Genomic DNA, 72,089 nt, shown 5'->3' on the forward strand with positions numbered 1-72,089 from the left:
TCTAGTCCAACCCCCCTGCTAAAGCAGTATCGCCTAGAGCAGGTTGCACAGAATTGTGTTCAGGTGGGTTTTGAATATCTCCACAGAAGGAGACTCCACAACCTCTCTGGGCAACCTATTCCAGCCTGTCCAGATCTTGCTGGACCAAGTCCTTCTCCTCAGGGCTGCTCTCATGAAGCATAAACTAATAAATCATACTAAAGGACACTTCACTGATGTAGTGTTGTGTTCATGTAGCTACACAGATTTTAAAGACATTTTTAAAGACCCTTTATGGGCCATGGTCTTTACTGGATACACCAACAGTTTTGTGCTCTCTGTTTTTTTGTGTTAAAGCATCTCTACCCTACCCCAGATGGATGTAGTGAGGATTTGTGCAATGGAGCTTGGAGGCTTCTCTTACTACATCCTAGGAGCTGTGTGCCTATCAAAGACAAACACACCAACTCATCTCCACTATACTAAGATACATGCCACCTATCTTCACCTGGTTAAAATCAGAATTGTTATTACGATCATACCTAAATTCAGCAGCACAAGCTTATGTTGCAGACACCTGAACTAGCAGTCTAGAACCCCATTGCTGTTGAAGGGAGCTAGTCAATATAGCTGGTAGAGCTCAGGCCCTCTAGTCATGAGACTGGGTGTACCCAAGGATAAATTGCCAACTACTCTCTTCACTGAGTCTTCTCCATTGCTAAAGCGAAGACCAGGATGGCATGCTTGAATGATGCCATCAATCCACAAGCAGACAGACCCCGTCCAGCCCCAGAAGCTAGCCCAGGGTTGCTGCCAATCCTCCCTCTGCTGACTACACACTTACCTTTTCTGATGTGTCGTCAAAAAGGATGAATCTTGCCCAGAGTTTGCCAGTGTGACAAATGGGCAAAGACAGTCCTGCTTCCATATCAGGTCTTTATCAAAGTAATTGAGGGGAACTATTTCTGGAAACACCTGCCTAGCATTAATTTTCACATATATGTCTGCATTTCTGAGGTGCTAATAACTTGCTGGCATTGTAACTTAGTGAAGCTTGGCACACATCATCCCTCTTCTGAAGATGTCTCACTCTGTTTATTCAGGGCTCTTTACCTGTAATGATATGCTGTGCTGCTTAATAAATAGAGGCATGTTTATGCTTAGCAGATTGAAGAAGAAGCTTTCCCTCTCACAAAGTCAAGCATAATTTGCCCAATTTTACCCTCTTGATAGGGAAGCCCATCAATTTCAGTTAGTTGTAGGAATAAAAACCTCTGTCTCGTGCTAGAGATAACAGTACTGCAAACAACTATAGTGTTTCAAGATTCTTCATTTTCTGTTGTTTTTGCAGTCCTTTGCAATCCTTAAGATATCTGCAAGGGTTGCTATGATTTTTTTTTTTTTTTTAAATCAGGCACTATAAAAACATCTTCTGTTAAGTAGAGAGAGAATGCACACAGGAACAGTTGGCCATTTCTTACTATATGCATGAGCTAGGTGAACATACAAATAATCAGACTCCCTCTGAGTCCCTCTGAGGCACCAGGTTTTGTTTGACTGTAATTGCTCCCCTGATTGCCATGCATACAGCCTCGGCAGCAATCTCAGGTTTGCAAAACTATCATCTTCTCCTGCAGCTCACAGAAGTGAAATAAGGATGTGAAACGACCTTTGTTGCTCCAGTTTCCAGAACTTTCTCTGTCCCTCTAGCCAACAATAATCCAATCGTATCTTGATCTTAGGTGAGAGATACTTTATTATTCTTAGTTACAGCAAGAGGACTTAATTCGTTAATTCTTATTATCTATTACACCTTGCCTTTCAGTTTTGCCACCACTTTATTCAGAAAATGAACGTAGCTTTACTACAGTTCTAAAAAGATAAAGATGGAATGTAAATTATTAAATATTGATTTGTGATGCAGCAAATATGTATACTTTAAAGATCTTATCACAAGCTATGTTTCTAGTTCATCAAAATTTAGCTAAGCTCAATTCCACATATTTATTTTTTCTTCAAAATTAATTGAATACATTGCTAAGTATCTATCCTGGGCAACTCATATCTTTGCTATCCATTATGATGACAACAGAAAAGTAATTGCAAACCCAAAATAGTGCTTTATATCTCCCATCCCACCCTGTTTTTACTCTGAGTCAGCAGAAGGAATTTCTAACTAAATCAAAGGCTTCCCGCTTCCTTGTGGTGAGACACATCACAGTACATTAGAGCCATCTTTCAAACTCTTCTACTAACTGGGAAAAGAAAATTAAAGTAAACCAAATTCTGAATTCCAGTCTTGGCAAGTCAACAAAAGATGATATCTTGGTATTTTAAAATTATATTTTGTCATGGCTTTCAAACACACTTTACTGGATGACTTATTTGTAATAAAAGAACAGGTTTTATGTATGGAAAAAATGTTTCCATATCACATTAAAGTATCTGGGTAACAATTACTAGTTTCATCTTTGTAAAACATCATCACTGAAGAACTGAAACAATACTTCCTCAACTCCTGCTATTTTTTATTGCTCCTCTTTTTTTTTTCCCCCCACAATTCCTGCACCATCACAGCTGAGTGAACATTTAACAGAGCAACAGGGAGGGAAGAAAAGAGCTGTAGACCTTGTCTCCAAATTATGTGATGAAGAGATGTTCTGCTGATACACAGCCCTCCTCTTTATCTTTCCCCTGAAATAGGGAGTTGCAATCTAGTATCTTACTTGCTTTCCCCCCATCCCCCTCCAAGGCAGGGGCTATCAAAATGTCATTGACAGAAGTCACCTGTATGAACCAACATGAAAAAGCAATGAAAATGTCATACATTTTTGCATTGAAATGTGTCCACAATTTTTGCCCAGCTCTGATATGAAGCCAGCACTTGAATGAACCCTGCTTTGCATCCTTAACTGTAAGAGCTGCAACCTGCACAAGTCTGATAACAGCTCACAGCTAATGCTGAAATATTTTTCCAGCTTGCAAGCAATTCCTTTAAAGAAGGAAATTGAAGAGCAGCCATTAGCACCAATAACATTAACTTTCATCCATTGCATGGCCTGGTGCACACTAAGGCTGCTAGAGGAGGGATCCCACATTTCTGGGTGGAAAATAAAACTGAACGTGTGAAATCAACAGCATTCCACTGGGATACAAGTCAAACCCTTTACAACAGCAGTAGTCAGCCATGTTGATTGTTTTTTCTCTTAAACCAAAGTTCACTTTATTTTATTCATTCCCTTTGCTCTTAAAGAAAAAGGTTTTAAGCTCACAAGAGTCCTGGTCTTCTCTTCTAGAACACTCTTTCTTGTCCAAATATCAAGCTGTCAGCCTGAGCCTCTATGGACTTTCCTCCCACTCTATCTCTCCAGAGACTTGCTAAGACTTTCTTTGCAGCTGAAATTAAACTAGCTATCCTGTAATTTTATATGTAGCTTGTCACCAGCAGTCTAAGTAATGAAGACACCTGCTGGTTGCTCACCACCCAGGCATCAGAGAGATCTCTCCTGGCATCAATTTTAATTAGCTCGTTGCAATGCCTTTTGCCTTCTCATCCTCCTTTCATCAGGAAACCTTCACCCATACCCCTTTCAGAATCACACTCTGCAGATCTTGAATTGTGCTGAGCTGCAGCTGACTCAAATTGGACCTCTTGTGTTCAGAAACTCCACTACTAAAGGCAGAGCAATAGAGCAATTGCCCTCTCTTATGCCCTACTTATTTCCATGGAGTATAAGTGGTTCACATACTTTGTGAATCATCTGAATTCTGTAGAATCTACATTAAAAATATCTGACCTCATTAAAAAGGAAATATTTCAGCCTCTGACACCGAACAGTCAAAATGCATTAGTGGATGAGCAAAAGTGTGAACTGCAGCTATCCATCATAACAATTTTCACCATACACCATGTATTTATAACAGCCATTTTCCTAACAGTAGACAAAATGTGGTGCATTTGATCACATGTAGGCTAGTTTATTTCTTTCCAGAAGGAAGAACCTTATTGGGAAAAGAAACTTTAAGACTATACAAAAAAAGCTATCATCACCATGATCTGACACAGATACAGCGAAAGGAAGAGATGAACCACAGCAAGAGTGTACCTGCAAGAGGGTACAGTGATGTGCAGCACCAGTGTCCATAATTAAATGCCTGTGAAGCCTTCACGCTTTGTTAACAACAGGGATTTGAAGTGTGTAGGGCTGTGCTTTAGAAAGGATTGGGAAGACCCATCTGCAGCTAGTTGCTTTGCTGTTCAAGGCTCGTATTCTGCGGTGCAAGACAGAGTGGGAATGCCGGTACTGCCAATTAAAAAAGGGGGCAAGGAGAGATTTCAAGCACTGAGCCTTGACTATCCGTACTGAACGTAATGGTTTTGGACCATTACAGCTAGCTCTGCTATGATAAATCTTTTTTTCAAAGGAGGCTATTTCTAGCTTGCAACAACCTGTGCTGTTTGGCTATTGCTCACCTCCAGGCCTGGGCTCAAACTCTCTTCAGAGACCTGCTCTGAAGGTGCTCCCCAAAATGGTCCCTGGCCTTGCCTGGGACAAACAAGGAGTACGTCCTTAAGGAGCGGCTCCAGGAAGGGTCTCTGAAGGTAAGGGGCTTTATTTCTTGGCTCTTATTGAACAACACAGACTGTCAAATAAAAAATAAAAAAAAGTTATCAAGATGAATGGGGCAGTTAAAATCCATTTGAGAGACTGATGACTGAGGAATGCAAAAAACACAAACAGGGAAAACTTGAACACTTCACTGTGTATCTGCAAGCAATGGGTGCCAGGGAAAGGAAAGAAAAGCACTTAGAAGCTGCTTTATGTAGCCGCTTTGGGCATTTAATAGTCTCCCATTACCTCAGTTAGCCATGGAGAAATATGAACATGCATTACATTTTTGAGGAGTGCAGCACTCCCTATAAAAATAAAATTTCTGAGTACAGTATTTTCTGCAGAGTGGAAAAAAAAGGAGGGGGCATAGAGGGCTTTGTGAGTGATCTGAAGCTGAAGAGCCAGTTGTGATGTTTCTGTTAGTTAACAGACAGGAGAGCAGATCTTCCTCTCGTTCTGGTGCAAAATATTCAGGCAACAGCTGCATGATACAGGGATCTGTTGGCCATGTTGGTAATAAGATTTATTTCCTGGCTGCAGAACCAATTGCATTGTCTCAGTGGATGGGACAAAAACTGCAATACGTTCAGCTGGAGACAGGGTGGTGGGAAGCTCTTTAACTGGCTTTGTGGCTGTAGCTCCACCCGGAGAACGGGAGAGAGACGGAGAGACAGGCTGTATCAGTCCCTCAGAGACCTGGTGAAAAAGCATTTCAAATTTGCCATGTGAAGGAACTCACTCATTCCCATCTTCCATTTCTGAAGCTGTAATAGAGATGGGAATTGGAGCCTGTTTTCCCCAAGCCTCATGCCAGTGACCTGCTTAGAAGGGGAACAGATTTCTCACAGGGGGGAAGAACGGAGAAACCTGCTTCAAATGCAGCCAGTGAAGTAGAAGAGCTACATTCCCCCAAACCTACAATCTTGTAGAATTTGATAAATATTATCTTCCAAAATATTTTTTGCCCCCAAAGGGTCTAAAAAGCAGAAATGAGCGCTTAAAATAAAAAGGAGAAAAACAGAATAAAATAACAAATAACACCTTTTTGTCTTCTAAAACTAAAACAAAACAACCCCTCTGTTTAGCAAAAACCCTGGAAGAGAAAACATTTTTCAAATTATATCAATGAGGGATTTCTTCTTTGCAGCTGTTTAAGTGAAGGAAGGACTTCAGCTATTCTATCCCAGAAAACTGAGAGGTGGTTTGTAACCTCCCAGACCAAACACAATTGACTGAGTGGGTAGAAGCGCATGAAACAAAGCTGTTGAATGGGAATGACAGCAATTTGTTTGCAGGAAATCAGACATGGCAGCAGCCAATTTGGAGCTGAGGTCACCTTTTTCCAGATATCTCCTCCACTCTCACACTGGAGGTGGGTGTCCCTTCGTGGGGTGTGAGCCTACCTATAGCCACTCCATTGCCCATTTCTGTCAAAACCATCGGGGTTAACAAAAAAACCCCCCACAATCCAAAAGCAAACCAACCAAACAAAAATGATATTATTTTTAGATATGTTTGTTAAACCACTTGCTTTTGCCAGGACTGGCTGAGGAGAGGTGAGGTGTTCATACACACCTGTGAAGAGATTGTAACTTCTATTGTGGGACAAGAAGGAACAGCAGAAGGTGGCAACACTTTAACTGCAGCCTCTGCATGCCCCAACTCCAGCCTCCAGTAGCATGTGGTCCTTCCTCAAGGTGGTTCTGACCCTCAGGGGAAGTTCCTTCTTTTTTGACCCAGATATTAATATACCATGTAACAGACAACTAGCTACCTCCTTTGGTCTGTGCTAGAAGCAATTTATCCCACTAGGTTCAGTCTGGTCCATTCAGCAGACTTACACATTAACCCAGTGTGCTGGGTTTGGCTGGGATAAAGTTAATTTTCTTCATAGTAGCTGGTACAGGACTATGTTTTGGATTTGTGCTAACAATACAGGGATGTTTTTGTTACTGCTGAGTAGTGCTTACACAGTGTCAAGGACTTTTCTGCTTCTCACACCACCCCACCAGCGAGTAGCCTGGAGATGCACAAGGAGTTGGGAGGGGACACAGCCAGGACAGCTGACCCCAACTGATGAAAGGGATATTCCATACCATGTGATGTCATGCTCAGCATATAAAGCTGGTGAAAGAAGGAATAGTTCCCACTTTAAAAATAAAGGTAAAATAAATTCACTTTCAAACCATATTTTCATCTCTGTCACTAAGGAGAGCATTGCTTTTTAGATATTAAGTAATGTCATTAACTACACTTATGAAACCTCTAAAAGAAAGGAGGGGATGTTCAGGGTGATGGCGTTTGTCTTCCCAAGTCACCATTACGTGTGATGGAGCCCTGCTTTCCCAGAGGTGGCTGAACACCTGCCTGCCCATGGGAAGTGATGAATGAATTCTTTGTTTTGTCTTGCTTGCACATGCAGCCTTCGTTTTACCTACTAAACTGTCTTCATCTCAACTCACGAGTTTTCTCACTTTTACTCTTCTGATTCTCTCCCCCATCCCGCCACGGGGGAAGTGAGTGAGTGGCTATGTGGGGCTCAGTTGCTGGCTGGGCTTAAAATACAACACCCACCTCCCTCTCCTAAGGATAATTTAACTTTATATATGGTCATTAAAAATGACCACAATAAATAATGCCATCCTTCTCGCCACCTTTGAACAACTGGACCTTTCTCTGAGCCTGCCCTTACCATCCAGTTATCTCCAACCCCTCTAAGGCCTTTTAATTTGGGAAAAGAACTTCTAGGGGAGTATTAACAGTTTCACTGTTATTCTCATCCATTAAACCCTCTCATAGCTATGCTGCTTTTCGAGGACTAGCTCATTATCTACCTTGATCAAGTACCTAGGAGGCCAAGCCATGAATTAGGCGCTGTACAGAAAAAGAAGCAAAATCCACCTCCTGCATCAGCTAACCCATCGCAAGACAAGAAATACTGGATAGATGCAGTCGGACAACAGGGAACGCAGAAATAACAAGATGTTATTGCTTAGCATGACAGTGAGTAGCAGACCTCTAGTGATCAAAGTACCAGATTCATTAGCAGAAGGGAGTATATTCCTGTGCTTTAACCTGTCAGCCATACAAGTCACTCATCATATTCCAGACCCTGATCTTAACTTATGAGACATATTAATTCCAAGCTGCAATGTGCTGTTCCATATTAGTGCCTGCTCCCAGAATTTCTTACCATACTAATTAAGCCCTGAAATTCTTAAATTCTGTAGGCCATGTGCTGCGTTTATATTACAGGATATAGGATTTTAACTGAGCAGCCAGTTCATTATTGCTCATGCTCAGACTATGGGATAATGAGTTATTACTGCTTGCCTCAGGTGATTTCTGAGGTAGGAAGCAGCAAGAGGAGAGCTGTTGTGCATAGCTGATGGCATTGCCTCACCACGGCAGCATTGGGAGAGGTTGTCATAAGGAGAAGCCCAAGCCTCTAGGACAGAAAGCAAAAGGAAAATTCAAGGGGAGAATGCCAGGGGCCTGAAAGGTCTTATTTTCTCTTAGTAGTAGAAATAATTAAGCTCATACTTTTGTTGGCAGAGCATTAGACAGTAGATCAGGCAACATTTCTCCCAAGCAGTGGTATCTGATTCGTGAAGCAGAAGAAACATCATCATCTCATGGACAAAAATCAGACATATATATCTTTTCAGTCTTGGATGTACTTGCTGAGCTTTTACATTGTCTTCCTCTACAGCCTAGAAATAAGCAAATCCCACCTGCCAGCAACTGATTCTACCCTTTCTAGGTTTTCTTCATGTTTCAAAAATTCAGTCTGAGGTCATAGGGAAGATACCCCTAAGACATCTCTTCTTCTTAAGGATGTTTGCAATTCAATCATTTTCTATGGTAATTGCTAGGAAATGCTAATTCCGAACCCCTAATGAACTGTTTTGTGACCTATGTGAATATGAGTCACCAGATAAAAACATATCTAGGTATTTATCATTATAGTATCAGAACTCCTAGTGGCTACTGCTAACACTTTATCCTCCCTCTGAGAAGGTTTTGAAGAGTTATACCTTATTTTAAAGGGAGAGGGGGATAGGGGTTGGGATGGGACACTGAGTTATAGGATTTAGGTACAGAATAAGCAACATTAGGAAATGAACTCTTCTTTGTTTCCTGGAGCAGGGCCTTACTCTCTAAAGCATTATTTTTCTCAACCTCAAACTCTTTATTCAGACTTAAAACCCCATTCATCTGCAGCTTTCCCCACATTCCATTCCATATCTTTTAGTGACATCATTATATATTGCTGGTAACAGAGATAGAGATGCGTCACTTGTGTGTGTTCTGACTGACAATACTTGAAAGAGGGCTGGAGGAGTGGGAGAACATTTTCTTTGCTCCAGACTATAGTGGGATTTTCAGTGCCCTGTTGTCAGCCCCTTCACACTGTCTTTCACAATACACGCAGGACACACAGTGCAACATCATCCATGAAGCCATACACGAGACCATCCCTGCCTACTTTGAAATGCTGATTCTTTCAGGGCATCCTTTCCTAAAGTCAGTCATCCCAAGGCTGGTCCCTTCCCCGGTCATGCTCTATATCCACACTGCTGGGGTTTAACTTTGGCCACGCAGAGGTGTTAGGCTACAAGGGTGTTTTGTGGCTTTTCAGTTCAAAGAGCCCAAAGTAATGTGAGAGTCATGGGGTCAAGAGTGTTGTATTGTCCCAGAGCAAGGCTGACAGGATATGGGAGGTCTCAGGGTTTGATGAAACACAAGTGCAGAAGGAGGAAAACCTTGTGTGGTCTCAGGCACACTTCTCAAGAGCAGTAATCCTTGGAGTGAACTATCGCACACCTAGCTTTCCACTCAGTCATAGCTAGTTGATTCTCTGCAGAGGAAAGTCTATAAGCCAGCTAACATACTGTTGTGATGAGGGCACTAAGGCTTGAGGAAAAACATATAGCTAACACATTTGGCACTACTGATGCCCTGAGATACCCTTAGATCCTTAGATGCTTTACTCCAGTAAAGCAATAAAAAAAATAAACTCCAGCACAGAGTTGAGACATTGTACCCTGGGGGGTTAATGTAGAATAAAGCCGTGGTTTTACTCATGTCTGATATTGATGTTATAAGCTTGAATCGTGCTTTATAATACTGGCTTCTAAACTAGTTCCCACTTTAAAAATAAAGGTAAAATAAATTCACTTTCAAACCATATTTTCATCTCTGTCACTAAGGAGAGCATTGCTTTTTAGATATTAAGTAATGTCATTAACTACACTTATGAAACCTCTAAAAGAAAAACCTGTGAAGAGGTTCTTTATTTATCCGGAAATAATTTCTGTTCAGCAGGTCACAGGGTTGATAGCCCTGCCTGACCTATCTTCTGTCTGATTAAATAAGGCAGCATCTTCCACTGAAGGTAATATAACACAGCTAGCCCACCTTTTTATCTAAATCATAATCTGTTGTGAGGTGTGAAGCCCTCCAAGATTGCCTCCAGACAGAGTGACAGTTTGGGAATAAAGCCATTATAAGATTTCAACAATTCCAATACTTTTTTAGTTGAGAGACACTTCTCAGATCTAGAAGTAGTATCACTAAGAGATTCTGAATTTCTCTTGGATCCTAGAAACATCATTCCTGGAACAATAAAAGGTGTTCAGTGTGCGTGAGGTAAAGCTGACCTAAGAAAATTATTCTAAGAGCTGAACTTCCATTTCACCTAGCTACTTTAAATTAGTTATCACTTCTAATACAATTACACTTACTATTCCAAATCAAACCAAGGCTGTAGATTGTAGTCTAAAATAAATAGCTAATTGTATAAAATAGCACAGTCTGTAAACAGTGGGCAAAGTAGGTGGACAATGGAAAATAAGACAGAAAGTGAGCAAATGGGCATAAAAATGTGGATATCCCAGGTGTAGCACTGCTCAAAGCCAATCAGCAGCAGTAATCACGGCTGATAGAAACAAAATTACTCTGGAATCACTGAAATAGAGAGGGATGATTGACTGGTGTAATGTGCTTTGTTTCTGCTCTACCTACTACTACTACTACTACTACTAAGGAAACAATTATTAAAAATTAACCATTTATATAAGTGATAGACAATCAGCAGCACTAAAACCAAGTTCCCATCTTCTCAGTCCTCTCAAAATTTTGTCAAAACAGATGTTATCTACAGCATTGCCTAAAAGGCCAGCAATTTCTGCCTCTTTCAAACAAATATGTGTTATCCAATTTACTGAAATCAATCTGCATGTGCAGATTAATTTGGGGCTGTAGATCTGTGAGTGTGTCTCAATTCCTTCAATAAGAAAATAAAATGAAATCATGTCAGGAAGATAGATCAGCTGTAAGAAAAGAAGAGCTAGCTGATAGCTATATAAAGGGCCCTTCAGGGCCATCACGTTTACCAAATTTAAAAGGCTGGCACAAAAATGTAAGAAGAAAACTCCTTTTATGAAAACACAATCTAGAAATGTCTGTGGAGTTCAAAAAACAGAAGATAGCGCTTGTCAAGCCTGATTTCTTACTTCTTTGGAAAACATCCTGAGGCTTCCTAGGCTGGAACTTGATGTTTGAAATGGCAACTTTCAAAATACTACATGTTTATAATTTAGCAACAAATGAGGAATTTGGCATCAACTAACCACTGAGTTTAGCACAGTTCCCTGACTTTCAGTCTGCCATTTGATTCACTTTTTATAAAATCAGCACAGTAAACAGTTTTCCTGCTTTTCTAGGGGAAGTTTATTTCCCTTACCAAAGGCTCCTTGTTCTCAGCCACCACACACAAAGATACACAAACCGATGACTCTCCTTGCTCCCCTGTTTTGGGAATACCCCCGCTTCCCTCCCTCCCCTGCCTGCCAGCAGTGCTGTGTGTTTCTTTCATTCTTTCCATACTGGAGGCTCTGTGGAGAATGATCTATCCCGTTAGAGTGTCTTTAAGCAGGCTGAATGTAATTACCTGAACTGGAATACATCCAGGACTCTGGATTTAACAGCCATTAAAAATCTTGTTAAACATTTGTCATACCTTCTTAAATCGCCACACGCAGTGACAGCTTGGCATCTGAAAGATGGTAGTTGAGAACAGCACTGCTCTTACACTGGTGTATTCACTCCTCAAACAGTGAAGAAGTAAATGCCCCAGTCATGGAGACAATGTGATGGATGGTACATCAAGAGACTTTGCAATTCTCATATACTTTGCACCCAAACATCTGAAGAATGGCTAAATTAAGCCTTGGCAAACCTTTAAGTTTGGTAACTAGCTGTTAGTTTCAGCACAGGAAGACCAGGAATGTGACTTGTCAAAAGTCACAGAGCAAATTTACAGCAAAGCAGGGAATGGGAATGTCCTGGAGAGCTCACCCCTCCTGCACAGGGATCTCTCCTCACCAGGGTCCCCATGCCCGAGGCACTTTAAACACAGAAATTAGCTGGTAAGGAGCCCCATGGTCCAGACTTACACTGAGGTGTGAATGCAAGATTTGTGCCTGCAAGACACAACTCCTGAACAGATTAATTATGGTAAATATACTCACAGCAGGGAAAATTTTAAAGAAATCATTATCAAAATGTCCTACTTCTCACATCTCATCTCCTGCCACGTTTGGGGGTTCTTTTTGAAAAACCTCTGACACCAGCAGTCCCAGGGGACTTTCCATGAGTGTGAAATACAGAATCAGGCTGCTCATGGGATAAACGGCCCAACTATGGCAGGGCATTGGGGGTGCATTGCTATAGCATAAGCTCTGACTGCTTGATATATTATGGCAGCGGAGAGACTCCCAGCTAACCTCTCAGTAGTGTTGCATAAGCATGTTTGAAGAGGAGGAACTGTTGGGAAAAAAAGCTGTTTGTTGTGGAAATGTTGATATATAACTGGTTTTGTTTGTAAATTAACTTGCAGATGACCCCACCATCTCTTTCTGCACAGCTGGTGCAACACATGCTGTGAAGGGAATCAACCTGCTATTCTTAGAGTGTAAGCTTTTCAATTAAGGTACTTACAAATGGTTTCATGACTGTAGCTCATTACCAGCAGACAGCTTCTGCTTTATAGACTCATTTTTAATATGCATTTATATTAAAATGAGATGTTGTAACATGATCCAGTTTTCATTACAAGTTCAGGTCTTAAAAAGAAGTGGATAATAAATCTCAAGTTAAACCTCATAGCTACTTACGCCACACACCAACTACTAATGGGGAAAGAGATGCACTGTAGACAAATAAAAGAAAAAGTGACTTTATTCTAAGAAAGTGACTTATCTCTAGACTTTTATTCTCTATGTTCTGAGCCTATGATAAGCATTACTGAATGTAGCACTCATTACTGATTCTTCAAATACTTGGTGCCAGTGGTATTTGCTTATACAGCTGTATTTGTTAATCCACTGAAGTCCTGCATAAGGGAATTCTTGATTACTCTTAGCCATGAGGAGTTTGTGACCTTCTTCAAGACTGGCTGCCTTCACCATCTGGCTGAAAGAAATTGGGTTAAGTGAGAGTCATACTCCCTTCATAACTTGCCTGGTTACATGCTTAACCTTGAAAAAGCCCATGTTTCCTTTAGGAAAGAGAGAAACACCAACTGAGCTTTGCTGCTTAGAGCTTGTTGGACCATCAATTTACTTCTGAGCCTATTAAAGGTCAAGCATATGTGCTCATCCTAGTGCACACTCTCTAAAAGGAGCTTTTGTAGGTAAGGAACAGCAATCTTTACCTTCTCTGAAAAAAACTTGACAGCTTCTCAAACAGAAACAATCGATCAATGAAACAAACAAACCCAAATGCCTTAATCTGAGGAATGGAGTATGGCAAAGAGGTGAAAGAGAAAGATCTGTTTTAGGGAAGTACTAGGAAGACATGTCCAGCTTAGATAAACAGAAGAATGAGATTTGCAGAATGTGGAAGAAGTATGAAGAGAAGACCGCCCTCAGATGATATAGAGTAGCCTCAAATACCATCTGCTCTCTCTATAAGCTGTAAGGAAAGCTTTAAAAGACAGAATTTCCTATACTTCTATCAGAGATTCATTTCACTTCATCATCCCAACCTAGACATCTAGTTTAAGCTAATTATACTCCCCTTACAGTCAGTTAAAAGGCAGAATCATTTATCCCCAGCTAAAAGAGGAAAGTAAATTATATCACCTTGTGTAAATCAGTCTCCATTACCTACTGAGGGAGCCTCAACGACTATGTCAGATACAGGTGTCTGCACTGCAGATCACTAACGTGAGCTGAGACCAGCCCCACCACATTTAACAGACATGGCCTGATAGATGCTGGGTACCTTACGAAAAAAGTGCCGTTAGCAAGGGACCAAGCTGAGTCTGATGCTCTGAGACAGCAAGAACTAATATAGAGACTGGACTGTACAAGAGCTGGGTTCAACCAGTTAGTTGGTTCTCAGTGATTCCATACATTCCTCTACATTGACCATGACTTGTAGCCAGATATATGAAATTCAGTTATTTATAGTCTATTGCAGTCATTTTGCATCAGGGAGGATTAGCCCGGTGTACTCTAAAGCCATGAGGGGTGCAATTTTTGGTTTTACCTTGGTTTAATTCCATCAAAGTCAGTATTAAATTCATTTTGATAAAGTGCCTGATTACAGTGGGAACCAAAGTAGAGGAACACTAAGCTTTTCTGGATATCTTATATACACCTGTAGGATTGATTGGAAAATTCATGGATAGTTTTTAAATCAGATGACCACCTGTACCTTTTCCCTCCATTTAGTCACAACAAAAATGATTGAGTTCAATCCTGCCGAAGTGTTGCGCTTCAGACTGAAACTACCTCTGGCTAACTTTTGCCCCAAAGTCAACAGTGTTCTAAGAAAGGTAAATATACGCAAAATTGGCGAGGATGGGGGTGAAAGCAAAGTCTGGAAGCACAACAACATTTTCTATCATGAAGCCTCTAACCATCTACAGTTTCAATAATAATTCTCTTTGTGCAGTGATTGAATCAAGATATCCCAGTAACTTAATAATCTAAACCCCAGATAAATTAGTGTAGATAGAATTAGAATAACATATACAGTGTAAACAAACAAAACAAAAAAAAGAATTGACACATTTTAGTTTACTGCCACCTAGTAATGCCTGGAGCTCATCATGAATGGGATCAAGAGATACAACAGAGTGGGAAACATCACTTGATGCACCACAGAACTAGGGCCCAGTCTGGCATCTGGCTTAATACGGATAGCTGCATTTAAGGCCATCTTGGTACATCCACACTGCACAGGCAAAGGGATTTCACTCGGACTCAAAAGGTGAAGGAGAAACGTGGTAGTGAATTTAGTTTAATAGTGTATGTATCCACATAAGTGTGTATGATGGAGGGGAAAAACAAATGAGGATTACCGAGAGGCACAGTGAAACTGCTGTTAGAGAAGTCCTTCAAGGATTACACTAAGAAAAGAATGAGATAAAAAATTTAGTTCAAGGGCTAACTAGCAAGTGGTTTGAGAGTGTCAGGACACCTATGGTGGGATTGTCCTGAAGTTAGGGACAGGGATTTGGTGTGGGACTTTTGTAAATAATTAAGAATTCATTAGCACTAATTTCCATTATCAGCTGTTCCTCCAATAGGATATAACTTACTGTCCTCTAAATTTTGACTAATTTCTTGTCTTGAAAAAGATAACTGTTCACGAGCTCTGTAAACCAATTGAGATCAGGTGTGTACCAAGACAGGAGAAAACAACATTTATGATGTTTTTATATTGTCTGTAAATCAGCAAGATAGTTTCTTCTTTTATGGCCCATTTCTGTCTCCTCAAAAAATGGAGACCTACTTTGATTTTCTTTCCCATTGTGCTCATTGCTCAATGTCCTCCATTGCCCATTTTATTCATTAGCCACTTGTTTGAGCTCACGTTGAGAGCTGGAACTTTGTTCTCTTTAGACCCCAGACAGCTCCACTGCCTTTCTTTCTCTTTCCCCTGTACTAACTAATCCCAGGCTTACCTTTACCTGGCTGGTAAACTGCAGCCGATCTAATTTGTTTCAGACCAAATCTCTTGTAAGTTCTGCAAGGCCTTCACTTTTTTTTTTTTTTCTTTTCTTTCTAAAGAGATTACATATATTTTGCTTTGATGAGCAAGCCAGAGAAGGAACTAGTGCTTTCTCTTGCCTTGTATTTCTCTGTCATCTAGGAAATGCAGTTTCCCCCTTTGCACTTTGTCATCAGTGTAGTGACTTTATGGGTGGAGAGAAGCTTTTTGCTGCCAGGTGAATGCTCAGGACAAGCTCTGCCACAGCGTGGGGGAGCTCAGTGTTGATGACCACTGTTGTCGCTATGGTGCAATCGATTAACTGAGGAGATCCTTGACCTGCCTTCACATCAATAAGGTCAGAATCCAGCCTGTTCCTATGACTAGCTCATGTAACTTCTCACTTATTTCAAAGTTGGTGCAAGCTGGCAGCTGGAGGGGCTTTCTCTGTCTACACTATCAGTAGGCCCTCATGCCTAGACTTGGAAGACCCATCTCGGCAGACTTGAGTCTGTAAGCAGTTGAAGCATAAAATGTCCATATGGAATCTATCACAGCTCTGTACTAAACACAGGAAATGCACAGACCAGCTCCAAAAAGCATTGCTTGCCTTTGCAGATTTGTGGGTGCTAGTGCACAATGTTAAAAAAGATTAGCTGGCATACACTGAATTTCCTAAAGAAACCCAGGCAACTGTCACTCATGTGATGTTTCATCTAACTGGAATAATCATTGGCATTGGGCTCAAGCAGACAAGCTCTGAGTTGGGATGGGGCTGTCCAGACCTGTCTGTTTTTATAACCCATCTCCATATTTGTGACATTAATTCCACCCTGGCCAAGATGGTGGAGAAATGTCCTCCTGAGCTCAACTTCATTGCAGGTTCTCCTGCTGCAGACATGGGTGAGTTTCCTGTTACTCTCCAGGCGTTCCTAGCCAGGGTCTTATTCGTCCTTTTAAAGACTCAGACACAAATTGCTCCAAGCTGTTGATTTATAAAAATGTCTACTTTTAGTACCTCATCTTTTTTCTCCTCCACAACCACTGCTGGAACACAAATAAATGCTAGTTAAACATATCAATTGATTTTCAGGTCAAGGTGTAAGTGTCCTGGTAACAGTAGCCTGAGAAAGAAAAGAAATAAGGTTCATACATTTGTGCCATGTGAAAAGCCACAAACTGTTTCTCTCGATAAAATGTTGACTTAAATTTGTTAATGTATTTTCCTCAAAAAAATAAATGTATGGTTAATAAGGTGTGAATTTTACACTACTTGCTACCAGACTGGTGGTGAAGACACTGGATGCTCAAATATGCTACTCCACGCCGAAGTATCATCTTAAAAGATCCAGCAGAAATGGATGCTCTGTAGTGCTACAAGCACAACAAAAATATAATACAAAAAATCAATCACAGGAGTGTAACAAGAGAGAAGGGTTAGAAAGAGATAAAATATACAGAAACATGAAGTGACTTGCTCCATATAAAGCTGGGACCCCACGTCTCCCAATGTCCCTTGGAAGACCTTATCGGAGAACACAGCTCTTTGCAACAGCAGTCAAATATAAAGGTCTCATTCTAAACTTCTGAGCCTGCCATTTCCTCCCCAAAATTCCCAAGCTTAAAGCATTTCTAATGATACAAAGTTCGTAACAGAGAGCTCTGTTCCAGATTGTCTATGTGCTGAGCCATTGCAAAGCCCTTTGTCTGCTGTTCATAGGAAGTCAGAAACCTTCATTTTTGTTCACACCAATTAGCACTTGCTCCCTGGAGCCACAGCGCTGACACCAAGTCCAAAGTGAATAATGACAGCCTGTGTCACGCAAGCAGGCACTGAGCACGTCAGCTGAGTCTCATTCTGAAGAGCAAATGCACCTCAGCAGTGATGTGTGTTAGTTTTGGGTTCATCTTTTTTACATTAGGATCTTACATATGGCATGTATCTTCACAAATGAGTCAAGGTTGAAGTAGTTACTGAGTGTCGACATACATTACTTCAAAGCCTACTTAGAAATTAAGGGCTCTTCACATCCCTTGTGATTGTCACACTTGGCTCACGCTACATATTGAAGCATAAGGAGAGCACAACCTTGGGTGATTTACACCCCAGGCTTTGTACTGGTCTTTGTTTCAGCATCCTTACAGCCCATTTAAATTGTGTCTGTGCCACATGCGAATGAATGCTGTCTAAGACAGTTCTGGGAGTCATATTTGGGGATCTATAGGATAGAAGCAAGCAGTGGCTGCTTTGGAGAGAACTCGAACCCTGTCTTTATTGACATCTTCTGTCTTACCAAGCAGCTCTATGTGGAGAACAAGGCTATGTGCTCTTCTTTTGCTGTGCCCTCCAACAAGGCAGACTTTCCTCATCATGGGTCTGGTGATCCAAAGCTTCATCAGCAGAACCTAGGATGGGAATTAGGCTCTATTGCCACCATATGAACTTCAGACTGAGCTGAAGAAATTCCTATTGGCTTCAGTTGCTCTTGCACTGCTGAAGCCACAGCTGTGCTTGGGTGCTGGTTCCTTCACTTCCAACTACAGTATTTTGTCCATGGATGCTATTTAAATTTGCTTTCCATGGCTGTATTATTTTTAGTTGGAGTGAGTCCATCACTCCCGATCAGTCTTGCTGTGGCTTGTCAAAGAAGGAGCAGAGGCAGGAAAAATGTTCACATGCTGCTGAGCTGAACTCAACTGAACTGGCCTGAAATCAATTTACGTGCAACACAGTTTGACATTTTAACAAAACAGTGGCAAATAACTATCATTTCATTCTTATTGTGCTAAGAATGGGAATACAGAGACCAGAAAATGGCATCTTCATTGCACCTGGAGAGTTGGGGCAGTGGGAAGGAGGAAATCCATAAGTTGATTTTGATTTTGCATTTAAATGCCATTTTTTTTCCCACTAGGGTTGCTGAATGACTTTAATTAAAGAAGTGTCTTTTTAATTTACATCTTGGTTTTCTGAGAAATAACTAGTTAGAGAAATGAAAGGAAAGAAGCACGGTCTAGTTGGAGGTCTCAGCAGGCTGTGTGTCAATATTGATCTCCAGGATAACATTTTTATTTCTATAAAATAGACCTCTTCCTTTGTTACACAACTTCCTTAGTAATTATACATAATGACTGCAGTTTTACATAATGGCAACACTTATATATAATGACTGCATGGGCCACGACAGCTTAACTTCTACTGTATTGGTCTTTTAGCTTTCAATTGTATAATGTTTAAGGAAAGAAGACAATATACACACCAGTGAACAGCTAGCATTAAGGCATGTCTTCACTTTTAAACAAAAAATAGTGTGAATAGTTGGAAGATGGGAATGAAATTGTCTCCAAATTACTTTAAAATCTCAAACTTCAAGCAGTGGGAGCCACTTGCCAAGCGCATATGTTGCCCTTGCCATGTGAGAAACACCAGAGCCTGGGTACACAGCCGAGAGCCCCAGCTCCAGGAGTTGTCCAGCTTGCATCCACTTGTGTGAGTCAGTTCTCTTAGGAAAAAACACCTTAACTTTATAGCTGAAGCATAGGTGGACAGCTTAGAAAAAAAAAGTGTTGAGCTAAAAGCTGTAAGGGTGAAATTCTCGCCTGTCAGGAAAGCTGATGGTCCAGACATGCAGGTCAAAAAGTCTCTTCTGCCAAGGAGTTGCTGACATGTGCTCCTAGACTGAATGGACGTTTCCCAAGGGTTTCAATTTTAGAGGTCAGTGAATGACCTCCCTCTACTTGGGCAGGGTTAACAGCTCTTTGAGCGCCAAGGGGACATAAAGGAACTAAGGTAACAAACTGATTCTGCAGTATTGCGTCTGTGGTCCTTTTTATGTGTGCTGCCCACAGTTGTACTTTTTTTTATTTTATTGGAATGATTTTGCAGTTCCCCAGAAAGTTCAGAAAAGACAGTGCACATTCAAGGAAGCAGGAGAGGCTGAGAAAATGGATAGCACTACTAGCATCAAGGAAAGTGGGTCCCAGCCTCTGAGTTTCCTAAAAGCCCTGCAAGAGGTGGGAAGGGTTGTCTATCAAGCCCTTAAAAATCACAGAAAAAAATAATGTGTTGCCAAGGGTTAAACCAATTTCTCAAGTAAATTCTTTCTCAATGTGTATACAGCCATTGGTTCATGAGAGAGGATGCAACACACCACATGTCTGGTCTCATTTAGAGGGGTGTGTCTGATTCAGATCCCAAGGAAGGCCATCATGACCATCTGTGAGGAAAGCGTCTTATCGCTCCGAATACGAGGTATCTCTGAAAATGTGATAGCTCGATTGCATGCCTTCTTGCCCTTTAGGCAGCTGAGGCCCTGAGGCAGGAAGATGGGCTTATGAACTACAGTCCCAGAAGTGTGAGGAGATGTGAGGAAGGAAGCAGGGCCTTTTATTCTACATGATGCTCACCTCATAAACACTTCCTTACTTGCTGAGTACAGCTGAGTCTATTCTGCTTATTTGGTCTACTTTTTGACCAGTGCTTCCACTGAGACATACAGCCTAAGCAGCTTTCTGGAGAGGCCTTACCCATTCCAGCAACAGGTAGTTTTAACTACTGGATGAGCAAATGCTTGGCTGATTTTTTTTTCCTCAGTCCCACTGTGAGGACATATTGCATTTGCTTAATAGGAAGATGTACTTTTTCTCCTTTATTTTTGCCTTCCAGTTTACTAGCATGGCCATTTCCTGAGCCTGGAAGAAATTGGTAATCTCTCTTTTGGAGTGCAGTGCATCTGCCCAGCCTACAGCAGACTCATGCTCCTCACCTTGCATTCGAAGGTGCCAGGATTTGAGGAAGGGTTACCCAATGGCTGTATAACTCCATTGGGCAGGTCTGTACTCTCTTGATGGGGACAGCTGCTTGGATCGGAGCTGGCCATGATCCAGCTGGCACAGAGCAATGGGATGAAAGATCCTCACCACTTCTGCCGAACCATAACAATCATAGAATCATGGAATCATAGAATCATAGAATCATAGAATCATAGAATCATAGAATCATAGAATGGTTGGGGTTGGAAGGGACCTTAAAGATCATCCAGTTCCAACCCCCCTGATACGGGCAGGGACACCCTCCACTAGACCATGTTGCCCAAAGCCCCATCCAACCTGGCCTTGAACACTTCCAGGGATGGGGCCTCCACAACCTCTCTGGGCAACCTGTTCCAGTGCCTCACCACTCTGACAGTAAAGAATTTCTTCCTAACACCTAATCTAAATTGACCCTCCTTCAGCTTGAACCCATTACCCCTTGTCCTGTCACTATACTCCCTCACCATCTTTCCTGTAGGCCCCTTCAGGTACTGGAAGGCCGCAACTAGATCTCCCTGGAACCTTCTCTTCTCCAGGCTGAACAACCCCAACTCTCTCAGCCTGTCCTCATAGGAGAGGTGCTCCAGCCCTTCTGATCAGCTTCGTGGCCTCCTCTGGACTCGCTCCAACAGCCCCATGTCTCTCCTGTACTGGGGCCCCCAGAGCTGGATGCAGTACTCCAGGTGGGGTCTCACAAGAGCAGAGTAGAGGGGCAGGATCATCACCTCCCTCGACCTGCTGGTCATGCTGTTTTTGATGCAGCCCGGGACACGGTTGGCTTTCTGGGCTGCAAGCGCACACTGCCGGCTCATGTTGAGCTTCTCATCAATCAATACCCCCAAGTCCTTCTCCTCGGGGCTGCTTTCAATCCATTCCTCGCCCAGCCTCTAGTCGTGCTTGGGATTGCCCTGACCCACATGCAGGACCTTGCACTTGGCCTTGTTGAACTGCATGCGGTTCTCACGGGCTCATATCTCCAGCCTGTCAAGGTCCCTCTGGATGGCATCCCTTCCCTCCAGCGTGTCGACCGCACCACACAGCTTGGTGTCATCAGCAAACTTGCTGAGGGTGCACTCGATCCCGCTGCCCATGTTGCCGACGAAGATGTTGAACACTGCCGGTCCCAGTACCGACCCCTGAGGAATGCCACTCGTCACCGTTCTCCACTTGGACATTGAGCCGTTGACCACAACTCTTTGAGTGCAACCATCCAGCCAATTCCTTATCCACCAAGTGGTCCATCCATCGAATCCATGTCTCTCCAATTTAGACACAAGGATGTCGTGCAGGACAGCATCAAATGCTTTGCACAAGTCCAGGTGGATGATGTCAGTTGCCCTTACCTTATCCACTGATGCTGTAACCCCATCATAGAAGGCCACCAAATTTGTCAGGCACGATTTGCCCTTAGTGAAGCCGTGTTGGCTGTCACCAATCACCTCCTTATTTTCCATGTGCCTGAGCATAGTCTCCAGGAGGGTCTGCTCCATGATCTTGCTGGGCATGGAGGTGAGACTGACTGGCCTGTAGTTCCCTGGGTCTTCCTCTTTACCCTTCTTAAAAATAGGGGTTATGTTTCCCCTTTTCCAGTCGGCGGGAACTTTGCCAGACTGCCAGGACTTCTCAAATATGATGGAGGGTGGCCTGGCCACTTCATCCGCCAGTTCCCTCAAGACCTGTGGATGCAACTCAACAGGTCCCATGGACTTGTGCACCTTCAGGTTCCTTAGATATTCTTGAACCTGATCTTCTCCTACAGTGGGCGGTTCTGCATTCTCCCAGTCCCTGCCTTCTGTGACCTGGGCAGTGTGGCTCAAGCACTTGCCAGTGAAGACTGAGGCAAAGAAGTCATTGAGTACCTCAGCCTTCTCCATATCCTGGGTAACCAGGTCACCCATTTCATTCCAGAGGGGACCCACATTTTCCCTCGTCCTCCTTTTATCACTGATGTACCTATAGAAGCTTTTCTGGTTGTCCTTGACATCCCTGGCCAGACTAGTTTCGATCAGGGCTTTGGCTTTCCTAACCTGCTCCCTGGCTGCTCAGACAGTTTCTCTGTATTCCTCCCAGGCTACCTGCCCTTGCTTCCATCCTCTGTAGGCTTCCTTTTTTTGTTTGACTTTGCCCAGGAGCTCCTTGTTCATCCATGGAGGCCTCTTGGTGGTTTTGCTTTGTTGGGATGCATTGCTCCTGAGCTTGGAGAAGGTGATGCTTGAATATCAGCCAGCTGTCTTGGGCCCCTCTTCCTTCCAGGGCTTTGTCCCATGGTATTCTACCAAGCAAGTCCCTGAAGAGGCCAAAGTCTGCTCCCCTGAAGAGGCCAAAGTCTGCTCTCCTGAAGTCCAGGGTAGTGAGCTTGCTGTCCACCCTCCTCGCTGCCCTCAGGATCTTGAGCTCCACCATTTCATGGTCACTGCAGCCAAGGCTGCCCTTGAGCATCACATCTCCTACCAGGCCCTCCTTATTGGTCAGAATAAGGTCCAGCATGGCACCTCTCCTCGTGGGTTCCTCTATCACTTGGAGGAGAAAGTTATCATCAACACATTCCAGGAACTTCCTGGATTGCTTGTGCTCTGCTGCGTTGTCCCTTCAACAGATGTCAGGGTGGTTGAAGTCCCCCATAAGGACCAGGGCTTGTGAATGTGAGGCTGCTCCTATCTGCCTATAGAGGGCTTCATCTGCTCCGTCTCCCTGGTCAGGTGGCCTGTAGCAGACCCCTGCTGTGATGTCCCCTGCCCCAGTGCTCCCTTTAATCCTGACCCATAGGCTCTCGGTCTGCTCCCCATCCATCCCCAGGTGGAGCTCCATGCACTCCAGCTGGTCATTGACATAGAGGGCGATGCCCCCTCCTCGTCTGCCCTGCCTGTCCTTCCTAAAGAGCCTGTACCCTTCCATTCCAACACTCCAGTCATAGGAGCCATCTCACCACGTCTCTGTAATGCCAATAAGGTTATAGCCTTGCAGGCGCACACACGTCTCCAGATCTTCTTGTTTATTCCCCATGCTCCATGCGTTCACGTAGAGGCATTTCAGTTGTGTCCCTGATGAGGCTGACTTATTGGCTGGAGTGGCTGGAATTCTTTTGATGCATTCTCCCAGTGTCTCCCTGTTGGTTTCTGTTGCATCTGGAGCCCCTGGCTCATCTCATCTAGGCTTTGAGGTAGCAGTGCGTCCAGCACGTCTCTGAGCAGTAGGCTGAGGGCCCTTACCAGCACCCCATCCCTCCAACCTGGGCATGTCATCCCACAACATGTCGCTGGCAAGCCTGATGTTATCCCCCTACCCCTTCGAGCCTAGTTTAAAGCTCTGTCGATGAGCCCTGCTAGTTCCCGGGCAAAGATCCTCTTCCCCCTTTGAGAGAGATGAATCCCATCAGAGTTCATCAGTCCTGGTGCCGTGTAGGCCATCCCATTGTCAAAGAACCCAACGTTATGGCGTTGACACCAGCCATGGAGCCATGCATTTATGGACTGTGTCCACCTGTTCCTCTCAACATGGCTGCCCTCAGCTGGAAGGAGGGAGAAGAATATTACACGCTCTCCTGCATCCTTCAGTGACTGTCCCAAGAGCCTGAAGACCCTTTTGATTGCTTTTGTGCTATGTGTCTCTGCTTCATCCCCACCCACATGGAAGAGCAGCAGTGGGTAATAGTTAGAGGGCTGTACCAGGCTGGGGAGTTTCATAGAGACGTCCTTAACACAGGCCCCGGGGAGGCAGCAGACTTCTCTGAGAGGAGGGTCTGCCCTGCATATTGGGCCCTCTGTACCTGTCAGCAGGGAGTCCCCTAGACCTATAACCCTCCTTTTCTTCTTTGTAGGGGTGGTCACAACACGAGGCATGGGCCTTTTGAGCCTAGGTGCTACCTCTGGTGTAGCTTGACTGTCATCCATATCATCGCTTGAGTGGCCTTCCACAGCCAGAGCCTCATACCTGTTGCACGGGTGTACATGGGAAGGCGAGGTGGGTGAGGAGGAGAAGGTTTGCCTGACATGGTGAGCATGGACTTGTTTCCATTCACTCGCCTCTTTGAGGCTGCTGCCTTCTGCCTGGCAAGGGGAGGATACAGGGTCACCTTTACTTTGCCTTTGGCCTCTCAGCTGTCCCTGTTTCTGCCTCAGGGAGGGCAGAGCTTGGCTCCACCAGTCTATCTCACTCTCAGGCTCTCTAATGCTCCTTAACCTCTCCACTTCTTCACGTAATTCTGCCATCAGAGCAGATCGTCCACCTGGTCACACCTCACACAGCCAATCTCACTACTGCCTTCCCCTACCAGTGCCAAGCTCAGGCACTCCCTGCAGCCTGAGAGCTGGGTGGCTGCATGCTCCTGTGGCAGCTCCATCTGCGTTGCCACATGCCTCCTGGTAAGCACAGAGATTAGGGCTTTCTGCCTAACAATGCTAACTGAGGACCTTCAGGTGAGGTAAATTGAGTTAATTATGCATATTAATCACGCTTATTAATGTAGTTCCTAATGAGGGTATATGGACCTCCTTTTTACCAGGTATTAGGCAAACACACAAGAGCCTGCTGACTAAATAGACAGACAACGTACATGGGAGGGAGGGCATGAAAGCTCTGAGAAAAGAAAGATCTACCTGCAAAAATTGATTATTTATGGCATGGATTTTGACCTCTCTTTATTCACATGTGATTCCTACCACCAAATCGGCAAAGACAAACAAAAAAAAAGAAGCTTACAGAGGGTGGAAGCAAGGGCAGGTAGCCTGGGAGGAATACAGAGAAACTGTCTGAGCAGCCAGGGAGCAGGTTAGGAAAGCCAAAGCCCTGATCGAAACTAGTCTGGCCAGGGATGTCAAGGACAACCAGAAAAGCTTCTATAGGTACGTCAGTGATAAAAGGAGGACGAGGGAAAATGTGGGTCCCCTCTGGAATGAAATGGGTGACCTGGTTACCTAGGATATGGAGAAGGCTGAGGTACTCAATGACTTCTTTGCCTCAGTCTTCACTGGCAAGTGCTTGAGCCACACTGCCCAGGTCACAGAAGGCAGGGACTGGGAGAATGCAGAACCGCCCACTGTTGGAGAAGATCAGGTTCAAGAATATCTAAGGAACCTGAAGGTGCACAAGTCCATGGGACCTATTGAGTTGCATCCACAGGTCTTGAGGGAACTGGCAGATGAAGTGGCCAGGCCACCCTCCATCATATTTGAGAAGTCCTGGCAGTCTGGCAAAGTTCCCACCAACTGGAAAAGGGGAAACATAACCCCTATTTTTAAGAAGGGTAAAGAGGAAGACCCAGGGAACTACAGGCCAGTCAGTCTCACCTCCATGCCCAGCAAGATCATGGAGCAGACCCTCCTGGAGACTATGCTCAGGCACATGGAAAATAAGGAGGTGATTGGTGACAGCCAACACGGCTTCACTAAGGGCAAATCGTGCCTGACAAATTTGGTGGCCTTCTATGATGGGGTTACAGCATCGGTGGATAAGGTAAGGGCAACTGACGTCATCCACCTGGACTTGTGCAAAGCATTTGATGCTGTCCTGCACGACATCCTTGTGTCTAAATTGGAGAGACATGGATTCGATGGATGGACCACTTGGTGGATAAGGAATTGGCTGGATGGTCGCACTCAAAGAGTTGTGGTCAACGGCTCAATGTCCAAGTGGAGAACGGTGACAAGTGGTGTTCCTCAGGAGTCGGTACTGGGACCGGCAGTGTTCAACATCTTCGTCGGCAACATGGACAGCGGGATCGAGTGCACCCTCAGCAAGTTTGCTGATGACACCAAGCTGTGTGGTGCGGTCAACACGCTGGAGGGAAGGGATGCCATCCAGAGGGACATTGACGGGCTGGAGAGATGAGCCCGTGAGAACCGCATGCAGTTCAACAAGGCCAAGTGCAAGGTCCTGCATGTGGGTCAGGGCAATCCCAAGCACGACTAGAGGCTGGGCGAGGAATGGATTGAAAGCAGCCCCGAGGAGAAGGACTTGGGGGTATTGACTGATGAGAAGCTCAACATGAGCCGGCAGTGTGCGCTTGCAGCCCAGAAAGCCAACCGTGTCCCGGGCTGCATCAAAAACAGCATGACCAGCAGGTCGAGGGAGGTGATGATCCTGCCCCTCTACTCTGCTCTTGTGAGACCCCACCTGGAGTACTGCATCCAGCTCTGGGGGCCCCAGTACAGGAGAGACATGGAGCTGTTGGAGCGAGTCCAGAGGAGGGCCACAGAGATGATGAGAGGGCTGGAGCACCTCTCCTATGAGGACAGGCTGAGAGAGTTGGGATTGTTCAGCCTGGAGAAGAGAAGGCTCCGGGGAGATCTAATTGCGGCCTTCCAGTACCTGAAGGGGCCTACAGGAAAGATGGTGAGGGAGTATAGTGACAGGACAAGGGGTAATGGGTTCAAGCTGAAGGAGGGTCAATTTAGATTAGATGTTAGGAAGAAATTCTTTACTGTCAGAGTGGTGAGGCACTGGAACAGGTTGCCCAGAGAGGTTGTGGAGGCCCCATCCCTGGAAGTGTTCAAGGCCAGGTTGGATGGGGCTTTGGTCAACCTGGTCTAGTGGAGGGTGTCCCTGCCCATATCAGGGGGGTTGGAACTGGATGATCTTTAAGGTCCCTTCCAACCCCAACCATTCTATGATTCTATGATAAAATCAAGACTACCTGTTGTCAAAAGAAAACTGCCTCTGTGGACAGAGAAGTCCTTTGCCAATAGCTTATCACCTGCATGCCAATGTACATGTTGCATGATTCATACTGCAATACTTGTACCTCTAGATTACTTCTGTTTCCATGACTAGGACTAGTCCAGACACAGTTATATAGAGATCTCTCCTGTACAGGCACCAGAGGACTGGAAGCCAGTGTCTCCTTCCTCGTTCTGAAAACTGAGAATGAGTTTTGAAATTCCCCATTCTCCTGTTGTGCCCCTCTGTGAGTAGAGAAAGACAGCAGCCTGCAAGAAATACAGGGAATATTCTCTCTGGATCAGCAATGTAAATTCATTCTGTGACCCTCTGAGAGCAACTGTAATGTCGTTCTGGGACTAATTGACTCTGGATTCCTTGTGGGATCCAGATCAGGTTTGGGTCTCTCTGCTCTACATCCAACATTATTCCGAAAAGTTTTGCATTTTTTAGACAGCCCTATGTGTTCTCATAGCACATCTCAGGGCTCACAACACCTGTCATGACTTTCTCATCAGAAAAATACTATTCTGATGGGCTTCAGAACAGAAGTTTGAACCCCAGAAGTCTTCAAATAAAGTCTCAGCAATGTCAGAGGGTCAGAGGAACGCCATACAGGATTCAGAGGAGAGGCAGGGCCAACTGCTGTGTGGTGCCACCATAGCCAAATCACCCTAGCAGTCCTAGCCCTGACCAGTGTGGACTATTATGCACCATCTGGGGCCAAGGATGAGACTAGGAGAGACTAAGAGATATGAAAATCAGATATAGTCACTTACAACCTTTGAGGAGAGGCTCATGAAACTGAATGGAGGCTCTTCAGGGACTGAGAGCTCTTCAGTATTTAGAAGAACCAGATGATGAGCAAAACAATAAAGAAAGGGACTTCAGTAAGGAGAAGCTTAGGTATGTATGCTAATGCGTGACATTTTCCTTTATGGGGTTTAAAGTCTTTGTATTTGCCATTATCTCCACTTTCTAAGGCAACTGTCTGTATATGGTTAAAGAATAGGGGAAAAAAACCAAAACAAAACCAAAAAACCCCCACCTATCCAAGAAGTTTCCAGTAACCTTTCAGAAGCAATTTTAATTTGAAAATATTTCCTGCTCGTAAACAAAACATCTGAAGGAATTCATCTAGAAGCCATCTTCTTTTGGCAGCAGGCTAGGTCATTGGCTCCCAGAATGCTAATATTCTAAAACAAAGAGGTTTATTGCTACGATAAAAAGGAATATAAGGAAGTGGATACTTGTTGTGGTTTAGCCCCAGCCAGCAGTTTAGTATCTCGCAGCCACTCTCTCACTCCTCCCCTTAAAGGGGATGGGGAGGAAAATGGAAAAACAAACTCGAAGAAGAAGAAGAAGAAGAAGAAGAAGAAGAAGAAGAAGAAGAAGAAGAAGAAGAAGAAGAAGAAGAAGAAAACAACAAACAACAACAACAACAATAATAATAGCAATAATACAACTGATGCACAAATGCAATTGCTCGCCACATGTGAAAGGTAAATAAAACAATCCAACACCCTGTCTGTTTCTGAACAGTGAATCTGCCTCCCGGCTAGCTTCCCCCATTATACCTGGAGCATGATGTTCTATGGCAGGGAATATCCCTTGGGCCAGTCTGGGTCAGCTGTGCTCTCCCAGCTCCTTGTGCACCTGGCAGGGCGTGGGAAGCTGAAGAGTCCTTGACTTAAGTGTAGACACTAAAACTACCTAGCAACAACTAAAACCATCAGTGTTTTATCAACATTATTCTGGTACTAAATCCAAAACACGGCACTATACCGGCTACTAGAAAAAAAAATTAACTCTATCTCAGCTGAAACCAGGACAATACTTAAGTATGAATATAAAGGGTGCAGGAAATATAAAATAGTCTTTGTGAGCAAACTACTGACTGGCTGATATTGCAGTGAAAACTTGGAAACCAGGAGTGTAGTGAACACATGGCAAAGTGCAGGTGACAGAGGTTTGTTTCTCAATCCTGCCCTCCCATGTGGCTGACAGGAGATCCATAGGGGCTGACAGTTTTGTGCTTTGGCTGAGATTCACCATATGGAGGGAAGGGCTCTTTCCCCATTAATAATATCAGCTACTATGGTATAAACTCCCGTGTCATGTGAATCAATTCTCCTTTCCACAGCATTCAGACTGGAAATACATCTGCCACTGAGTGAGAGTAATGAGAGAGAGCAAGTGCTGTAGGATGAAAGAGGAGGAGGCAAAAGGAGGGAAGGAGAGATGTTGCTTTGCTTTGGCCTGTGAAGTCCCAGGGACATTCCTGTTGGGCCTGCCAGAAGCTTTTGTTGCTCCATCGATGAATGTCCCTTTCTCCTCTGGGATGGTCTGGTTAGCATCATCTACAATACACTTCTGGATGCCTTCCCAGATATTTCTATGAAGACAAGGCTTCAAGGCTTTTTTCTGTCTTACACTTCCCTTCCGCTCTGATAAATTTTTCCATGCCACTCCATGAGACCAATTTCACTGGTGAGGTTGCAAAACAGCTAGGTGACAGTGGACTATGATAAACTGGAAATGGCAGAAGGTGGACTGGGGAATTAGACTGTTTTCCTTCCCAAGTCTTTCTCCTTCAGTAGACTGTGCTGTCCAGTGAGCACTATCAACATACCAAAAGCGGCATCTTTTCATGTGTCTCAGAGACCCGCACGTCCTCAGACTCCTCTCTCCCAGCTCTTCAAGGTGCATTTACCCACATAATGGCTTCAAGAGGGTCCCACCTCCTCCAGCAGTCAGACTGTCTCTACCTTGTCCATCCACACAGCTCCATTTGACACAGGTTTGACCACTGGATTAATGTCAGTTGTGGCAGACAGCCCAGCACGTCTCAGGAACTTCCTGGAGCCTGAGCCAAAAGGTTATAATCCCCTGCTCCTTATTACCTGCACTTAGCGAGTCCCTTGTACTGTGTATCATGCAATCTCCTTGCTGATACCAGTTTCTACTGTGTGCCTGTCAAGAGCTTTCCAACTGATTAATTACTTTGTTGATACACAGAGCATGATGTCAAACTCATATCATTATCAGGAACATGTGTTTGGTTCATGCTGTGTGTCGTGGTTCAACCCCAGCACCACGCAGATGCTCGCTTACCCTCCCCCGGCAGGATGGGGGAGAGAATAGGAAGAGTAAAAGTGAAAAAACTCATGGGTTGAGATAAAGACAGTTAAAGCAAAAGCTGTGCACACAAGCAAAGCACAACAAGGAATTCATTCACCATTTCCCATCAGCAGGCAGGTGTTCATCCATCTCCAGGAAAGCAGGGCTCCATCACATGTAACAGTTACTTGGGAAGACAAATGCCATCACTCTGGATGTCTCGTCCCCTCCCCCCTTCCTCTTCCCCCAGGCCCTTATACACTGAGCATGACGTCATATGGTATGGAATATCCTTTTGGTCATTTAGGGACAGCTGTCCTGGCTGTGTCCCCTCCCAACTCCTTGTGCACCCCTAACCTACTCGCTGGTGGGGTGGGGTGAGGAGCAGAAAAGGCCTTGACTCTGTGTAAGCACTGCTCAGCAGTAACGAAAACATCCCTGTGTTATCAACACTGTTTCCAGCACAAATCCAAAACATAGCCCCATACCAGCTACTGTGAAGAAATTTAACTCTATCCCAGCCAAAGCTAGCACACTATGTAACCTGAAATACTATGTTGGGATATTTCCTATTCCCCTCTCTGTATTACCACAGGAGTTTTGTACAGTTCTTATTCAGTCCTTTGATTGCACAGGGAAATCTTGCCTGTTAGTCTGGTATCTACGTGCATTTCTGTCATTGCAGGATGCCTATCATCTTCTCTTCCATGATAATTTGGTCAGGTATAGAAAATTCTGTGCTTTGGTTTCACATACCATTCTTCTGCAAAAGCCTGTGGTGGGTTGACCCTGTCTGGAGGCCAGGTGCCCACCAAAGCCGCTCTATCACTGCCCTCCTTAACCAGACAGGGGAGAGAAGGTATAACGAAATGCTTGTGGGTTCAGATAAGGACAGGGAGAGATCACTCACTAATTATCATCACAAGCAAAACAGACTCAACTTACAGAGAAAATTCATCTAATTTATTATCAAGCAAAACAGACTAGAGGAATGAGAAATAAAATCAAATCTTAAAACACCTCCCCAAACACCTCCCATCTTCCTGGGCTTAATTTCACTCCCGGCTTCAACCTCCTCCCCCTCAGTGGCACAGGGGGACGGGGAATGGGGGTTGTGGTCAGTTCATCACACGTTGTCTCTGCCGCTCCTTCCTCCTCAGGGGGAGGACTCCTCACACTCTGCCCCTGCTCCAGCGTGGGGTCCCTCTCACAGGAGACAGTCCTCCACAAGCTTCTCCAACGTGAGTCCTTCCCACAGGCTACAGTTCTTCATGAACTGCTCCAGTGTGGGCCTCTCCCACAGGGTGCAGACCTTCAGGACCAGACTGCTCCAGCATGGGTCCCCCACAGGGGGAGCAAACCTGCTCCAGTGTGGGCTCCTCTCTCCACAGGTCCACAGGTCCTGCCAGGAGCTTGCTCCAGCACAGGCTTCCCATGGGGTCACAGCCTCCTTCAGGTGCCTCCACCTGCTCTGGCATGGGGTCTCCATGGGCTACAGGTGGAATCTCTACACCCCCTCATCCTTCCTCCATGGGCTGCAGGGGGACAGCCTGCCTTACCATGGTCTTCACCACAGGCTGCAGGGGGATCTCTGCTCCAGTGCCTGGAGCACCTCCTGCCCCTCCTTCTGCACTGACCTTGGTGTCTGCAAAGTTTCTCACATCTTCTCACTCCTCTCTCCAGCTGCAAAAGCTCCCTCCCTAACTTGTTTTTTCCCTTCTTAAATATGTTATCACAGAGGCGCTGATGTGCTCAGCCTTGGCCAGCAGCAGGTCCATCTTGGAGCCGGCTGGCATTGGCTCTATCAGACACAGGGGGAGCTTCTAGCAGCTTCTCACAGAAGCCACCCCTGTAGCCCCCCCCCGCCCCGCTACCAAAACCTTGCCACACAAACCCAGTACAAGCCTCTGCTGGTCACTTACCTCACACGCACTGGCATTCTGAAGGATCCTCCTCCTTCCTGCCACTCACCTAATGCCATGCCACTTGTTTTATTCTGTGCTGCTGTTTCCATCAAGGACCCTGCTGTGAGTTCACGTTGCTGATACATCTGAGCTTTGATACTCCAAACTGTATTTGATTTATCAGCACTTGTTTCAAATCCGTACCTCCTGGGTAGTCCCAGAAACTAGCAGGCCATGAGATGCCAACACTTGTGGGTCTTCTCCAGGGTGAACAACCCCAACTCTCTCAGCCTGTCCTCATAGGAGAGGTGCTCCAGCCCTCTCATCATCTTTGTGGTCCTCCTCTGGACTTGCTCCAACAGCTCCATGTCTCTCCTGTACTGGGGCCCCCAGAGCTGGATGCAGTACTCCAGGTGGGGTCTCACAAGAGCGGAGTAGAGGGGCAGGATCACCTCCCTTGACCTGCTGGCCACGCTTCTTTTGATGCAGCCCGGATACAGTTGGCTTTCTGGGCTGCAAGCGCACATTGCTGGGCCATATTGAGCTTTTAGTCAACAAACACCCTCAAGTCCTTCTCCTCAGGGCTGCTCTCAGTCCATTCCCTGCCCAGCCTGTAGTTGTGCTTGGGATTGCCCCAACCCATGTGCAGGACCTTGCACTTGGCTTTGTTGAACTTCATGCGGTTCACACGGGCCCACCTCTCCAGCCTGTCAAGGTCCCTCTGGATGGCATCCCTTCCCTCTAGCGTGTCAACTGCACCACACAGCTTGGTGTCATTGGCAAACTTGCTGAGGGTGCACTCGATCCCACTGTCTGTGTCACCAACAAAGATGTTAAACAGATTATGTGGATTTTCTTCTTGCTAGTTAACATTTATACTTGACTAATGGTCAAGGACTCTGGTCAGAATTGAGAAACAGGCTTGAACTCTACAGGAAAGGAGACAGAGTGCCCTCCCAGACACTTAGAGCACCCTAGCAGAAAGTGCCCCATAGATTCACTGTGCTATGGTTAACCATGTGAATAACTGTGAGTGGGTCGGGGATCTGATCTGGGCATCGTTTTTTTTCTGATTAATCCCAGTGAGAGTCAGGCTTGTGCAAATTTTTTTTTTTTGTATTGTATTTCTTTTCTTCTTTCTCCTATTCCTCATTCCATGTATGGCTTCTCCTTACTCTTCAGCTGAGTTTGTATGCAAAAGAAAGAAGTCCTGACATAGACCTGAAGAGACCAGCAATGACCATGCTGATCAATCTACACACACAAATTTAGATTTGGAGAGTTTTCTATGTCCAGTTGGAAGAGATAACTCTGCATCTCTCTTGGGAGGATAAGGGATAACTTTACTGTTTGGAATGTAAACTGGCACACAAACACAGAGACCTGGTTCCTGTGTTTTATTTAGTTTGGGTTGTCTGAAACGTTTGGTTTACAAGTTTGATGCTCACCCATTACAGGGTATTTCTACAAGGGGAAAGAGCATGTCTGTGGCCTTTTCCATCTGCAAGAAGGCTCCAAAATCAATGGTTACAGCAGTTGCACCTTAACTTTTATGTCATTTACGGCAATGTGAGTTTGTTCATCTCCATGTTTCAGGCTGCCTAGATTATAACTTCATTTCCTGGAAGGATTCTGTCAAATAACTTGCAAAACATTCCCCAGAGGCAACAGAGAAAGGGATAAAATATCCACAGCTAGATTTCAAATAGCCCAGCAAACCATCAGTATTACAGCATCTGGTCTACAGACAATAATCAGCAGTGATGTGGAAAAATAAAAATTTATTTAAGTTATAACTGAGTTGCTACAGTTTACCTCAACTCATACAGTGATTTAATCATTCTTTTGATCTCTAGGAACACTGGTAAAAATTTCTTACATTTAATTTCTGGTTTTAACTTTTAAAATTAAATCAATAACACTTTGTTCAATGAGAAAATTTTAAATGCAGGCATAAATGTAAACTTGGGAATAGTCTAATTGACTTCAAAGGAACTAAAAGGTGCTTAAACACCTTGATGAATTAATATCTAATTGCATTATAACTTCAGGAATAAGCTTAGTTTAATTTGCAAGTTCAGTATAATTTATTGAAACTTCCAATTATAGATGGAATGTTCAGATCTCTATGAATAAACACAGTGGCATATCTGAAATTGCAAATTAAAACTTGCATGAGGAAAAGAAAACTAGCTTTAGATATACAGGAAGAATTTAGTCTAATACAGTCTCAAAAGCTCATCCACAAAATTGATGTTCCTGCCTTTATTCTTGCAACCTGGAGGATTGTAAGGACTGACAGTATAAAATTACAAAGATAGGAGGAATGAATGAACTACTGGAAAGGAATGAAGGGTCTGTTCAAATGACAGTTCTTTTTTGCTTTTCCTGTTGAAAAGGTTTCTGTTCCTTCTCATATAGAGAAAATGCTATAATTTTTTTCTTACGCAATATTATGTACAGAAGAAACAAAAAAAAGTTTTGATGGTACTTGAACAGATTTCAAGAAGTCTTGCAATGTGCTATGAACAGAAAATACTTCTTTACTGAAACCAGTTAAAATGTAACCAAATTGCTGGACTGGTTAGATGATATCCTCTCCTTCTTCCTTGCTCCCAAGGACAATGGAAACTTTCTTCCAGTGCAAAAGCTTTTTTGGCTGAAATCTTTATGGAAGATTTTGTTATCTTGAAAAACCATTGAAAAAGGAAATTGTAACAGAAAACTTTAAACTGTGATGTTATAATGGGATCATGCTGTTAATTCAGACCTGTCAATGCTTAAGGAATTGACCTGGAATTGTCCCTTTAAATAAGCATTTGCAGAACCATGTCTTTTGTTTTGAAAAGAAATCCCCATCACACATATCAGAGAACACCAATACTCCTTGTATACTCATTTTGAGAAAGAACCGTTTAAAACAAGGGAAGATAATTCAGCTAATTTCAACTGGTGCATGATCACAGGGCAGTAAAGCTTGGGCTAATTCAATCATTTTGATGAGTTTACATCCAAGATGAATATAAGAAAGAGTAAAGCTGAGTTTACATCCAAGATGAATATAAGAAAGAGTAAAGCTGAGTTTCCAAGCACTATGTTGACTAAAATCCCACACAATATTCATCACTGTTGCAAATATACCACATCCTTCCTGTGCTGTTGCAGTCACCTGCTGTCTGAATGCAGTTATCAGTCGTGTTACTATGATATATGGTGCAGTAAGGTGGAAGAAGATTTTCCACATAGATCAAATAGTTGGAGGTTTGCAAGTTAGCCTAATTTACATCAGGGTCCTGACCTGCAAGAAATAAAATGATAAAAATGTCTTTTCACCTTTTTCAATTATTTCAAATGTTGCCATAAGCAACTGGAGAAAATTGCTTTTCCATTACTGAAGACAAAGCATGTGGACTGCAGAGTGTGGGTGGCAGGAGGCATTACGAGAAGGGGCAAAAGTAATTTACAGCATCACTTTGTCCTGATCAGAACCTATCTTGGTATCCTGCAAAGGGCAGGTAACAAAGGCCTATCAAGCATCTCCTGTCTCCGAGGGATCTCTGTGAAGTCTCTTTTCTTGTGCAACTCTTTTCTTGTGTAACTACCTCACCTGCTACAGACAACCTTATATATGTTTTTTCTGCAGAATACGATCCCAGCATTTTTGTTCAGATGAGATAGGTTGCTGGCAGCTGAATAAAAGGAAGGGCTATTATCAGGTTGCATTGACAGAGCTGACATTTTCTGTCCTGCAGTAACTTCTCTTTCCATCTCAGGGGCAAGTGCGTTACAGTATGAGACTTACTAAGCAAGTGATCTAGTTATAGTATTTATAGGGCTCCCATTAACCCAAGTTTCTCATACAGGAACTTGAATCACTACTTTGTAAGGAAGGAAAATCTCTACGCTGCTATGGATGGGGGACTGAAGCTCAGAGAGTGAATCAGCCTGCATGTCTGCAGCACTGCCTTCAGCTCTGAGTCACCCTGAAATATTAGGTGGCACAGAGCATGTCGGGCTGGGGGACAGGTTCATGCTTTAGCATGCCCTGCCACATATCCTGCATTCCTGCTGCCCTGGCTGGACCTGGCAATAGGAACTTGACAATAGGACTCCCAGCTCTCCCATGTAATTCCTGTCAGATCCCAGAGGACCTGGGCAAATGATGAAAGAGCTACATTAAGGGCGAAACCCCACGCATGATATAAAGGATTTGCAAATGTAGCATGGGGATAAACCCAGGCAGTGTACCCTGAGTCCTACTGTCTGAGGATGTATTTTTGAGGCTTGTTAGGAGCTCTGGATTTGAACACTACCCTGTTTCGCCGGAACATCTTTAGTACCTTAAATCATAGATTACAGTACCCAGTCTGGGTCCTTCCTGAGCCCCTAGAAATGGTATGTCAAAAGGCTACATTTCAGGCCTGTCACATGAATAGCATCAGTGATTTTTCTATTGTAAAACAAGCTGTTAAGATCTGATACTGAGGCCTGAACATGGAAGTTACAGGCTGCTTCGAGAGAGGTATTGGGGACTTCAGCCTCTCTTAAAAGCTCCAGAGTACTGAATAGGGACCAGAGATCTTCAGCACACTGTAGAATAGGAAGAGAGGCTCAGCACCAATACCAAACATCAAATAACCTGTGTAACTCCACAACTTGCCCATCTGGGAGCCCACTGGCAAATGTTAATCTCTCCCTGGGGGAGTGAAATTTAAAAAAAAAATAAAAATAAACAATTGCTTTTTGTTTTATCCACAGCTGGGTTTCATTAAATATCTGAAAAATAGGTTTGGGACTGGTTTTATTTTCTGAAAATGTCTTTCCATGAATCAACTGAGATATTTAGAGAGGAGCAAAAATATTCTGCAAACATCCTTTGGAAACAAAGCTGTGAAATGTGTTTTATCTATTTCTTTTAAAAAGAATGGAATGAAAAGTGTGGATGGACTTTTAACCCCCTTCAGGACTGTGACACACTGGTGAAGCAGTATGGGAAACCTATTCAATAGCGCATCTGTGGATAAATGGAAGAATTCAGTTTCTGAGGCTTCTTATTCTTAACACTAAATTCCATTTCACAAGGCATACGTACATGCATCTCTAAAGTATTACCCAAAAAATCCTCTTAACACTTACAACAGCTTTCATCTCTGTGCTTTCTGCAAGGACTAATCCATACCTACAGAAACAAGGGACCTTTTGTTCAGCTCCAGTCTTAGCACATTTTTTGTTAAATTTTTCCTCTGTAGAAGCATAATAGGGTAAGGGATAATATGGACTCAGAGAAGCAAATACAAAGACAGGCTTAACCTGAATGCGTGAATCTCAACTCTAAGGAGGACTGGATAGGCATGAGGATATTTTCTACCTGTAGTTGAGATAGATCTTTATATGATAATTTTTTTGTCTGTCTGATTACCTGTTTTGCCTGGCCCTAGAACCACAATGACAGAATAAATTGAATCCAGAGTAATAGCGCTGTCTAAATTACATCTATATTAGAAAATTGAATATTTCCAGGACTGATCTCTGGTACCAAGATGACCTGGCATATATTGGTCCCAAACTGGACTCTTGGACTCCTTTCACCTTCAAAGCAAGGTATCTGCACCCACGGTGTCTCCTGGGAGCAGTTTCCAGCCCCACTAACTGCGCACCTGTACTGGGATTTGTGTCGGTGCCACTTAACATGGGACAAAACCATCCCAGGGACCACCGTGGGCTCAAGAGAAGAAATGTCAAAATGCAGCATCAGAGGATGTTCCTGGTCTGGTGTCATTTATGTCTATATATATATGCTTATGCTAGACAGCGTACCCATGCCTGGGAAAGGTGCTGAGATCAAAGTCCTTGTTGTGCATATGTGACACAGGCTTATTGTGCAAAGTGGGGCACGTTGCTCATGGACTGTTTCTTTCCTTCCCACTGCTGTTTATTTCAGCATAGTGTGTCTTATCTCACAGGAATCATGGCTCTGGCTACTGTTAGGGATAAAGACAGTCAGATAAGCTTGAGGAAAGAGCGTGGGGACTATTGGTATTCAGATTAAAGTACTCCAAGCCTGTATCCCTACCAAGGATTTTTGGTGTGTGTTTCCTGTTTGTTTCAATGCCCTTCCAGACAAATGGGGATTTTCAACAGCTCATTTAACAGCATGTATAATTCACTGGTGAGTTACATACCGCCCCATCTGTGCCAGCCCACAGAGCATAAGGGCTGGGATAGCCCCCAGCTACAGAGACTGGCTCACAGTACAACCTCATTAATATTCCCAAGCTTCTGGTTCACACGCCTGTCCTGCCAGACAAGTCAGCAGTTTGCACACATGTGCCTGTTAAAACCAGAATAAACTGGTCATCTTCAGCTCATTACAACATTGCTTCATATCTCTGTCTTTCTCTTATTATGGCTGATTTTTGGTTTAGATTCAGAATCTGCCTGGTGTGGAGTGAGTGGTTACATTGACAGACCAGGTAGCATCTTCCCCAGAAGAGCTATGAGTAGAAATCAGTGATTGCTGCTTTTTTAGTCAGCTCCAAAAACTTCATGGAATACTCTATCTACCTCATTCCTGGGTGTCCTCTTCCTTCCTCTCTGAAATGCAATTTGAGTGCTCCCTGCTTGGGAATCAGTCTTCCCTCCTTTTTTATGTGCTACCTCACATAGTGATGCCTTGTCCCCATTCATGTTTCTTGCTGCAACCGCAAGATAAATAATACTTATATTTTACTCTTTCAGGCTTAATTCTTTTAGTATTTGTAACATATTTTATACTCAACCCTGGTTTTAATATGTCAGTATTTTAAAATTAATAAAACTTTGGGGATGGAATGGCTTTGTGCATGTCCTATGTGTCACAGTCACTCTGATCAAAGTAAATGATTTTTATTAAAACTTAACCTTGACTTAAATATGTCTGGGATAAAGACTGTATCAGAAGTATGTATTCATCCATACACCAATAGCAGGAGGGTGAAAGTAATGGTTATTTTCCCAGACACAAAGCAAATGATGCCACAAACTCTGCTCCCTTCCACAGGGGCATTGATCATTCTTTCCTTTCAAGTCACTCCCTGTTGGCTTTGACCTTCCCAAGTGTCTCCTTTTACTGCTTTTTCTCCCTGTTGCCTACTGGAGAAACATTGGAGTAAAGTCTGACCTCAGTGATTCATCCAAGGCCACACAATGAGTAGGTCTCTTCATGAAGAACCAAAGATAGGAGCACTAACTCATGTCTCTGTCCCAGTGAGATGGCTGCAGTCCTTCTCCTGGTCGCTCTGTGGCTGACTTCAGTGGCAAACTTTGGTCCAGTGCATACTCACATGCATGACTCCAAAATCCCATATACACATGTATGTGTGTGCATACATGTACACAAGTATTCCCCTGCTTGCTTGCTGGCTCGCTGTCAGTTTCTTCAGGCTAATTTTGATGTAAAACCAAAAAGTGCAAACTAGAGCAGCAATAAATTTTCCTATTGTTTAGATCCTGGAAAATAGTGGATGAGCTCATATTGCAGTTGCAAAGGCTAGGAGTAAGGTAAGGCTGGTAACGTTGTTGAATGAAGTTTCAACAGTCACTCCTCCTTTTTTTGCAACATAATGAATCAAGAAGAAGGAACTCAGGCCATCCCTCTCCTCTTTTCTAAAAAGGGCTCTTTTCTAAAATTCTAATTGTTTAAAACCATCTATAATTTTATTGCTACGTACATTATATTTGTCCAAAAATTAAAAGATAAATGAACTGAATTATCAGTAATACAGTTGGGTGCTAACACTGAGAATATAGGAATGGAGGACACAGCGATTAAAGAAAACCCACAGCAAATGCTAATACCTACGTCAGACTACAGCTCACAAGTTAATATTGCAGAAGTTAAGTACCCCAAGGCCTGAAGCAATGAGCACATCCTGGCTTCAAAAGGAGGCTTGAAACACTCCAAAAAGAAAGTGGTTCACTTAAAAGATGTAGTTTGAAAAACTAATTCTCCATGCATTAGAGACAACACTTACAAGGCCCTAAGCTTTTGACCAAGACATCTAATAAGCTACAGGTATGGAGGAAGTGGAAGGGTAAAGTAGCACTGTAGTGGGTGGCTGATTATATCTGTGAATTTTTAGTCCTTGCACTTTGGATGTCTTTCCCTTCAACCATTGTAGCAAAATGTGACTCATCATTGGGAAGCAGAGTGACAGTTCAGCCTGAAAAATTTTAAAAAGCAAGATTTGAAAAGACTCATTAATGAAATGACAGGGATGGGGGGGTTGGGGAGGTTCCTAAGAAAACTTTGTAAGAGATTTTGCTTTCTAATATAAGCCTCTATTAAATTAAATGAGCATGAACTTTGCACAGAAATGAGGCATTATGTCCCATGAGATTTCATATACCTGTCATTACGGTCAATGAAAGAACTTCCATTAATCAGAAAAGAGAAATATTTTCATCTAATCACTGAAGGAACCTAAGGACCCATCATCTTTTTCAAGTTTGGTTTCATTCATATGCTTTTCTTTTAATCAGTCTTTCCATTACCTGTATTCCTCGTCAATGCAAAAGAAACTGTTTCTGTAGAAGAGCTGGCAAAAATTAAAGGTTTCCAGCTTGCTGGAAATATTAGGTTTCAAAATTAAATTTCAATGCAATCCTCACTTTTGTGTTTTCCTCATTCTCTGCATGCTTAACTCAGGCACTGAGGATCTACTTTGCAGAAAAGTCTGGTCTGTCTAGTTGTATCTCAAATCAATAGCAGGCTGTGCTTCAGGCACAGGAATTGTATGACTGGTAGTGTTCAGAAAAGCAAGGAGTAGCTCTTCATAAGGGACGTCCAGAATGAATGTATATGCCAGATTTTAATCTCAAGTGTTGAGAAAACAGATTACTTTCGTGTGTGCGTGCGTGCACGTGCGCGCGCAAGTTTAGTGATCAATGCCATAGAAGAGCAAAAAGTATACCGGACATATGATCACTAACCAAAAATGTGGGCGAAAGAACTTTTTGTTAATTTATTCAATACTGTCACTGAAGAGACTTGCTCCAAATTAAAAATAGCATGCTAATTTGTCAATCAGGACTGAGTTCACATGTACAAATGAGGAGGAGGAATGAAAAGTGAACAGGGAAATTAAACCTGAACTGTCCCTAAATTCGGAGTGCTTGAATTTGCAGTCTTAATGTTCATTAGAGTGCATTTTTGCATGAAAAAAGTTCTTGAGTATTAAACCAATGGCACCAAATGTAGCTTTATATCTAGACTACAAGTCATTTGTCAGTCTCTTTTTCCCCAAAAAACTTAATAGAAAATGTGAGTCACAGGAAATTACATAAGAAGAGCTGTATAGAAAATATATTGCTAATATAACATTTCACTTTCTCAAATGCTGGCAAGTGACTTAGATCTGCATCTTGGTATTGGCCTGCATTGAGCTGTGTGCATGTGTGAGGAGCAAGGTGCTGGGACTGCACAGGAGATCTCCACAAGGCAAAAGCTGTTACAAAATGAATTAAAACATTTTAGTGAAGGAACAGACCACTATCTCAAATGCTGCAAAATTAAAGTACTATTTGTATGGTAGTTTGAACAATGGAGCCTCAGTCTTGCAATCATAATAAAAATGATGAATGCTTTGTTTCCAACAGGAAAGCTTTGCAAATGCACTCACTTTCTAAGGAAAAGTTGAGGGAGCAGACACATTCCTACAAGATGCTCATAAACCTCACAATCCATTGCTGAAGGTGCTTGGACTCTCCCAGACTCAGGCCTGGGTTGGCAGCTCCCTTGAGAAAAATTATATCACTCTTCTTTGATATCTAGTGTATATAATTTGATGATGATGTCAAACACAAGTCAACTCTTGTCACGGTCACCCTTGCATCTACAGGCTTTTCAATGGGAACGTTGTAAAATTGGCGTTTTTTTCTCTCCTCTTCTAAGACTATTCCAGACCTGTTCTGTGCAGTTATTCTGTGCTGCTCTGAATCAGAAACACTCAGCTCAGCAGTTGGGAGCATGTTTGGCATTTGTATAGATTTATGTCATGTATTTCTTTCAAGTAAAACCACAGGAATGTAGGCGTGAAGATGATAGGAGAAAAAAAGCTGACCAGGAGCTGTTATTAGACTGTAACTTGCCAGGCTGCTGTAGAAGAAACACAACACATTGACTCTGTGGGGATATCACTTTTCAACCTCCCACCCTCTCCTGAAGCACTTGTACTAATAGACATTAGCTTGTGGAGATGAGTGAAACAGCTAACATCCCTGTGTGCCTTGCCTGAGCTTTCCAACACACTCCAAAGTCAAAGGCTATAGCTATTGGTAAAACTATTTTGTTCCCTTCCTGCACTAGGTTTTAAAAAGGAATTTAAATATGAGATTTGAGGAGATGTAAATGTGCCTACTGTTGAAGGGTATGATGAATACAGAGATATTTCTATGACTGATAATCATCTTTTTCTGGCTCTCACACTCTTATCTTTGGGGGATGAGGAATTCACAGCTGGAGCCCTAGCAAGCACATAGGTGGGATCACCTATGAAGTCAGAGCTGGTTCAGAACTTCTTTGCACTGGTGAAATGTGGCAGGAAGGACGTTTGAAAGGCTGCAAGGAGCAGCTTCACTCAAGGAAAGCCAGACAACTGTTTTTGAACTAATAGACATTAGAGCTTCCAAGAAAGCCCCAGAATTCCTATGGTAATGGATTACAATGACGTCAAAACAGGATGATTATACCTTTGAGTCCTCCCTCCTATTCCAGCAGGAATTACCGGGTGAAGAACAAGGCAGGAAACCAGACTGGAGGACCTTAGTTCTGCCTTTGATCTCCAAAACTATGGTCAAAAATTGCTCTTATCTAAATATTTGCAGTGATATTAGTTTGCAGTCATACTTACAGCACCATGGAGTGACAGCTATCCTCATAAGAGCATATACAGTCATTCTTCCTAAGGGTCATCCTAATCCCATATGTACTCACATCTGTGGCAAACTGTGCAAAAACAGATGCCGAGGGAAAAAAGAAAACAGAGCAAGCATGTATAAGTTCCCCCAAGCACTCTCCCAGCCTTTGATTATTTCTGGGAGTCTAAACCTGATGTGCTTTGTCTACTCATAATCCCCAAAGGATCTTTTCCTTGTCCTGTCTCCCCTTAAGCCTATATAAACTCTTTGCATCCACACAATCCTTTAACTATGATTTTCACAGGTCTACCACCCCTTGTCAACAAAACTTACCTGCTTGTTTTGAACAGCTCTTATCATCATTTAGTGTCTCTTAATTCTTCAAATGGAAACCCATATGAACTTGCCTTATCAACAAGAGGCATTTTCATCAGGTTCCCAATTGCCATAATAATCAGAAACTATTTATTTTTGCCATAATATGACTGTGTCCTGATGTCATGCTCTCTCAGACTATGTTTTGAGCTGTTATCCCCACTGTGCTACTTTTTCACATCTGACTTTAGAGCAGAAGCAGGAAGAGGGGAATTGTGTCCTCTTGTGATAGGGATCATGTGCTTCACTGAGTAATGTACATGGAGGACAGGGAGAATTTATCTCCTCCTCTCTTTTCCTGTTCTGTTTACAATCGGCTTACATTAGGCAGTAGGCAAAATCTGAAAGAGACAGTTTCTTACCATGAAAGTGACTCCCAAGCAGTCTGGGTTGTGGTTAAACTGCCTCCCACACACTAACAGGCAGCGAATCAAAGCAAACAAGCAAAACTTTTTGCTAAAAACTTAGTATCTCAATGAACAAGCTATAATGCTGCCAGACACAGGGCTGTGGAGCTGGACCAGTCTGGAGGTACCCTTAGCCCAGCACATGGAGAGTCCTACGTTCCTGGGAGGAAACTCTTAGTCAGATGTGGGATTATCTGCTCTCCTCCTTTGCGTTGCGTTCTCCGTTCTAATCTCAGTTTGTTAGAGAGTGACTCCATCCCTGCCATGTGAATTGTGATATCCCACTGAAAATACTATTAGCCTGAACTGATCTGCTTTCGAATGTCCTTCATATCTGTAAAAGTCTAATCCCCTTTCACTCCTTGCTGAATTGCTGTCCTGGGAACCTCCTACTGCCACTCTGAATAAAAAAAAATATATGGGTTTATTGGTTTTGATATAATTTTGCTCTGTTGGATGTCCCCTTACTCTTGTGCTTTACAACAGGCAAAACAGAGAAGTTGCTAATTTACTTTGTCAAGGTCTTCTGCTGGCTGATTCCCTCCCAGCACACCGTGCACATGGGTGAGGGCTGCAACCCCAGCAGTGTGGTTACCTCACCTCCCTCACTGTCCAGCCCTGCCTGAGTATGAGACAACCAGAAAACAGGGGACCACTAGGAAAAGAAATATGAAGAAACATCTTTTGCTTGCTCTGAAACTCCCCTGGTCAATGGGAAGGGAAGCTGAAGACGAGATAGACCTTTCTGCTTGCCTGCCTCCTCCTGAGCAACACTTCAGGCTGGAGACAGACAGACAGCACGGCTATTAGGCAGCTGTCAATTCCCATGAACGACTTGACAGGTTGGAGAGATGTGTCTCCAGTACTGACACCTTCTGAAGGCACAACATGTTGCAGGAGATGAAACAGGGTGAGGAGCAGATGAAAGGCAGTCCCAGGCTCTCCGAGCTGTATCACAGCAGCTAGTCCCTCCCAGTGGTGGGGCTGGCTCCAGTTTCCATCACAGCGTGGCTTTATGGCAGGAGAAATGTTGGCTTCCAGCTTACTTCAAAGGTGTGGGCATGCGTTTGGGGTGGGCCTGTCCAGAAATATCCTCATACTGTCAACCTACAAAAGGTCCAATCCAGACCTGTAAGAAAGCCTGAGCAGCAATCTTTAGTGGCTGCATTTATGTGTAGTCCTTTACTGGGTGTCTGTGCCAAGGCACTGTCAGGGGCTGCAGGGCAGCCTGTGTGGGGAGAGGCCGGGGCTGCCCCGTGCCGCACACAGCCGGTTCCAGCCGGTCCCAGCCGGCTCCAACGGCCCCAGCGCAGGACACAGCTGAGCCCCTCAGCCAAGCTGGGGGTGCCGGGGGGAAAACAGGTTTCAGCAAGGGCCAAAGGCGGCACAGGCAGAGGAGGAGGAAGCCAAGGAGGGAGCAGCAGCAGAGGGACCCCAAGGCCGGAGGAGGAGGAGGAGGAGGGCAGGAGGTGCTGCAGGCCCGGAGCAGGGATCCCCTGCAGCCCTGGAGAGACCCCGCTGGAGCAGAGACCCAGCCTGCAGCCCGGGGAGGGCCCCACACCGCAGCAGGGGCGTATTTCCTGCAGGAGCTGTGGCCGTGGAGAGCCCAGGCGGGAGCAGGTTGTCCCTGAAGGACTGCAGCCCCGGGATCAACATGATGCTGCTGATGTCAGCAGAGTTACATTCAATTGACCCCAGTATGGATTCAAAATCATTCCCCTAGATTTTGTTTTCAACAGGCAGCACACGTATATGAAATGAAAATAAAGTGACCAGATTGCTAACAGACTGAAACTGTGGCAGGAATGACTTAGAATAGATTTACTGAGGAGTGTTTTCAGTCTGAAGATAATGGGGTGATGGGCCAGACCAGTGATTTCTGAAGAACTGGCAAATGAACAGCTGGAAAAAAGAGTATTTTGGGGTATAATTGCTGAAAAGTAAGCATGGAGAAGCTACTTTTCTCTAGGGCGGTCTTTCCTTCTCATTTGTTTCTGTTTTCTTTACCTATCTATGTTTTATGGACAAATATTTTCAGCACAGGCATCCTGCAATGCCAGAACATTTTCTGCCACCCTTTTTGACACATTTAGATAAACCAGTGTGGTCTGTATTTTTTTAGTTAGGAAAAACTACTGACAGAAGCAACTACTTCTTTAATGGAACTCCTTTTATTTCAAGGAATATGTCACAGTTCCTGTGATTGTGATAATTTCTTTCCCCAAATTCTCGCCGGCACTACCCCCTTCCCCCAAGTCATCTCTGAGTCCCAACGTTTATTCCTCCCAAATCTGATACTTTTCTTCTGGCTGCTCTCTCCACTTGTACCATCTTTTGGCTTCACGGAGACCCAAAAATCTTACTGAAAAATAGAGAATTGATCCTCATTGTTCATGCATGCTTTACAAGTGTCTTTGCTTGGGCCAATGCTTTATGCCTGTGCTTGAAGTAAAACTGTTGTCATTGCTGCTAACTAGCTCCATAGAGAAGCCTTATGAAATATTAAAATTCTTGAAAGAAGAGCAGTGATTATACCTGTAGAATTCTTTCTTGTCTGCTTTTTTTTTTTTTTTTTACATATTCTTAAGATGCACACATTATGCATCAGGACATATTTAACTTACTATTCCTCTTAGCACTTAAAATACAGCTGTTGCGACTGGCTGGCCTAGGTCCAAGTGCTTCAGTGATATTATTCATCTACCTAGGAACATCTTGAAAAATTGATTGCAATTAATGATTTCATAGAAATGGTTCTTACCTTGTTAATGGTTATCTTGTTCAGCATTCACACAGATCCCAGGGGCCTGCCTGTGGTTCGCATCACTCAGTAGCTGACTATTAACTGCTATAGTCAGGACAGATAGATTTTCTTACCCACCAAAAAAATAATTTAGCAATCAACAGTAATATAACAAACAATGTCAAACTGTCTCAAAGTTAGTAGTATACTAAGTGCACAAGTTCATTAATAGGTGGTGGAAATCATTGCCAGAGGATCCTGTGGAGGCTGAAGCTGACCTAGATTCAAAAGGAATTTAGACAAAGGCTATCGGACACAAAGACATGCCTCCGCTTCAGGAACTCCCTGCCCTGCAGGTCATTAGAAGATCAGGGAATACCCATTTTATTTGCCTTATTCTTTACTCTGCACTTAGCATCCACTACCGGTCATTGCCGTGAGAGACTGTTGGGATAGATGGACCTTTATTTGTATGTAATATGGTGACTTTTCATATTTAGTTAATGTGAACTAACATGTCTGACCCTATAGCTACAGCAGTGAACTAAAGAGGGCCACTGCAAAACTCAAGAACTGTTGTTCAGTCATCTGTTTGCTGGACAGTAAAAGGTTAGCCTGAAAGCAACAGACAGATAAAGCAAAGACCTCACACACAAGATGTGGCTTGTCATGGAGACATCACTGGAAAGAAAAGGCTAAGGATTCTGGCATTAGAGAGTATCTGAAATCCAAATCTCTCCCAGGTTTTCAGTTTGTGAATGACAGGTCTGTAGCTGGGGAAAAAAACACCCCCAAAACGATGTCTGTGTTTGTAAGGAGGTGTTTGCCAGCCCTTTTTTGGCAATGGCAAAAAATTTGGTTTCTGGTCAGTTGCAGCCAACACGGAAATAAATGAAACTTTTTATACCCTTCTCCGTTCCACTTGTATTGACATTGTTTTTGTTGGCACTCCCAGCACATATGACTGAGATGTTGTAAGGACACCCTGCCAATACCTCCTGAGAGGTGTCCCTGGATGAGTTTAGCTTTGTGCCTACTGTCAGAGGATCGCCACATGAGAGCCTCTGATTAACTCCATCATGTTCTGCTCCAGCAGGATTTCCACTCAATGTCTTTTGGACATCTTTGTATGTGGTGGGCACTTTCATACCAGTAGTTAATCTACTAAATTTCCTGCAAAATTTTAACTCTTTAATGCTTCCTTTTAATCTCTGTGCCCACCCTTCCCCAGGGGAGCAGATGTGTTAGCCAGGATGTCATCTTTGCTGTGATTTACAAGATTATTTTGTTGTGTTAATTACAATCCCAGGTAAATCACATCTGACATGAGGAACTTGCAATAGCCACCATTGTTCTGGGACTCTCCTGATCTCCTTAGAGGCTTTGCTAATACTGTCCACTATTTTTCCACAGCTCAGAATTTCACCCAGAAAATCTCAGAACCTGCTTTAGTGTCAAGAATGTGTTACATTTTCCTGTGAAACACCTTAGGGGTGTAAGCACCATCCAACTCACAATGTGTCACAAAAGGCTCACACAGTGTTCACAAACGTATGCTCTGTTTTTCTTAGGGAACCTGCCAGAACTCTACTGATGCATCAAGCATAGAAAAATATTTGATTTCAGCCTTATTTCCTGGAATTTCTCCCCAGGCAGGGAGGACAGTGACTCTTTGTTGTTGTAAATGTATATAGTTCTTTGGGGTCTGTACTGATGGGATGTTTTGTACTTGTTTGTTTGGAGAGGCTTTCAAATCACCAATGAGTTCACCAGCTTTGCTGATTTTGTTTTTTCAACTGTTGTGAGCCCTACAGGAATAAACCAATTAAGCTCCTCTGCCAGCCTCCTCCTTAGGACAAGAACTGTGATAATGAGTTTAATAGGTGGGAAGGCTATGGTCTTGCAGTTTAGCTCTGTGCTCTGTCAACAGCTTGCTTATCCCAAGAATGCTTCTCCAGTGCCATTGGTCCCTTACCCTTCCAGAGGATGAAAAAAAGACTTTGTATGTTTCTTGCCTGTGTGATTTCTATACTCCCTTAATGGGAAATGAGCTTACTATTGTAAAACCTAAGCTTAACCCATTTACTTGCTTGAGCTTTTGTTTGTCCTGCTAGCATTACTGTTGCTTGACCTCATGTTAGGTTGTGCATTTAACTTTGAATTAATAACTGTCACTTACTTGCTGATGTGCAACGCTTTACTCCCCACATTCCTACTGTATAGTCTCATGATGAATTATGTCCAAGTTAAATGAAAATTACCAAAATCATCAATCTGCTCCAATCATCTACTGTGAGAAACAAGACTAACATTTTAAACTATATAAATAAGGGAAATCACAAAATCATGCATATGAGGACAAAGAAGGACAATCCCAGCAGATTCCTGGCCTCTTTCCCTGTATCTTTAGTGAAGCAAGAGCTAACTAAGCAGATTTTATTAATGTCAATTATCTGTCAGCTTTAGATGCCATACTGAAGGGATGATGGAACCATATCAGAAGTACCTATAGAGGGGTGAATGTGACCTCTTCAAGAGTAATACTAGCAGGGTAAGAAAACTGGATATGACAAAGGAAATAAAAGAGGCTATCATGACTTTGCTCCTTTTCAGAGACTCTGTTGATATCCTATGCACCATAAGTCCTCCTTCAAACAATAATACGAAGAGGCAGCTTTGAGGGGACAAGCAGGTGATGATTTTAAGGCATCAAGCAATGGAGTCAGATTTGAAGTGGCAAGCAAAGTTGAAACACAGGTTGATTGTTTTGAAGTAACATGCAGAAGTAAGAAAGTGAACGGGCAAGTTTAGGATGTTGAGCAGAGCAGAAACAGCTTAGGCTGGAGGTGCAGAAAACAGTAGTTTTGCTGAATGATTCCTACAAAGGCATCTCATTACCTAACATCAGAGCAGTGTCCATTCATCTGGGGTAGCCAGAGGGTATCCAGGGAATCATGGGATTAGTATATCCTCCATGCCAGCAGATGGACCTCCTACAGAAGTTGAAGTCATATGACCCTGAATAAACAAGTGTGAGTGAAGAATAACAAGGAAAAAAATAGCATCTATTTAAATATTACACTTAAATGTTGCACTTCTACTTAAATATGCACTTCCTCCTGAACCACTGACAGTTTGAGGGAAGGGCTGGGGTCAGACCCTTGCTGAGACATCCTGGAAGGGACTTCTTAGACATGCTGCCCCTTCCAAGCTTGTTTTGTTCTGTCCCCTAAAGCAAAATTATTGTTTCAATTGTCTGGGCTCCCTATTTCTACCTTCGGGTCCTGGAGAGATGCTTGTATCACTGTTTATACTTTTCCTCTTTTTTCCTCCGAAGGAACCCAACAGTTTTGTGATCAAGAGCATCTGACAGCTGGGTCACATTGAGATGGTGTCCCATCTGGCAGGACCATATTGCTCATGCAGATAGAATGACTACCTGCTCACATTTTCTCTAGTTGTACTCTAAATTTTCAGAGTTTTATGTTTCAGGAGTCATTTGATTGCCCCATTCTTTCCACTCTAGATATTTTCCTACTTGTACCAACCATGTGTTCTCTCTTAAATCACTCATAGTCAGAAAGGTCTGCTGTTCCCAAGATCTGCTTCATGCCTTGTCTAACTGATCAGCTGTCTTGGTGCAATAGAACTTATCTCAGCTAACTCATCCCAGAGTACTTATGATATCATTTGCCCTGCATGTGGGCAGCTTAACGTATTTTAGGCTGGAGAATCTTCCTAATAAATACTTCTCAGGCTCCCATGCTGTTGAACTGCACAGCTTTTCCAGGTGCTTCTACAGTCAGGCCAAGAGGAAGGTAGTTCTGGACACACTAGGATCCTTCAGTTGTACTTGCAACTGTCTTCCTACAGAACCCCTTTCTACTGCTTCTTTTTATTCCTATGCCCGCTTGGGTTTCTTCAAAGTAAGTGAATTCAGTTAATGTGCCTGGGTGTTTATTTGGTGTGTTTTCAATCATGATGAAATTTATAGATGCACACAGGAGAGTTAAAGGCTAGCAGAAGTGCACAAAGAAAATTCACTGCTGAGTTTCTGTGGCAACATAGCACAGTAAGCTGCACCCATCCCATTCTATCATCTTTCTTTCTGTTTTATTTTAGGAAACCAAGTAATGTCGCTGCTATGAAAAGGCTTTGGGATTGGAACTGAAAAATGGGACAGCAGTCATTGAGAATTTGTTTTTTCTGGTACGTGAAACACCCTGAAAGTCACTGCCCGATAGTTACCCACTGCCTTTTTATCTGTGGTTAATGCCTATGTGAGACAGTGATCAAGTTTCTCACAGAATTTTCTTCTCCCTCTAATTCATGAAAAGCAATGGCTCTTAATGCCATTTGTCTTAATGGGCTGAACACCTCCATTACAAAGATGAACAAAATTACTGTACCCCAGAGCTGAGCCCAACATTGTAAATTTTTGAGTCATATCTGGTTCTCCATGGCTAAAAGAACAATGGAGACAATGCCACCTCCCAAAGAAGAGGAAGGCATGAGAACTATATGAAAATGCCTTTAGGACACAGCTTTGCAGTCCAACTGTGGGAAGACTTTCCCATGTCAAAGTGTCCAGAGTTGCTGACTTCACTTATTAACAGTGGAATGGGGTGTCAAAGCATCCAAAGCATTGTAGCAAGACAACTGAATAAAGGCATCCAAAGAGATTGTTAGGAAGATTGTCTGCTAGAAAAATATTAGCACAGAGGTGGAGAGTGTTGAACTACACAACTTCTTAGGGAAGCCATTGAAACTGGTTGGTTTGGGTTCAAAAGGCTAAGGATTAAATAATTGCTAAATAGTAAGTATTTGCTAAAGGTGTCTCATAATCCATTTGCAAACACCAGATAGGTGATTGAAACTTGCAAATACGAAGTGTCACCTTGTGTGAGGACAGTGAGCTGCAACAAACAATAATGATTTATAGGCAGCTCTGCAGCAACTGCCACGAAGTTATCCAAGTGCCTCAAAGAATGCATGTTAAATTCTAGACATATTACCCCATTTTAAAACTGACTGGAAGAATTCACATGTCTGGCCAGCCCTAGGCATGACTTTTGTTTCTCACCAGATCCATACTGATTCTTATCTCTTTTCCCTATTCAAACTTCCTTTCCCTACTTTTTCTTCTGATCTGCCCATCCACACTTAAACTTGTAAAGCGGGATCAGCCCTCCACAGGAACCAATGAACCTCTGTGCAATGGCATCTGGTGTTTGAGCCTGCCTGAGTTTTTCTATCTGGAGATGAGGAGGTAGAGCATACTTCTTGTCAAAATGCCACTATGTTGGCTGGGAGTGTGGCCATCCCATGGGTGGAAATGCCTCTGGGATGTGGGTAGCTGCAAATCTCTGTTTTCGAAGGTGTTCTGCACGTGAGCAATAGGAGACCTAGGCAGGGATTGAACAAAGTTCATAAGATCTTTAACTTCCCAGTGATTTCAGTGTGCAATTGAAAACTTGGAAAGGTCCCAAAGTCAGGCTACTGTGTCAGGTCACAACCCTAACTAGTCACTATGTACTACAGTCTCCTTTGCATTCACAAAACAAATATTCAGCCCCTGCCTCAGTCCTTGTGCTTCTGATGGAGGGAAATATCTCCAGTGCCATATGGGATAAAAATCTTATTTTAAAATTGGTGAAATTATAAAATACATAATGTAATTCCAGTTTTCACATGTTTGAAGGCAGCACATATACCTGGTTTAGGTACTTCTGGAAACTTCGGCTATACTTACACTATTAAACTAGACGGAGCACACAGATGAAAGTCTGGTTTGGACTGGGTAATTGCTACGTTGCTTCCCTGGCACAGCTTCCACACCTCTCCCAGGCAAGGCCTGGACACAGCTTGGGGGACAGCAGGAGCCAGAACTGTTCCCAAAAATCAGGTTGAATGCAACCACCCTCTTTTGGAAAGTAAGAGACTCCAGCTGTTCCGACAGGAGATTTACCATATCTCTTGCTTCAATTTCTTCTGCACTATTTACTAGCAAAAATGAAATCTTAGGATGCATTGGGAACCTGGAGAGAAGACTGAACTACTAACACATGCAATTTGATTTTGCTGTCAGTGCTGCTGCTCATAAGAGGAAGAACCCTGGAGAACTAAATACATTTCCATCTGCTTGAGATCAGTCTCAGAAAGCTGTTATAAGTAGGTCATTGTTATTACTACTCTTTTAGGGAGGTCTCTATTTATTTGAGGTGACCGCCTCCTTCAGTGTGTTATTTATGTTACTGAGTGGCTTGCTTTTAAGCAAAGTGAGGAATAATCCAGCTTTTTCAGTATCTATGCAAATGTCCTGAGCAAAGTGTTTAAACATGAAAGCACTATGTCAGTGAACGCGATATGAAAACACTGCTTGAATTAAGTCCAGAAATCCTCTTACACCTGTGTAACATTATTTCTTTATTTGGAATAAAGGAAGTAAAGGAGGTACACAGGGGAGAAGAAGGTAGTAGGAGGGAAATACTAAACAATGCATGAGAAATTTTCCTTTAGCCAAAAAGAAGAGGAAGTGTGCTTAAAAACTGAGTCATCTTTGAGAAAAAGGGTGGGTTTGTACTACAGAAGGGAAAGAAAAAAGGGATAGTGAATTCTTAAATTCTTTTGAGATCGAATGGTGCTGCCTGACAGCTGCTTTCCCTGAGACCCACAGTGGTTCAGTTCCTTCCTGCCATGGTTAGAAAAAGACCCCCAGACTCCTAGAGCTCCACATTCTTTGCATTGATGCTATCTTTTACTAAATGCTTTTGTCAAAACCATGTCTTGATCATATCCTCTCTTTTTCTGGTCTATTGCTGTTGCTACTGTACTTCAGAGAGTATTGGCATGTGCTATTGCAGGACTTTTCAGTGAATGTATAGAGTTAGCACCTAATTTTATCCTTTCAAAGACAATGGCACCTTTCCTGTTACTAGGACAGAAGATATAAATACCTGCTGAATAAGCTGTCTGACATCTTAGTGCTCCAAAATCTGCTTTGTTCATCGCCAAGTTTATCTGAGGTCCTGCAAGAAGCAGGTCATCATAAAATTGGTCCTATTAACAGTACAGAAACATTGATCCAAGTTAGTGTCTGGATTTCAGACTCCTTAGTATCTTGAAAAGTAAATTTCTGAGATGTTCGGAAATCAGAAGGTTAGTTCAACTTCACATCCTTCCCTCTGGATAATTAGATTCTGGTAACTGCAACAACAGTCGCATTCTGTGTGCTGCCTCTACAACATTCTTGACTGTGGTTTTATTATTGCTTATTAAATAAGAAATACTTGACTATAAAACAGTACTGTTGTTAGACTACAGGATCACTGAAACTGCAACAAGCAAATTTTATCTAGTGATGACATGCATATACAGATCGAGCAAACAGTCCTGACAGCTACGTACAGAAAGCATTGGCAGCAACTCCCGATACTTTTTGCTGTCACACCAGTGAGAAAGAACTGTTATTTTCCTCTTACAGACCAGGTGGAGAGGGTTTAAAATATTTATACAAAACCACAGTCATGGGAGGGACAGGATAAAGACTTGAGCCTAACTTCTCTGAAGTCAAGGTAAACACAATAGCAAGAAAGGCAATTGAAAATATTATCTTGTAGCAAGATGAAAATGGAGATCTAGCTAAATAGGAATGTTTTCCCCACAGCATCTCCTCTTCCACTGTGTTGGTGAATATATTTCATTTTCTCAATCAAGTATATAGAATAAAGATGCCCATTAACAGTTTTGTAAGTCTCTATTCTGTTGTTCTGGATCTGTAACTCTGCATCTGAAAAGTGACAGGATCAGCAACTTTTCCTGTTCTCTTTGGTGCTCATTTAAGTAATTTTTTTTAAATACCAGCTTGAAAGATCAGAGGCAAATTTTGTGTACACTCACCCGTTTGATTAGTTATCCTAAAAGCAAGAATGTCTTATTTAAATAGAATCTAATTCTGCCTTCCACTCATTTACTGAGTTTTCTGTTCCTAAAGTAATTCTTTCTACTTTTCAGAGAAGAGGTTTTTTTGCCAACTCACTTCTAAACCTTTAATAAAGGTGTACCAAATATATTCAGGTGGCTTTTCCACCCAAAACAATTAGCTTGTCTATTGTCACACATTTTTGAATATGGAAATGAGGGTGAGACTGGAGCTGATCAGTCTATGCCTAGAAAATAGACATTGCAGCCTGCTGGAAACACAAATGCTGATTTTTCATCAATTTATAGACTACAGATGAAGACATAATAAAAGGCAGCAGGAGGCAAAAATAGCAACAATTTTTTTTTTTTGTAGCCACGTGCCCTCCTTCCTGGTTGTGACTTCACTCATCATCCCTTATCTAAACATGGAAGAAAGGCAAAGCTCCCCTCTGGGGAGAAGGGAGAATGATGGACAGAGACCAAGGACCGTCTCTGAAAAATACCTTCAGGCTTTCATTCTAAATAGTCTTCTCCTGCCTAATGGCTTGTAGTGAGCCATTGTTTGTTAGTGTCGTTCACCTTGAACATCCATTGGTGATTCAGGCGTAGTAAAACTCAAATGTTTCCTGCAGTGTGACAGGGTGGCTTTCTGCTGACTTCAGAAGTGGTAGAACAGCCTGTGCAGATGAGATCTTATTTCAAGGCCTCCTGTTGCTAAATGACACAAAAGAGAATTTTGTGATTTCTTCCCTTGAGCAGTTCCTTGCTTTCTCTATGTTTATATGGTAAATTTGAAAGGCAAAGGAAACCTCGGGTGCGTGGGCATGGAACGCACATAGTACCAAAGATCACCAGATTACTGATACAATAGGATGTAAAGATGTGTTAATACATCATTATTTTTACTCGTGATTTAATTCTGTAGTGCTAATGATGCAATTATTTGCAATTATATGTGTTTAGACCTCTGCATCAAAATATGGTATCATCCTCTGCTTCCCTTGTACAAGTAGTTCTAACAATAACTTAGATCTAAGAAAAGAACTGCACAGAAAGTTTGCTTTTCATCTTCTTTTTGGTTTTGTGTTGCCATTCTGTGCCAGGAGGTGGCGCAACAGAGCAGGAAACAGTTTAGGTATGATAGGGCGCGCACACAGTGCAAGATGAGGGGGTTAGGACATGTTTTTGCCTTCCTACGAAATCTACTCAGGGTCTTAGCTGAAGCCTGACACAATTCAAATATTCCAGAACAGAAACCAAATATTTGTTTGCCCGTTCATTTGTCTTCCCTTCACACTAATGTTTCATTTTTAGTCAGACATTTTATCAGAGAAGGATTCCCAGCTTTCTTCTACACAATGAAATCTCCCCCATCTCTCCATCGCAAACTGACTTTATTCAGACAAGAGAGACCTGTAACATGATATAGCTCCCTTACTTTTTCTTCCTTCCTTGCTACTTCCCTACTTACAGCTCTTGCTTTTTTGAGCTGAAATAGATAGAAAAGGTTTAAGTCATCTGAAGCAGGTTGAAGACTAGCATGAGAACTGCCTTACAGCTTATCTCCTAAACATCTTCTGTTGTTATCTTTCCTAATTTGCCTGGGTCAAGACTGCTTACAGAAGTGTGGGGCTACACAAAGCAGAAGGAAGTATGGAAGTCAAAGATTAACAGACATTTCATGTCCTCAGTGCTTGATAACATCATGAGATGTTTGCAACACAAAATGGACATTTCTTATTTCTACAGAGATCCTGCAACTGCGTGTAGCCATGACAGATAGAGTCACTCCTGAGTAAACCTCCAAAGCATTCCTTCCTGAAAGATATGCTTCTCTTTTCAAGTCATATAAGAATTGTTAAACTACTATTTTGAACAATTTTAGTTTGGGTGTGTTTTACAGGATCATTTGCCACTAAGGCAAGTGGATATTAGTATGTACATAAACCTATAGATGTGGCTTTAACCACTACTCTTTTTTAATGTTGTGAAGTCATATACTTTCAAAGGCGTTGGTTTTCAAACCAGTTCCCCTACTTCTTGTTTTCAATCTGAATTCTGTTGCATGGCAACCTGTTGGCTCTGGGTTTTTTTCCAAATACACGTTTCCTCTGTCCCACTTCCCCTATGTCAGGCTTACTCATGGACATTCATGTTCCTTCTAAGTCTTCCTAGTATCTAGACTTTGCATTGCATTTCACAACATGCTTTCTGTTCACTATCACTCTTAAGTTTTGCTTCATCCACTGCCTTGTGTCTGTAGCTCACACATTTAGCTAGCCTAACTTGCATTTTCCCATGAGGTTGTGAGATCTTTGCTGTTAGACTCAGACCTGCTCAGCTCTGCAGCATAGCACTTTCATACATTTGCTCTTTATAGACTATCTTAAAACTGAGCCTTACCCGTATAAAAAGTCCCTGGCTAGTCATAGAAATGCCTTTGTTCCTTGGGATGAGGTATGCCTCCATCTCAGGCTATGTCTGAGGTGTGATGGAAAGATTGCTTACTCCCTTTCAACAGATTACTGTCTTGCACGAAATGCACATCCCTCTCTTGGCAGTGGGGCACAGCCTCCTTGTTTCTGCAGAGGAGGGAAGCTATGAAGTGGGCTTACTGTCTGTAACTATCTTCGTTGGATTGCCTGGAGAGTCTCAAAGTTATATCTATGGCAGTGTAACGTGTCCAGAAAAAGTTCCTGGTGTGGAGACTAGCAGACACAGAACAACCCATGCCTGTACCACTGGACTCTCCTAGCCTTGAAATAGGCTGGCTACATCCAGACTGCCTACTGGGGATAGTCCTGGCCAGTGCTAACTTCCAAACTGTGCCTGGAAGTTATTCAGTAGTGTACCAAGCTGCTTGGGCCAAAACCATGCCAGACACCAGTCTGTTAATTAAACAACATAGAAAAATATGTCCTAGTGTTCAAGAACATTCCCTGATACTGCTAAATTTAGTAATAGAGCCTGAAAAGTTCAGTAAGACCTTGCAGTTTTAAAACCTCTTATCTTTACCCCACTTTAAAGTGTTTATGGAGTCTTTTCAGGTTTTCCTGCATAGTGGTTTTATAGGCCAATATTCTCATCTGGACTTTCCTTCTCCTGATAATGCAAAGGTCATCACTTATAATCTTTGTGTTTGGGAGATCCAGGAGACACAACCGTTGGTTTGATCAGGTAGCAACACAGGACCTTGCCCACCTTGTCATACATATCCAGTGGCACCTGCCCCTTTGGGCATATACCAGTGAAACATTGACATCCAGCAGAGCATGGTGATGAAACTGGGTGTGTTCTAGATCATGGTAGAGTTTACTAACTGTAGTAACACTGCTGTCTACAGTAGATTGACCCTGATTCAGATTTGCTTGCCCATTGGTTTCTTACACTGCCTTTGTGGTTCTGACAGCTCTTTCCATTGACACCAGCAGATCAAATGGATCCAGTTATTTCACCAGGCTCAGATTGCACTATGTCTAACTCAAATTTGTCCCATAGATGCCCATTGCTTTGAAAAATGTGTTTACAGACAGAGACCATTCTGACACTGAGAATATTTCTGGTGTCAGGCTCCCTGGTGTCCCACAGTAGTTAATAATTCTGCATGTCAACTAGAATAAATGACAAGCTACAACATGTCTTCTTTCCTGGGATAATTTTTTTTGACAGTCTGCATTTTTCCTTTGGCTTTTAGCTGTGGTCCTCCACCCTTGGCTGTGCGTCTCCAGTAGAATTTTGCTCTTTATATGACTGATCCGTAGTCTAGCTGGGATCAGGCTGGTTTGGATGCCTACGTACCAAGAGAAGGGCTGAGCTCCTTCAGCAGTGTCTGTGCACTAAGACCATTAGAACATGCTATAATCACACCACTGATCTTTTCCTGTTCTCGAGAAATCTCCCTGTCTTTACAAGAAGTCTATAGGATACACTGGTTTTCCTTCCCAGAATACTTGGGTGCTGGGATATAAAAGGTGTTTATGTGATGCTGCATCGTTCCATGTGGTGAGGCTTCATTCAGCTCTGAGCAGATCAGAGTAGGTGTCAAAACCAGTTTAGCTATGTTAGTGCAGTACTCAGTTCTGCTGAGTAGAACTATACTGCACCCAAAGTTCCCATAGCCTTCATGGCCTTGCATGGGTGCCTGGAATCTCTTCTCTGCCTTTCATGGTGCCATTGTTAATGTACTCACTGACCATCCTCATTCAATTTGCTTGTCATGTATGTCCCATTGCTTTAGTTTGGTACTTGTATTCTTATTCTGCGAAATCGCTGTCCTTGTGTTGATGCCTTCCTCACAGATGCCTGTGGTATTTGCTATTTGCTGGCATTTTTCTACAGTTTAGATCTGCTCTGTTCTGCTAGAATCAGAAGTTCCACCAACAGACCCATATCTACTTCAGTATCTTTGCTCTTTAACACAAGCGTCTATTCCTCTTGCTAATTGGTTTCTTTCCAAATAAAAGAAATCTCCCAATAGCTTTGCTCCATCTGCATCCACAGTATTTATCATGCCAGTATCTTGGACATTATTTCTTGGCATTTTTTTCTTTGGTAGAGATACTAAAGCTTTAGTGCTGTTTTCTTTCCTTTATTCTCTATGATGATTCTTGTAGACTCTCCATCTTTATTACCACACTTGTGAGGAGACTTGGTCTGGAAATTGATTAATCCCGGTGATCAGGATACTTTCATGGAATATGGTTGCTGTACTTTTAGGTGGTGCTGTGCTACCTTGTTAAGTGTAGTTGCCTTATGATGTGCAACAATCTTTCACATCACAGATCTTGTAGCAGAAGAAAACGACTCCCTTAATCTGCCACTGCCTGTGCGTGATATGGTGCCAGGTCTTCACAGTATCTGGTGTCTTATTCCTTAGGGAAGGGACTAGGAACTCAATACCTAGCTGCTTCGGTCCCAGCATAAAGGAATTAACCAGAGAAAGATGTAAACCCCTAACACATGGCAGAAGATGTATGACGTTGTTTAGTAGAGTCCCATTCTCTACAAAAGGAACTTGCAACACACAAATATACCTCCATGTACATCAGACCTCTGACTTTGGATGGTTGTAAATGGTTGGAAATGTTGACTCTACCAAATTCTCCTCTCAAATGCTCTGCATACCCAGTACTTCCCCTTGCATCTATGAAAGCTACTTGGGAACTAACTGTTTCTGAAAATCAGAGTTTATTTTGGTGCCTGTCAATGGATTTTATGAGCTTGGTTCTTGGCACCATTTCTTCTGCTCAGTGATGTATGCAGACATCCTATGGGGCAGCTGGGCTGTCAGGTTCTGTTTCTGCCGTGGCAGTTTGTAATTAAGTGCATTTTCATGCAGATCATTTTTCTTTGGGCACAATCTGTTTCAGGCATAATCACTCCTCAGAAATCAAATGCTCCCAAACCCATGTAGCAATTAGAGTGACTGGTCATCTGGCACTTCATGGACTTCATAAAGACACAGGACAACTGCATCTGAATTCCTCACTTATGCAAATTGGACATGCAGGTTTTTCATCCGTGATATTTCTTAAACTCTGAGATGCAAAATGTAGTAAATGCAGTCACTGGCTGTCAGCAATTTGTAAACCAAATTGTGTGTTTCAATGTGTGAAACACAAATGGAGACAGAAGGCACTTTTAACTTGGTCTTCATGTTTCTTTGAGAAGTGCAGGGAATTGACTGGTCAGACCATGGCTGTGGCGCAGGTGGAAGCAATAAGTGGGTAGGAGTGTGTGAAAAACAGGATTATGGTGGATTAATGGAAAAATAAGCAAGCAACAGGCATGTGTGGAATTGGTAGCATGAGGGAAGGTTCAGGAGTGGGAATGTAAAAAGAAAAAAGTAAATGTGGTGGAAAACCACCATTTTGTGCTGAATCAAGTGAGTGATGACGGGATACAGGATGGATCCTGCAGGGGGAAGACCATCTTCAGTCATTAGCTTGCCGAGCTGCTGAAGAGGGCTTTAAACTAAAGTTGCTAGGAAAGTGGAACCTCAGTCTATCCAACTCCTAGCCTCCTACCAGTTTGATGCCAACATTGGCAATAGATGCCCAGAGCTGAGAGAAGGATCACAGGTCAGCAGTCAGCAGGAGAGCACCTAAAGTGCAGCACAAAGGAATCCCAGCCACTCCAGCCAGTATGTCAGCTTCATGAGAAGCCAAACTTAAATACCTCTATGCAAACACACAGATCATGGGGAGTAAACAAGAGGAGTTAGAGACGTGCACACACCTGCAGGGCTATGATCTCATTGCCATTATGGCGATGTGGTGGGATTGCTCCTGTGACTGGAGTGCTGGAATGGAAGGACGCAGGCTCTTTAGGATGGACAGGCAGCAGAAACGAGGAGGGGGTTTCACTCTCTATGTCAATGACTAGCTGGAGTGCATGGAGCTCCACCTGGGGATGGGTGAGGAGCTGACCGAGAGCTTATGGGTCAGGATTAAAGGGAGCACTGGGGCAGGGGACATTATAGTGGAGGTCTACTACAGGCCACTGGACCAGGAAACCAAGCAGATGACTCCCTCTGTAGACAGATAGGAGCAGCCTCACATTCACAAGCCCTGGTCCTCATGGAGGACATCAATCACCCCGATATCTGTTTGAGGGACAACACAGCAGGGAATAAGCAATCCAGGAGGTTCCTGGAATGTGTCGATGATAACTTCCTTCTCGAAGTCATAGAGGAGGCAACAAGGACAGGTGCCATGCTGGACCTTGTTCTCACCAATGAGGAGGGGCTGGTGGGGAATGTGGAGCTCAAGAGCAGCTTTGGCTGCAGTGAACATGAAATGGTGGAGCTCAAGATCCTCAGGGCAGCGAGGAGGGCGGACAGCAAGCTCACTACCCTGGACTTCAGGAGAGCAGACTTTGGCCTCTTCAGGGACTTGCTTGGTAGAGTACCATGGGATAAAGCCCTGGAAGGAAGAGAGGCCCAAGAAAGCTAGTTAGATTTCAAGGATAACCTCCTCCAAGCTCAGGAGCGATTAATCCTAGCAAAGAAGAAGTCAGGCAAATGTGTCAGGAGGCCTGCATGGATGAACGAGGAGCTTCTGGACAAACTCCAACGCAAAAAGGAATCCTACAGAAGGTGGAAGCAATGGCAGGTAGCCTGGGAGAAATACAGAGAAATTGTCTGAGCAGCCAAGGATCGGGTTAGGAAAGCTAAAGCTCTGATAGCATTGAATCTGGCCAGGGAGTTCAAGGGTAACAAGAAAAGCTTCTATAGGTACGTCAGTGATAAAAGGAAGACTAGGGGAAAATATGAGCCCTTTCTGGAAAAAATGGGAGAGCTGGTTACCCAGGATATGGAGAAGGCTGAGGTACTCAATGACTTCTTTGCCTCAGTCTTCACTGGCAAGCGCTTGAGGCACATTGACCAAGTCACAGAAGGCAAAAGCAAGGACTGGGAGAATGAAGAACTACCTACTGTAGGAGAAGATCAGGTTCTAGACGATCTAAGGAACCTGAAGGAATGTGGGACCTGATGAGATGCATCCACAGATCTTGAGGGAACTGGCGGATGAAGTGGCAAAGCCGCTCTCCATCATATTTGAAAAGTTGTGGCAGTCCGGTGAAGTTCCCACTGACTGAAAGGGCAAACATAACCCCTATTTTTAAAAAGATTAAAAAGGAAGACCTGGGGAACTACAGGCCGATCAGTCTCACCTCCGTGCCTGGCAAGATCATGGAGCAGATCCTCCTGGAGACTATGCTCAGGCACATGGAAAATAAGGAGGTGATTGGTGACAGCCAACATGGCTTCACTAAGGTCAAATCGTGCCTAACAAATTTGGTGGCCTTCTATGATGGGGTTCAGTGTTGGTGGATAAGGGAAGGGCAACTGACATCATCTACCTGGACCTGTGCAAAGCATTTGACACTGTCCTGCATGTCATCCTTGTGTCTAAATTGGAGAGACATGGATTCGATGGATGGACCACTCGGTGGATAAGGAATTGGCTGGATGGTCACACTCAAAAAGCTGTGGTCAACAGCTTGATGTCCAAGAGGAGATTAGTCACCAGTGATGTTTCTCAGGGGTTGATATTGCTGATGACATCAAGCAGTGTGGTATGGTTGACACACTGGAGGGAAGGGATGCCATCCAGAGGGACCTTGACAGGCTGAGGTGGGCCCGTGCAAGCCGCTTGAAGTTCAACAAAGCCAAGTGCAAGGTCCTGCACGTGGATCAGCGCAAACCCAAGCACAACTACAGGTTGGGCAAAGAATGGATTGAAAGCAGCCCTGAGGAGAAGGACTTGGGGGTGATGATTGATGAAAAGCTCAACATGAGCCGGCAATATGCACTTGCAGCCCAGAAAGCCAACCATATCCTGGGCTGCATCAAAAGAAGCGTGACCAGCAGATTGAGGGAGGTGATCCTGCCCCTCTACTCCGGTCTTATGAGATCCCACATGGAGTACTGTGTTGAGCTCTGGGGTCCCCAGTACAAGACAGAGATGGATCTGTTGGAACAAGTCCAGAGGAGGGCCATGACGTTGATCAGAGGGCTGGAGCACCTCTCCCATGAAGACAGGCTGAGAGAGTTGGGGTTGTTCAACCTGCAGAAGTCTCCAGGGACACATTTTTGCAGCCTTCCAATACCTAAATGGGGCTACAAGAAATCTGGAGGACTATTTACAAGGGCATGTAGTGATAGGAAAACGGGTAATGGTTTTAAACTAAAAGAAGGAAGATTTAGATTACATATAAGGAAGAAAAAATCTTTACCATGAGGGTGGTGAGGCACTGGAACAGGTTGCCCAGAGAGGTTGTGGATGCCCCATCCCTGGAAGTGTTCAAGGCCAGGTTGGATGAGGGTTTGGGCAACGTGGTCTAGTGGAGGGTGTCCCTGCCCGCAGCAGGGGGGTTGGAACTGGATGATCTTTAAGGTCCCTTCCAACCCAGACCATTCTATGATTCTATGATCTTGAATCTGATTGCATCACAGAGTAAATTTTTCCAGGTGGCAATGGCAAGAGTGCAGAAGACCAACTTGTCCAGCAAATAAGGGAGCAGCAGAAATGTACTCTGAGATGAGTAGTGGCGTACAACATTTTTCTCCTCTTCACCCCTCCTGACTTCTTTCTGCTATGTGAAGAGAACTGTCTTGTCCTTCTTTGTTCCCCCAGTGAAGATTCTAGAGGACTTAAAAAAGGCAGTTTCATAACAACAACTTCTCCTTGCGAGTTCTAGTAGAGGGAACATATTTTGATAGGTCTAAGAGACAGAATATAAATAGTAAATACTTGAATGCAACCATGCATATTATGGAAATTGCCCAACCTTTTAACTGGACGTACCTCTGACAAGTTGCCAGAGGTAATGTTATGTATTTCTTCTGTCACTTGAACATTCCAGAGCCTCAAAGGAGTGTAAATATCTTGCAGATCAAAAGGGATTGAGTGGTACATATATCATCATGCTTCCCAGAAAGGTTTTTCAGTGGCATCTCAACTTGGCACCTCACTGTGATGTGGACAATTCAGGAGGAAGGTCCTTTTGCAAACTGCTTGGTTTTCAGTAGAAAGGCAGGCAGGGAAGATCCAGTGCCTCAGATAAGAGTTAAGTAGGGCGCAAGTGCACTGAGGCACTTCATCCTTTGCCTGCTCTGTGCACTTTCAATTAGAGTGACAGTGCCCTAGTTACAGCCCCTCTTTCCGGCTGCTGCAGCTGCTATGAGGCAGGTGCTGGTTATGCAAACGCTCCCCAGGGGTCAGAAAAGTAGGTTTGGTGTAGCTGAAACCCAACAAAGCAGGTACTGGACAGCACTGAGCATCTAAAAGTTAGGCAGGTTGTTTATACTCATAATATGGGCTCCCTCCACCATCAACACCACCAACGAACCACAGAGGCAACTTTGCTGAATTACTTCTCTTGCTAATTACAGAAGAAAATGAGGTGATCAGTTTTCATAAAGTGCCTGCTTTACAGGTGGCTGAAGATAGGTGAGATAAAGCCCGAGATCTTGTCAAGACCCTGAACATTTACCTTCAGAGAGCAAAGTTGCATGGGAGCATTTAGACAAGAATCAGGCACTGGCCTTTAAAGGTAGAAATAAAATGAGTTTGACTCATTTTTAGAATAAAAATGCCCAATACTTCACCTGCTTGTCTGCATAAACAACAGCCCCAGTACTGCCTGGTCTTTTCTTATTTCCAACTATACCAGAGATGCCTTTGCGTGATAGATAAGGCACACATGAACAACACTCAGCTACTATTTAAAACAGAACAGAATTTGCTCCTGGGCTTTCTTCAAATGCATCTGACCAGAGTGAGTTACACAAATGGACAGATTTACAGCCACCAGCTGACCACTTGTCTTTCCCTTCAGTCTGGTGATGAATTGCTTGAACATGAATGTATGGAGAGACTCATAAGATATATCATACTAGTATATCTTTTACCCTGGCTACACTTTGGGCTCATCAAACACTCTCTTCTTTCTTCTGGAAATAACTACACACATATTTTGAAGAAAAAGCAACAACCCTTCCCCCAAAACTAAACTATCAAAATTCTCCAGTAACTTTACAACGCTCTACAAGAAACAGTGGACAAATTCTTCCTGTTTCTGGGGTGACTAGATGTTTGGAAAAATTAATGCTTTATCAATCTCAGTATTATTATTATAGTTTGTGAAAGTAAGAAATATTCTGCATCTGTGAGATTTCAGACCCAGTCACACCCCTGGATTACACGGTGGATTTGTCCTTAGAGTCATGATTCATTTAGTGAAGTTTAGAGTAGACCTGGTGGGATTTCTCTTCTTGGTAGAAGCCTGGTCCTTATCCTCATTTGTACTTCCAAAATTTCTTTCAAAATCGTTCCAATTAAAGTGGATTTAACTAAGCATTGCTTATGGAAAATCAGTAAAGCGAGTCCCTCGTCCAGTGCAAGGATCATCTCTACCTACCAGGAGATGTGACTGCAGGAGGGGTGCATAGCCAGGCTAGCACACACCTAGCTAGATCAGATTGCAATAGTCACTCTGACATCCAAGGTGCCTCCAGGTGCCCAGCCACACTGAGGTTTTTCACACTTCGCCGTGGTTGGGTGCAGATTCAGTGGATGATGAGGATGTTAACACCAGCTGCTCATGCAGGCACTTCTGTGATAAAAGTTATAGCTACACTGACTTCCTTTTAGATCAGAGAGGTATCCACTCCTGTCTGCTGTGCTCACATCACTGCAGTCAGATAGTGTGGATGAAGCCTCATGTGGTACCCAGAAACCCAGGGGCACTGGTTAAAACCAAGCAGACTGCCATGGGGACACTGTTCTTTCCTTTTAAGCTAAATTGCAATAAACTAATTGTTAATCCAGGGCTACAATAACAGAATTGCCCCAAGATAAAGGACAAGACTCTAACGGAAATTATTCATAGGCAACCCCCTCAGCCGAAACTCTCCTGACTGAAGAGAGATAATTTTCATGCAGTTTAATATTTTCTAGATTATGAAAAATTTAATTCAGTTCAGAGTCACATTATATGTGAGAAGCAGGGTTTTTCCAATGAAATGTCCTTCATCAGTCAGTGTTCTAGATGACTTAATCTAAATTGAAATAATAATATTTACAAGAGGGTTTCTATTGCTTTAAATTCATACTTTCAGCTAAACTATTACAGTTGCAGAGTGTCTGAGTCCTCATTTTATTTTTCAGAGTGTTGGGGGCTTTATTTTGCTTTTTCCAGTGCAGTGAAGCTAAATTAATTAAAAAGTGCTATAGTAATTTAAGGGTCTCTACACAGAGATTTTTTGCTCTACCTGAAAAACCCTGAAAGTCTCCAGCTGTCATTGACTAAATGAATTCAAGCCACCGCTATGAATTCTGCAACAGATGCAGCCATACAGGGATTTGCAGTAAGTGTCTGCAACTGTGTCTGCTTGAATTCCAGACTTTTATTATTTTTGATGCAATTCAGTACCAGGGAAGAGCAAGGGAGATGAGAGACTGGGGAAAAGGTGTGGGGAGAAGGCTCTTGAGTTTTGCCAAGACCCTTCAGCAACTCCTTTCCTTCCTTCCTCCCTCCCCGTTATCTAATCCCCCTGGAATGTAGCAGTTCTCACACAGCTCCTATCTGGTGAATTAATGGGATTTTCAGAAAGGAGGAAAAAGGAAGGGGGGGGGGGGGGAAAAAAGAAGCCTTTCTGATCCAGTATGAGAAGTGAAATTCCACTTTCTATATCTTGCAGTGTATCTGCTTAGGAGTTACGCTGATTATGCTGTAGCAGCTCTCTTCCCTTAAATATCCTTTAAATATTTATTTCAACCAGAGTAACTATACCCATGTATGGATACAGCTCTTCTGGAATGAGAGTCTTGATCTTGTTCAGCCTAAGCCTTTCTGGTATGGGCAAATTAACTAGTAACTGGTATAAACCCTATCTCCAGTGGAACATATGCTTCACTGACCAGAACAAAAAAAACACCAGCAATGGTTTTCTGGTGTAGGCAGAAGAATTTAGATATTTTTTTTTTCTGCTACAGCAAAAAAAAAAAAAAAAAAAAAAGAGGTTTTCCCATAACACATTTTATCCTCCCTATTTTGAAATTTTTAGTCAAATCGTGATCTGATTTTAGCTGAGCCCTGCTAACTGTTCAAAACCTGATGGCAGCCTCTCCCAAGAACTACCTGAGCAATATTTAACCCTGTTGTATTTCTGCAACAGAATATCCCTGATACTTGTGCTACTCTGGATTCAAGCCCCTTTTTCTCCCCCACTGCCAAGAAAGCTTTGACTTCAGATCCTGCCCTCCAGCATGTGCTCTCAACTCTCATTTCCCCTGGTTAAGCCGGAGAGAATCCACTTCCCAGGTGTGGGCAAACCCATTGAGACCTGTCCCTTGGCAGCAGGGTGAAGCTCTCAGCCTTCTCAGAGGCAACTCAAGGTTTCTTAGCCTTGACTCTGGCTGCATGCCTGACATTTCCCACATCCTAACGTGGTGCTGGTAGCTGCGTATGTAGGGCAAGAGAGGAGACTGGAATGAATAGCCATTTTCTACCCCAAAATGCAAGGAAGACCAAGGAAGAGCACTTGAGAGCTCTTCATTGAATGAACTCATCTGCCAGCAAGAGATAAAATGGGAACGTAATCAAGCAAACAGTCCCAATGCCTGCACACAGCCTTATGGCTCTGTCTCTACCTCTGACAGGGACCTGCAGACTCTTTTATACGCTGGCAATGTTTTTGCAGTTTGTCATGACAGTTAAGTGTTCTCGAGCAGAGAGCACAAATTACGTACGCACACATGCTTCACCCTCACTGATCTTGCTGCAACAGCACCGCTGAGAAAAGTAGAGAGGAGTCTCCATTTTGTTGCCACAGGACATGAATAAATGTCATCGATTCCGATGGGAGTTATTTGTATCCTGCAGTGGGAGACTAGCACCCCAGTACTGCTGCAGCTTTCTTTTTGGCTTTTGGTAGCTGGATCTCTGCAGTAATAGCAGGGCTAATCCTGCTGCCAATTTTCTCTCTGTTTTTGTTGTTTTGTGTTCTGCTTTTATTGAACCAATCACTGGCTATTAGGGAGAAACTTTCCCTCTGGCCTGTTATTCCATTATCGTTCATTATGAGGTTTTTTTGCACTTCATCTGACATATTTGATGCCAGGGTCTGGCAGAAACAAGGCTCTGGACCAGAGGGACTTCAGGGGTTCAGGATGCACTGAGAGCTCAGAGCTGCAGAATTGGAAATGCTGCAGGTGCAAAAAGCAAGAGCAATACGATATGCACATTCAGCAGCATGAAATACCATTCCTGCATTTTGCTCACCCTCGTTGCTGCAGCTGACAGAGGGGATCTACATGTCCCTCTGTGATCCCACAGCCTTAGAGTTTTCCAGCCATTTCCACTTCAGAGTACTCCATTCCCAGCTCTCTTTTCATCGATGCCCCAGCATGCAGGCATGTGCTAATCAGTTTTAGCAGGCTCATCATTTGATTGACTTCAAAGCTGGGAACCCAGTTGCTGCCTCTCTTAAAAGATAGGAAAGGCCAGCAGGACAAGGGTTGTTTTTCCTGCCTTTAGTTTGTGCTTGTCCTTTGTGGGTATGTCAGAGATGAAAGTTGATCTGTTTCATGTAACATTCTTCTGATTTCTTTCCGTCACTGTTGGATTAGCTTCTCACATCTTTGTCCAGAAAAGGTTTTTTCATCACCCTGTAACAAAACCTCTCCTTCCCTGGTATCACACATTTGTATTGATGGAGTGTTGCCTTTGCTTTTTGTGTGTCTAAGGTTAAGCAACAACACTGATCTGCCTTGAAATTTACTGTCTCCAAAGGGGACCAAAAACCAAGATCCTGTACAAAAAGTACGATCTCCAGAACATTCTCCACAGCTGAAATCTCCTGTGCAATAGGCTCTTTCCATGGCAACATCTTGCAGATGGTTAAATTTCAGCAGTTATCTATGCTGACACGTTCATTATTCTGCACTGGAAGAACGAAATTCTAATGCGTTAAATGATCTTATATATGAACATAAGTAATGTTCTGAAAAACTCAGAAATGGAAAATTTAAACAACTGTCTTTTTACATATCATGAACTCAAAGGAGCAGTGAATTTTACATGGCAAGTAATTCATTCCGGGACTATTTTCCTCCCTTCCTCTTTGTGAACCGATTACCATTATCTCTTATGTATTCATTATTCACGTGCTAGGCACATGCCTTTACCCATTTGGTTTTGGTGCACAAGCCATTCTACACATAAATTTTTGCAAATGTTTTGGAGAAATCTGAGATTTCTGATCAGTATTGCGGGGATTCCTCTGGGAGGGGGGATGCTCTTTTTGATGCCTCTTGACTGAATGACTGTTGTTACTAACTCAGCCATCTGGAACTGCGGTCAGAAAAGTGGTGCCTATCCTTTTTTAACCAATACGCTCTGTCCGCACCAGCACACCTTCCAGCAACCGAGCCTGAAGTAGTCTCATCATGGGTTCAGGCATCACAGAGATTTGCTTGCTGACTTTGTTTCTCGTCATGCATTCAAGCCCTCTAAGTGATGGATGCTATTCCTGTTCTAGTATCGCTTTCACTTCTGGGATTTTGAAAGGGAAGCAATCAACTTAAACTGGAAGATTTTATAAATAGCAGGCAGAAAAAATAGAAAATTATAAAAAAGTTCTTTGCGAAACAGTGCAACAATGTTCTTTGCAAAGCTGGAGATTTGCCTAGCATGGAGTAATGCTGTTTGCACACACTGTCCATGCCTGTGCTGGAAAGGGAAAGGTGCTGAAGATTAAGCATCAGAGTGCAAAACAAATTCAAATGACGCTCAGAGTTGCATAGACATGAAGAAATGCATAAGCCTTTTTGGGGTTGGTGACTCACATGGGTGGAGCTTAATTTTCTGGGTGGGGGTACAGAGGAATAACATCACTTTTCCTCCTAATTTGGTGCTAGTGTTTCTAGTCCCAAGTGATCGTGAAAAAGAAAGAGCTGAGAAAGAAAGAGACTCCACCTTTTCCCTAGAATGAGAAAACATATGTTTTTCTTCTCTGTATTTTCTTCTCTCCACCCCCTCCCTTCCCTTCATGCTATCAGCATCAGCATCCACATCTATATCCCCTCTTTTGGGGAAGTTGCTTTGTGCCAGACTGTTCTGCTTAAAGATTTCTTTAGCTTAATAGCCTGGCTCGTTAACGATTTTTAAGATTTGAGTCATACAGTTTGCTCACTGACATCTCTCTTCCCCTTGGCTCCCCTTCCCCCATGCCTCGTTTAAAGGTTTCTCAGTGTCAATCCACCGGATGTTTCCAATCCAGAGCACAGCACAGGCATTGTGTGAATTATATACGTCAAAGATCAGAGTTCAAGAGAGCTACGGTGTATCCTGAATGTTTGGAGTTAAGGGGTTATTTGGCAGGAAACATCTTGATGAAGGACCTCTCCTTTCTGCAGCCTGCTGTTTCGTGTCTGCTCTCGGGGATGAACAGCAATCCCAGCCCAGACAGGGCCCCTCTGTCCGACCACTGAACCAAGCTCCTCACTTGTTTCCAGTTGCTTTGGCTAGACAAGAAACAGCAGAGCTAATGGGCAGAAGGGGATATTAATTTGCATTTGAATACAGCCCAACACAGTTACTCAATGTTACTGCTGGGTAATGGGAAAATTAAGCTAAAAGGGAGTTAGCATATGGAAAAGAAATGTAGCTGATGCTGAGAGGACAGACTGCAGTTGCAGTGAATTAGTGTCCACAGCTGTTACGCCGGATGCCTTACGGCTCTCGGGGCAGGTAGCATTGCAAAAGTAAATATTCCCTTTTATACATATTGTTACACAGTGTGGAGTGGCTGGAGAAATAAAATCAACCAACAGGAAAAAAAGAAGTGTGCGTCGGGGGGAAGTGATGCAGCTGCAATATTAAAAGTCTAGAGATGAAAAAAGCCACAGAAGCAAAGGAATGCAAAAGAAGGTATCCTGCCTTTCTTAGAAAAGCAAAAAAAAAAAAAAAAACCCAAACCATAGAAATGTTTTCTTCCATTTGCGGTGGGCCACCACTGTTTTCCAGGAGTGAGTCTGGCTAATCACAGCAATTCTCCCTGAGTCAGGCAGAGCCCGCAGCCAGATTTTTATACATATTGCTGTATGTTATTATAGCTGAGAGCAATACATGGTTACTGTCTCAGAGCTGTTGTGTTCTTTTATTCCCCCTTTTCTCAGGGTCTAGGTTCCCTTTGCTGGCTGAGGACCTTCCCAGAGTGACCCCATGAGCTACCTGTTGTCCCAGGGAAATCAGGGGATGGATCAGGATTGGAAGTGTTCGCATGAGCAGCTTGCTTTTAACTGTGGGTGTTTCATTTCATTCAGCCCTGCTTTGGTCTATAGCATTCACTGCTGTGATCCCACTGTGGCATGGACACTCTGCAGAGTAATGCAGAAAACCACAATGTCTTCACCTTATTTTCTTTAAATTCTTTTTTTTTTTTTTTTTAAATAAGTGAAGAGATATCCCTCCTGAATAAGCTTTAAAAATACACAAACCCATGGACAGACATCATCCCCCCTTAGAAGACAAACTCTAGTCAGAGTATTGTTTTTCCAAATTGGCTAAAATTTGCATCAAAAAGCCAACATTTTTTAAAGGTGCTAAGACCCTGCAGTGCTCGATATAGTCACCTAAAACTTTCAGTACCTTTTGAATTTTACCACGTGTTCCAGAAAACTAAAAAGTTGTGGAGATGTTTGAATATTATTATTTTTTTCCAAAACAATGGCTAGGATTTAGTTACACGGCCGCCAGCAGTACTGTTGTGCGGTTAGATATGTTGCATGGCTTTGAACTTCTCAAGCATGACTGTAAAAGGATATTGTGTGTGCTTCTTATTGGTTATATCAGATAAGTCCCACTTCAGTCCTTTGTTTGCTTTGCTGATCTCATTAGAAATAATTAAAGTTTTTTTCTGGTTCACATTTAGTAGCTTTGTTTAGGTGGTTTGGTGGGATTTTGTTTTTTGTTTTGTTTTGTTTTGGGTTTTTTTAACAGATCATTTACTTCTGAAGCCTGTTCCATGCTGCCGTTCACCCAGCGTTATTATTACCAAATTCTTTCTGAGGATTCACTACCTCCCTCATAAATCATTAGGTTCCCATTTAGCAAATTTAATAATAGGATCTGGTTTCAATCCTCC

The sequence above is a fragment of the Grus americana genome, chromosome 2, assembly GCF_028858705.1.
Source record: "Grus americana isolate bGruAme1 chromosome 2, bGruAme1.mat, whole genome shotgun sequence".
Lineage (NCBI taxonomy): Eukaryota > Metazoa > Chordata > Aves > Gruiformes > Gruidae > Grus > Grus americana.